Below are 72,089 nucleotides of genomic sequence, written 5' to 3'. Positions count from 1 at the left end.
TGATATTGTAGAAAGACTTTACTTTCTTGGCATTTCTTGTCTTAAGAGGCCATTGTTATTTATGTATTGTTAGTCGTTTTCCGTGGCCAGATGTGTTATTGGAGCTGTACCGTTATGTGTTGACCATATAACACAAACAGATTGTCAGACAAGCAGACATAGATATGGAACATACACACCACACACACACACACACACACACACACACACACACACACACACACACACACACACACACACTGGCGGCTTGATTGGCACAGAGGACACTTTGTGGTAACTGCGTTGCGTCAGCCACGACCTCCCACGTGTGAATCGTCCTTCCCCACATCTCCCCAAAATGTGTTATAAATCTGTTAATGAATTCTTTATAAACATACTCTGTACTGGCTTAGCCTTTACAAACCTGTGTAGATGAGCTATTATAGAGAAAGGCGGGACTCCCTCTTAAGATTACAATCTAATTAACTAGATTACAATCTAATTTACTGCATGCTTATTTTGCTTATGTCATGATTGAGGAAACATTTTCAAAAGCCTACATTTCTCTAAATTTAGAATAATATATTAGAGTGTTGGAATGGCTGCGCCTCCCCTCACCCCTGCATTTCTCTGTGAATTTCTCTCTCTCTCTCTGTCCTCGTCTGTCCCCTCTACCCGTATGGCAGATTATGTGTGCCATGGTCTGATTGCCCACTGATGCTCATGTGGAGACCTGAAACGCCCTCCATTCTCTGGCTGGGAGGCTGAGCTCCTCTGTGTGAAGCTAGCCCAGTCTCTCAGCTCAGTCTGTTTCGGTCCATTTCGTCTGTCGTTCGATAGTTAGCTACAGCACCAGTGAGCAGGCGTGTCTGCCCCCACCTCCCCCCCCTCCCCCCTTATCACTGCATTACGGCAGCTCTGTCTGGGAGGCAGGCAGCTCTATTGTTCTACCGCCCTCCTTGGCTGCCCATGTTCCTCTGGGTGCTGGCGCCGCTCTGCCCGCCCGGCCCAATTTAAGATGGCAGCGGGCAGACAGGGGCTCCTGCCGACTGTGGTGCTTGGCGCTCAGGTGCCCTGTGCAGGTTAACCTGTTCTGGCACAGTCTCCCCTCTCCTTTGATGCCGTTGGCGACACAGTGTAGCAACCAGTGCCATGACTGATGGTGGTCCTCTCAGGCTCCCTGTCCCCCACTGACCCTAGTCCTGTACCAAACTACCTGACCCCCAACCGCACCCCACCCCGCTGCCATCCCTGGACCGTGCCCGTGCCAACCACGGCCTGCCATAACCGTACCGCAGTGCTACTACGTGTCCAGCCAACGCCCTGTTTTTACCGCAGTACCCACGCTTGCCGAACCTCACACTCTCAGGTGCGCCGTCACACATTCCCCTCATAAAAGAACAGAGATGACATTTAACGCTGCTCTCTTACATACTGCTACAGACACTGTCAACTGGTAGCCCTGTTGCCCCTACAGTATACTGTATGATATAGTACTGCTCGTCCTAGATTATGGAGTGGCTAATGTTCTGTAAGACTGTGTGCTGTGAGTCACAGTGTTGTATGTAGTGTTGATGTGTGTGTGTGTGTGTGTTTGTGTGTGTGTGTGTGTGTGTGTATGAGTGAGTGTTAGGCGTGTGAGTGGAGGGGGGCGCAGCAGTAAGGGGAGACTGATGACTCTCCTTGGCAGGCTCTCCGCTGCTTCACCATATGCTCAGGACTGGCAACGGTCGTACAATGCATCTCTTTCACTCAAGTGCATCACGCACACTGCAGAAATATGGCTAGCAACTTCTACACATCAAAACTCCAAATATACTCTAAGTACATAGGCTTGTAATCAAATCTACATGGTACTGATATTCAAATGTAATGATATATGTTAAATATCGAATAACAATGAGTTTTTTAATTCTATGTAAAGGGTTAGTCAAGTATACTGACTAATGACCAGTACACTGTCCATACGACTACTGTATATCATAGTTAAAGTAAAGTAATACACCCAAGTGCCAATCATCTAGCCTCATAGCATGCAGTATTCTGTACAGGTAGATTACTAGACTTAAATATGACAGTGAAGGCACAGCACAGTGGTTTACATGTTGAATAAGGCGTATTTATACAGTTCTATATGCATCCACATAGTTGCTGAGTTTCCATGGTACACAGCTTTTTTGAATGCTGGAAGCTAAAGGCTGTTTTATGCTCTTTACTATGCGTCGATCGACATATCGTCGCTTGACAAAAGCAACATGTAGCTCATTCTTGTCGTAGACGATCTATGGTGGCGTCAGTGACATAAAAAACGTGACGCCCGTCGGTGACACTGACAAGTGTTGACCAGACCAGTCATACAGTATCTGTCGACCGACAGTTGTCGGCAGCGTCCATCGACAAAGCATAAATTAGGCTTAACATGACCTTGAAAGAAAATCTGTTAGAACCGGAATACGGTTTGTTCTAGACCATGAGATGTCTCTTCCACGGGGTATGTCTGTATAGGCCACTGTAAAGTTAGACAGAGTACTGTTCACATACTGTATGAAACAGTCCCATAAGTTGAACCTGAGGCAGTGAAGCCTCTCTTTACGTACCCTTTTTCTGCACTGCGACAGGTTATAGCACCATTAGCATTGTTCTCCAGACTGAGTTTGTAGTCGAGCAGAGGCACTCATCACACACACACACACACACACACACACACACACACACACACACACACACACACACACACACACACACACACACACACACACACACACATATTAAACTGAGTTAGTACAGTTGTCTTGGTCTAATCTGCTCTGTGTCAATTCAGATCACAAGGGATGTGAATTGGAGAACATTTAGGTGGGTGGAGGGCAGTGAAAAGTCAGACTTAAAATGCTGAGTTCAGTTGAAACCTTCTGCAGTCAGACTCCATGATAGAGCAACTGTACAGATGGAACCATAATTCGTGAAACATGGCCTCTGCTCTCTCTAGAGGGCCTGTCTGTGGTATATGCCTGTTTGTACTTCTATATACCCCTGTGGTTGTATCTGGTTTATTTCTTTCTCGTGTTGAATTTTCTGCTGTTATCAATTTTCTTTTACATGTTTGCATTTTTGGTTACACATCTTGTATATGTTGGTTTTATGATCACATTAATTATTTTTGGAGGCCTTTACAGTTACAGTTTTAGAGCTGACATTCTCTTTTTCAGGTCACTGGAGTCTGTCAAGCTCCAGTCCCACCAGCTGTGAGCCAATCAGAAGCCTGTTTGATCAGACCGACTCAGCAGTAAGCCAATCAGGCTTGTTTGATCAGACCCAGACTGTTTCATGGCAGGCAGAAGTAGAGGATGACGGAACCAGGCTAGAGACAACTGAGAACAGCACTGTCACTCCCTTAGCTCCCCAAAAACGTTTTTTTTATACTCCACTCAGATTCTGCACACACGCACGCACACACACACACACACACACACACACACACACACACACACACACACACACACACACACAAACACACAAACACACTCACTCACACACTCACACTGTCCTGTCCTCGCATAGCATTTGGCCTACATACCAAGTCAGCTGATGTGTGGCTGATGATATAATGTCCCTCTTAGCAAAATCTCTCTGAAATTCCCAAGTAGGGTTGTGTCGATGTGGCTGTCCCCATATTATGAATCATACCCTCTACGTGATATTCCGTGCTTGTAATTGGGATGAGATTTGAAAAACAGGAAGTGTGCTTACTGTACATCCAAATGATGTCTGAATATAATGTAGTGGCCTTCTGAGGTGTAAAATCCATAATCTCCTCACCCTCCTTTTGATAACCCAGCATACTGGTAGATTGGAGGATTGGTGGCCCACAACTTTGACCACATTTCACCTGTTTGGAGGCTGAAAAAGGCCATGGTAGACCTGCTCTACAGGAGTTGGGCACTATGGTATACCAGAATATGGCTAGCTAGCTGGTATAAAACTACATACAGAACATACTGTAGCTCCTTTCTGCTCTGCCCTCTGCACCCCATTCCTCTATCTCTCCCTCTCCAGCTTTCTCTCCCTGTCTCTTTCTTTTCGTCTCACACACAGTCACACACTCCCAGCCTGTCTGTGTGTTACACACACTCTCTCTTTTGTTTGGGGTCAGACGGCGTTGAAGGCAGATCCCGTGGCGCTGCTGAGGAGAATGTTAATATGGCTCCTCTGTGCTCTCTGGGGAGCGAGCGGGATGGACTATGGCTGCTAATGCACTTCCACTGTGTGCTGCTCCCTCAAGTCCACAGAGCACTCATACAACTGCCAGGACCGGCTCTCTCCAATGTCTCTACCCATAATAATATTGAAAATTACCCACTAGCACACCTTCCGATCATTTCTTACAACCCCTCATGCTCATGGCTCACTAATGCTCACATGTCAGGTGAGGTGTATAGCTTTTAAGCTCAGGTCAAATGAACATGCACATGTAAGAGGACCTGCTCGGGCCTTCAGTGAGAGAGAGAGGGGGCTTTATTGTCAGGCACTGAGCTGTGGTCAGTGGTTAGTGTAGAACTGGAGCTAAACAGAGGACTGATCAAATCAAAGAGAAATGGAGCACAAAAGCCAACCTGTCCACCCCCCCTCTCCACTCTCTCCCTCTCCCTCCGTTTCCCAGCTGTGAGCTAGGAGAATGCACCGCCTTCTCCTCCGTTCCCCCCACCCGTCTCTCTCTGTCAACTGAAGTCCTTTCATTATGAATGGCAAGGTACGATAATAGCCTTCAGGTTACCATGGAAACCAGACAGGAGCCCTGTATGTGTTTCTCTTTTTTTCAAGCGGGGCAAATGACAGTGGAATCTGAGGCGAAACTCTCTCTCTCTCTCTCTCTCTCTCTCTCTCTTTCTTTTTCCCATTCTCACAGTAAGCCCCACTCGCACTCTCTTACTCCCTCAATCTTGTTCGCTGCCTTTTTTGTATATTTGTGATTTTACTTTTTACTTTTACTGTACTATTCCCTCGTCTCTCATATGTTCTCCATTTATACGCCCCACAAATACCTTTCACAAAGGAAGAGTGGTGGAAACTCTATACTTTGGAAAAATACAGTTTTTAAACGACAATTCATACAGTCCATCTGATGTTCTTTATCCAAACATTACTGGCTCTCAAAAAGGCATCAATGATTTGCCAGCTTTCTCCTTTTACACCTGTGACATCTGCGTTTGTCGGGACTTAACTTTGTTCTCTGAAGTTACCTCTTGCTGGTACACCTGAGGTATTATAGCCATGTCTAATTCAACATCCCCCTTTGGCATGGCTTGAAATGATTTTCAAGAAGAATAGAGACTGATCTAGGATCATTCCGGCAAAAGTTCAGGGAGCAGATGGAGGTTCTTTTTATCCACTCAAGAGATCCAATAATGCTGAGGCCCAGATCTCCTCCCCGCATTCAGCACCTCAGTGCAGCTGTTAGCGTGGCCATTGAAACAGAGCCCTGCCAACAGCTGCTCTCAGGCCAAACAGTATTGATTGAGTCTGGTCTTATCACACTTGTATGTGTGCCTCCATGTGGGGTTTGATGGTGATCTGTGGTGTGTGTTGAATGTGCTTATGTGATATAGTGTGAATATGTGATGGTGTGTACACATAGTTGGTTAGTTGTGTGTGTGTGTGTGTGTGTGTGTGTGTTTGTGTGTGTGTGTTGGGTGTGTGTGTGTGTGTGTGTGTGTGTGTGTGTGTTTGTGTGTGTGTGTGTGTGTGTGTGTTGTGTGGGTGTGGGTGTGTGTCGGTGTGAGTGTGTGTGTGTGTGTGTGTGTGTGTGTGTGTGTGGGTGTGGGTGTGGGTGTGGGTGTGGGTGTGTAATGGATCAGACAGGCTTGAGAGAATTGATGTAAAGCGTACATAGAAAAGGCTCTGATACTCTTCCCATTGTTGCTGGTTTTCCTGACTCTCCCAGGTCCCAGATGACTGCCCTGGCCATAGGACTTCGAAGGGACCTCCAAATGATTTCCCCTTCAGTGCTTCATGTATCATCAAAGGGCGGATTAGAGTATGGTGAAGGGACAGCTTTGACCGATCCGAAGATTTAAGCTTATTAGCTTAAAAAAACAGGATGGGAGGTTCAAGAGATGGATGCAATACTACATCAAAGATGGTTGCTGTATTGGCACACAAGCCTTGCCCTGTGCTTGTGTGTGTGTGCATGTGCATGCGTGCGTGCGTGCGTGTGCGTGTGTAGATGCATGTATTGGTGTCTGTCTGTATATGAAATGTGTCTATACTGTTTATGAAAAAGAAGAAATCTGAGAATTACACAGCTAATGACAATTAGCATTGAGATGCAGTAATATACTGTATAGCTACTGTACAGTGGTTAGAAAATGTGGTGTTTATCATTGCTGATGTGTTTCTATTGTGTGTCTTTCTTTACACCCACTCCAAGAATTGTAAAACTACACGTCTCACACATCGCTGCACTCCATGGATCAGCCTCCCACCCACCCAATCATCTTTAGCCCTCATCTTATCACCTCACACCAGATCATATAACCACGTCACCAAGCCTTCTTGTCTTTTCAAGCTACAGATTAGGCATTACTCTGGGAATAAAGCAAGTCGGGACTAATCTAGCTCAGTGCTCCTTGGCTTGCCTCTGTCTGTCTTGTGTATATGTTTTGCAAACCTCAAATTGTAAGCTTTAAGCTCATGGCCACTCAATGGGTCTTACTCCAGTGTTCACCCTCAGCACTGCTCTTAATCCTCTGCTCATGTCGGTACATCTCCACTGAAATACTCTTATCTTCTGATCTGAGCAGATTTCCACGGTGGCCCCTCCACTAACCCTCTGTTGGCCTAGCCTGGGAAGGACCCAGCTCTAGAGTCTGGAGGACTGATCATTTCTGAATGAACTATGCACTTGTCCAACTGATTGATCATGTAATACACATGAACTTGTGTTTTGCGTGTACTTTGTTGTATGTACATTACAGTGTGATGAATGACATTTTATGGGACTGGAGATGATTAATTCAAATAAAAAATATTAATAATATCATGGTACAATGCTACAGATTTCATCCACTGAAATGTATGTTTTAATTGTATGTGGTGCCTGTCAAATAAATTAAATGAAAGGAATCAATCAATTGGTAAGTTGACCACAATAATGTGCTGAGGTAAAAGACAAGACTATTGTACTGTAAGACACTACTGTACTGTAGGTGCATTGAGACAACCCAAGCAGTGATTTCTCAGATGGAAAGTGGGAGGCATGTCATATGGGAGCACTGATGAATAGTACTGTTCAACACATGGATGTTCACCATATGCAACCTCATGTTCTGGCGAATGTATTGTGGAATGCACTCAAACCCATGCACATATCGTAAAAGTTCATCAATTTAATCACATGGGAGGGGAAAAGGGATTAGTGTAGCTTTGACATGTGTACTCCTCTGCACAGTGACATTAGTGACACAACAAACCTGAAGATCCATACTAACAGGAATCCATGTTAACCCCAACCTATGACATATGGAGGAAGCGGTGCCCCTACCAACTCTCACTCATCCCCGTCTTCTGTCTCATCACCCAGGTAGAGTGAGAAGAGCTACTAGTCTCAGCTCCACAGCAGAGAGTAGGCTAGAGTAGGCTGTTCTTCCTGCAAAAGGTGAGGAAATGATAGGCTGGTGCACTGCCAGCGAGGGAGGGAAAAGGGTATTTGTGGTTGTATTTCTCCTCATCTTTGTTTGGTACAGTATAATCCTATTGGAGGATTAGGCTGTTTGTGTGTCGTAGCAGCAGGATCAGACTGCTGCTATTTGTGTGTGTGTGTGTGTGTGTGTGTGTGTGTGTGGCAACATCAGCTGTGTGAATTTTTTTCTTGTTCAGATCACTGTCTGGGGACACGCACAACAGCCCATGATACTGTATGTCTCACAGTAGTACTGCCTCGTATCAACACTATAGTAAAGCCTGTCATTTCAAAGTGCAGAGCTCTCCCTTGACTCTCACAGTCTTATACTAATATATGCCATTTAACTGACATTTTTATCCAAAGCGACTTACATTGCAGTGAGTACATACATTTTGCCATGCTCTACCAACTGAGCCACAGAGGACCACTTATGCTGTACACTCCCTGTTTGTCAGAGTAGTAAACTAAAGATCTGTTTACCAATGCTAGATTAGATATTTGTAGCGTCTCAGGCAAGATTATTACGAAAGGCTATGACACAGTGCACTACTTTTACATCAGCCTCTCTGAACTTGATTGGCAAATAAAATGTTGCTTGTGACTGTTGTTGACTGGGACTAAATATGACCTAGCATGGATGTCAGAAAGTGTTTTAATCCTGTGTGGGTGACATAATTTTTTCTGCAAGTACTCGTGTTTCATGCTGCAAGTACTTGTGTTTCATACCTCTACAGGATACGTGTGTGTGTGTGCGTGTGTGTGTGTGTGTGTGTGTGTGTGTGTGTGTGTGTGTGTATGTGTGTGTGTGTGTGTGTGTGTGTGTGAGTGAGAGTTGTGTATCCTTGCTTTGTATTAAAAATAGCAGATATCCTGAACCAGAAATAGATCTACCAAAGATGAACTCAGTACCCCGCAGCACTTCAATTAAGTACTATGATAACGGTATCATGGCATGCTATGCTAAGTCTGTTATATTAAAAGTCCCCACGGCCAGTATTTCTTTGATATCCATCTTCTTAGTACATTCACCAGGGTTCCTCTTTGCAGATTTCGATTTAATTCTTTTTTGGTTCAAAATCTTTAATAATAAGAATTGTCTGATGCAACGAACAGGAAACATAGAAAGGAATATGAACTGATCCACAAAACTGCAGTTCTTGCCCTAGTATTCTGTGTGTGTGTGTGTGTGTGTGTAGGTATGTGCGTGTGTGCGCGCGCATGTGAGTTTCTGTGTTGAAAAGGGAAGGGCAGGTCCATTGAAGTGTTAAATAAATGTTCCCATTTTTTCCACCCCGTCCTTCCCTCCCTCTCCTTCCTCTCCTTCCTCCCCTTCTTTCAAGAGTCTCATTATGTCTAGAGAAGAGGGCAGAGGGAGATAAGGGGAGGGGGCTCATGCAGCAGGTTCTCTGAAACAGAACAGTTTGTCCCCAAGTGTGTGTATCTGTGTGTCTGTGTGTGTGTGTGTGTGTGTGTGTGTGTGTGTGTGTGTGTGTGTGTGTGTGTGTGTGTGTGTGTCGGTGCAGCAGAAAGGAATAAGAGTCTGTTCCTCAGCACAGTCTTTCACTACCACACTTCAATCACTGCTACTGGGGATAAGCTGTCATAGTAGAATACAACTATAGAAAATACAGAATGCTAAATGACAATGATTAGTAATGTAGTATAATTAGTATAATTGTAGTGCTAATATGATATAATCAAATAATATATAATAAGATAATACCATTACTGCAGTGTATGTCTTTTTTGTTGCTTATTTAGAAATGTCATATTATTACAAATATATTTATTTATTCACAAATAATTTTCTCAACATGCTCTTTCCCAATCACAATAATGTACTGTACAAACCACCTGTTTACAACATCCCTCCCTGTACAAGTCAGAGAGTGGTATGTCATGGTATTTAAACACACGTTTATCAATTATTAATCTGTGGTTTCGTAAAATAATTCTAGTAATTTTTGAGGAATACAGTATGTGGACAGTTGCAAGTTCAAAGGAAAACTGTCTATTATTGACCCGATCCTTCAGGGAAAATGCACGCACTCACACACACACACACACACACACACACACACACACACACACACACACACACACACACACACACACACACCATTCATTCTCAGTGACGGGGATGGGGGGGGGTCTCTTCAAAGCCCTGTGTTTCAGAGAGGGAGAGAGTGGTGTGTCCCCTCAGAGCCCCCTAATCCTTTAGCCCAGCAGACAAGCGAGACCAGAGTGCTGTAGAGTACCACCCCTACTGCAGGGCCAGTGAATGATTGAGTGTGCAAAGGGTGTGTGTGTCTGTGTGTCGTGCGTGTCTGTATGTTTCTGAGAGAAAGAAATAGAAAGACTGAGCGCAGGTGTGGTGTTTGCTAGCTGTGTAAAACACACGCAAACAATATCACCAATACCTAGTTGTGCGCACTTCACCTTTGTAAGTCAAATATTGATTTAATGCTTGTGCATATTTTCATATTTGAATATTTTAGATTCAGGTTTCCATGAACATGTAGCATTCAGATCGAATAGAGGTCTGGCATCTAAACCCTTGTTATTATTACTGTATGTACTGCATGTTTACACATTTTGAAACAGAAAGAGTAACCAACAAAATTACCTTATCATCAGACATGATTAGGGAGAGAGAGAAATTGTCTGCTGCCAAGTCAACTGTTCAGAGTTACTAATTTGTCTGAGTTATTACTGTCATGGCAATGATAATGATGATAAACCCAGTCTGCCAGAGACCCGGGAGTTCTCCGGAAGCCCCGAGCATGATTACTCTCACATTTGAGGCCATTCAGGTGAAATTGGACAGAACTACATAAACTGTTGTGCCTCTGACGTGGCGTTGTGGGGTTTGCACAGATACAATTAATTTAGATGAGTGGATTGCACTAGTTGTAGTCGCTATTTCTGGAGGCTTTCTTTGGCTTGTGTGTTTCTATGGGGCATCACTGCAGCTACAGTACAGCAGATTCCACATCGTCTTGGCAGACCAGTCCTGCCTGGTTTTCTGTCTGCACAGAATAATTCCTTTCTTTTTTCAATCCCCCCCCCTCTCTCTCCCACCTCCCAACTCTCTCTCTCCTCTCTCTGGCCCCTTCACTCAGAGGGCCTCTCTTTTTCCTATTTTCCTCAGTTTTTTTGTTCTTTTCTCCTCCTTCTTTCATCCAGTTTAACTCGACTGCCTTCTCTTTTCATTACACTCCAAAAACCGCCTCCTTTCTTCCTCCCTCAGTCCCCCACTTCCACCATGTTCTCCTTTACCCCTCCTTCCCCATACCTCTAACACTTCAGAGCCCACCTCTCTTTCTCACACCCCTATTTCCATCCCATACTCCCCTCCTGTACCGTCCCTTCTTATCCCCGTCCTCTTCCTCTGCATCCATTCATCTTCTTCCACCCCCAACTCCCCCCTCATTCTCTCCATACCATTGTGAGCCACCTGCGCTAGTATATCTCCTGTGGAGCTGCAAAATATCAACTCTTGTTTTAGAATTAAATCTGTGCCGATTTGAACAGCCCTAAAGAGTTATTTGTTTAAGCACCCATCCACCCAACCACTCATCCACCCACCCACCCACACACACACACACACACACACACACACACACACACACACACACACACACACACACACACACACACACACACACACACACACACACACACACACACACACACTACCCCACAGCCAAGTCACGTGCACCAATGTTGGCCATGGGATGGCTGAGGGACCAAGGTAAGTTTTATGAGTTACCATGGCAACGCTGACCACCAACAAAAAATGCCAGGTGTCTGAGTCCATGCTTCAGGCCCAGCGGGGTATTCCCTCCCCTCTATGAAGGGGTTCCCATGCTGCCCCATCCCTCTGCAAAACTCCATGGCTCAGGGCTTAGAAAACAGGGTTTGCTTCTCCACCTCATTTTCACACCAGTTTAGTCATACAAATGTGCAGATTGAAAAAAGGTTGGATTTATACGCCAAAATTCTACTGACATGCTTAATGAGAGATGTAGTGACACAAGAAATATCATTTAGTGCACGTTACTAGACCATTGACTGCTTAATGAACTGTAAATGCACAGTCACTAACTGGCTATTAGCAGTTATTAACCAGCAATTGATAGTGTTATCAACAGACGCCCACTGACACACTTCAAAGTATAGTAGTGAGGACCCTAGTTTCCCTACTGCCAGACTATATAATGGCTTCACTGGGGGGTGTCCGTCTTCCCCTTCATGGTCAAAGAGGGCTCTGTTTTTCCCAGGTCTCCTGTGGCCCTTCCGACCAAGGGCTCTTTTGGCCGAAGTCCACGTGGCACAAAAGGGCCGCGGCATTCCTGATGTCTGCGGCTAATCTGCAGTGTCAGCTCGCGTTAACGCCGCACCGCCAAATCTGAGGGCGCACAGGGCCGTGGAATATTAAAAACCCCACCGGCAGAATTCCTCCGGAGGAGGGCGGGGCAGGGGACACCGGGGGTCAGCTAAGGTTGAGAGCAGGCTCTACTGTAACGATCTGATCTACTGGACAGCAGGCGGGGGCCAGGCTAGGCAGGAGGGAACACATCAAAGAAAATGTCTTCCTTGTCTCAACTCACTTGCACTGGACTAAATGAGCATTGTTGGGGGTTTTTCTCCTCCAGTCAGACAACACAGAGAATCGAGGGATGACGCTGCTTGGGACAGCAGGTGATGTGGATGGTTAATTACCCCAATCTGTCTCTGTAGACTACCCCAAATAACCTCTATCTTAGTACAAAGGATATACAGTATCAAGGTAAATGTTAAGGAGTGTTTTGGGGCATGTTTGTTCAGCTCAATACCTCTCATACTGTACCCACTCTCCCTTTTTACCACTAGGCCACAGGGCAGGTATGCTGTGACAGACTGAGTGACTCATCGTCAGGTTAGTGTCACCACTCACAAAAGGTGGCATGCTGCTTATAGTTTCAACCACACCAGGTTCATCCAAACTATCTGTAAGATTGTCTGCGTACATGTTGTTTGTTTCTTCCCCTTACCGCCAAACTATACGCCGTCGTGGCACCCTAACGTATCCGTATCGTGAGCCACAGTTTAACAACTCGCAGTGATCTATGAGACATTCTTAACCTCATGCAAAAGCAGCAAGTCTGCGACACGAGGCTTGCTTGAAGCGGTGTAGATTTACGCTTTGTGTCTATTTTCCTCAGCAGTGAGAGTGTTGCAGAGGCATAGATGCAGAGAAATAAGCACATGATATCAAATATAAATTTGCTAATAATCTTAATTCTAGTAGTAGGAAAATTACAAAAATCACCCTGAAAGGTGATCCATTGAAAGGTCATTTAAAGGTCCAGTATATCATTTTAGGCTTGGATTAAAAAAAGAAAAACAGTGTTGAGGCAATTGTCATGCAGGTATAGGCTACTTCAAATAATTGAAATTGCACATTAGTTGTTGAGGTTTCAAGAATATAGCCCCCCGTTATGAAGTGTAGCCGAAATAATTTTAAGATAGCTTCTCTGTATGAAATATAGGCTATTCTGCCATCAGATCAACGTTTGTGGCAGTGCATCTCACCTCGCTCTTGGTGCAGCACCCTGAAAACTGTGTTAACGAAACTAAGATGGTACGCTCTAATTTCTGACATGAGAGAACAAAGGATTGAACCTCACAGTCTGAACATACTATGCTTTATGAGAGAGTGATCATGTTTGCACAACACATGAAATGTATCCTCCTTGTTCAGGGTGTATTCCAGATCTTGGAACACACAGTTACTAACTGATTTAACTGTAGGTATTATCAAAAAGCAATAAACAAAAGCCCAGTTACTGTATAAGCCTTTGTCAGAAAAAGTCTGTAAGACTTCACTACCATGCAGACTCAGTGCAGTCTTTGTCTCAGAGGCATTGTCATTGACACTGAGGCCCAGAGCTCAGCAATCACCTGGCTCTCACCAAATGTTAGGCCCTTTCACAAAGCAGATAGTATGTGAATTGTAATAGTATACACACCATACTGTATTCAACACAAGATTGGGCCAGCTGATAAGACAAATCAGTACAGCAAACCAAAAGCAACAGCAAAGATCCCATCAGGAGAGTAGCCATTTCACCGACCAGTGCGTAGGATGAGTGATTGCTTGTCTCTCGGCCTGTGGTATGCACACACAGCACACACAGTATCTAGCACATGGAATACAGTACATAGAAGATAGCTTCACACACTATAAAAGAGGTGAAAAGGACCTGTTGACACACTAACAGGGATCCATATTGGTGTGGACTTGATTTACCAGCCAAAACACATGAACACATGACAGGGCCCATGGTACAGTATGCCAAGGCAAGCATCCAGCAAGTGTCCTTGTCTCCCAACTCACAGTGGGAAACGACATGCAGGCAGAGTTGTGGGGCCAGCCAATCAATTTACCATGATGAAAGTCATCTGCTGTAGCCTGGCAACAGGTGCTGTAGAATAGCTTTAACCATGTTGTGGATGCCGGGACACCCATAGTCAGCAATGAGCAGTGGTACTACCCTCTGGGTTTTGTCCATACGTTTCTCAATTTCATATTTCCAGAGGCAGTCGTTATAGTTGCCAAGTGGGTGCTATCAGGTCAAGAACACTTTAAAACAATGATTAAAAAGCAGGAATAAGGGTTAAAAAAGGGCCCTGGCAGAGTTATTTTAATTTTATTTTATTCACTGGGGCATATTTTTGGGGGCCAAATGTTACAAACCTAAACGAAACGTCAAGTGAGCTGCAAATGTAACCTGTCTAGTGAAAGAGAGGTCTCAAACTCTACAGGGTTGGCCATGTCTCAGGGAAGTGATAGCCCTGTGCCGGAGCATTCCTCCTGCCTCCTCAGAGGGGCCCCACCGTGCAGCTCTGTGAGGTCAACGAGTTTAGACCATTACCCACAATTCCCCTGTGCAGCCTAGATTGAAATATGTACGGCTGCTCCTTTAAGACGATGAAACAGGAGTCGAGTGAATGCTCTCGGAGACAGAGACAGGGAGAGAGAGAAAGAGAGAGAGAGGGACCATCTAGTGGGGAGGGAGGAAAAATAGAAACTCATTGCTTCCCTGCCCCCCACTACAAAGCTGTTAAGTTGCCATTATTCATGTCGTAATATTATGGGTGTCGGTTTGCTCACTGCACTGCTTAGAGAGAAAAGGAGTCTTGTTGCTAGGAGAGGCAAGGCACAGCCTTCTCTCATTGGCCACTAGGAAGCGTTAGATGGCCCAATGAAAGCTCTCCCATAGCAGCAGTAGGACAGTAGAGCAGCCCGCACATGCAGACCTGATTAATATGTCAGACATGTTTTATGGGTTAAAGTGAATCAGAGAGATATTGGAAAGACTGCGGTAGGGATTGAATGTGTGGGTGTTTGCACAAATGTGCATTATGATTGTATGTTTAGCATGCATACGTGTGTGTGTGTGTGTGTATGTGTGTGTGTGTTTATGTGTGTACTGTATGTGTGTTTGCATGTATATGTGTGTGCCACTGGAGAAAGTTCTCGTGCCACAACAGTGCCACACACACACACACACACACACACACACACACACACACACACACACACACACACACACACACACACACACAGACTACTACTGTATAAGGACTCTTATAAGGCTGGGATCCTCACATGAGCTAAGTCATAAGGATCTAGTACACAAAGAGACACAGACGTCAACTTGTGAGCATTAGGAAGTCATGTGTCTCTTGGTAATTGAGTTAGTGTTACCACACCGTGATGTTTGAGATTCCTTTGCCTGAAGGAGAAAGGATGCATATGGGGTCAAACTGCTTTGTGGATTATTCATATGCCTAATTTAGAAAAGTTCAATTTATACTCAAAGTTCTTTTGGTTTGGCACCTTTGTCTTTGAACCCACATCCCTCTGGGCAGCTCTGGTCTCTGTCCATTCCCTACCACAGAATACGCCACATGGCCAGCTGGCTGCGTCTCTGGCCTAGCTCTCAGTACAGACTTTCTCTCACCCCCGTTGTTCCCGTTGTCCTGCGACAACACTAGTATAACTTAGAGACAATTGCAACTTTTGATCTTTGCAATTCACAGTTTAAAAATAATATTAAAATCACATAAGCGTTACTTAATGGACATTTTTCTCTTTGTATATCCGCCCCCACCCACGATACACACACATAGTTTTTAACATACGCATGCATATACACAGAGGGTCAGAGCACAGTCAGCCACAGTGCAGCATCCCTAGAGCACCAGGGATCAAACCAGCAACCTTCCGGTTACTGTATGCAAGTGTGTAATAAGCACTATGTAGACATACGTGTATTTCATATCAGTGTCTCCTCAAGTTGATCCTTAGATAGTCTAGTCGATTATCCCCCTCTAGATCACCACAGCAACGCCCCCAGTCTGAGACTGCACTGACTGTTGGAAGGGTCAGGGTCAAGGTGAAAAGTCATGAGATCACACAAACCTGTTCCACTAGAGTCAGGACACCATTCTAAGCTGGTGTAGTACATAATGCCTGGTTACTTTGTTGTGCCAGTAGTTTTACTGACAACAGTCAGTCTTGTTAGTGTTGTGATACCCCTATTGTATAACTAAAATAGAACTGTATGGCAGTACAACAGCAATACAATCACTCCAGACAAAACCTGAAATCCCATTATCGATAATCACATTTATAACAATGTGTATGTTCTGTTAAGCTGCAGTCTATGCACATGAACTCCAAAGCACTCCAAAAAGTTTGAATGCCTGATTTGGTTATTTGCAAGAAAAGATGCAGTCAGCGTTAATAGCTAGATTTAGAGCTTTCATCCTAAATAGCCGGTTCCTGGAGCTTACCAGAAATGAGAAAACCAGAGAAAGCACTCAATCCCTTCTCTGCCTCTTTTGTTCTCTCCTCTGTGGACATGTGCTTCCGCTCTGTGTGGCGGCGCGCGTTTGATGTGGTGGCAGGACAGCGGTGGGGGGCTCTGAGTGCAGGTGTATGGCTGGGATTTAGAGGGCAGCAGGGCAATAACACACACAAGCACGCACGCACGCACGCACGCACGCACGCACGCACGCACGCACGCACGCACACACACACACACATTGTATATGAAATGGCCACACAGCTCCAGTTAGTCTCCCATTTCACCTCATCAGTGGTTCTAGCTATTTCCTTTTTTTCCCCCTTCATTCTTTCATTTATGTTTTACTACTCTCTCATTCATGTTCAGTGTCATCATCCCCATCCATCAATTGCCTGCATACATACACTGGTAAGTGTATCTTAAAGGTAGACTCAGCTAGATGGAAGGGGCAACTTCTTGTTTGCAGACATCAACAATAACAGAATTCAAGTCTGCCTAGGCTTCCCTCATTGGCTCTTCTCATTTCAAGAACGCCTACATTGTGAAGATGAGGGCGTGCCTTGGCATATTTGGATGCTGCCGTTGTTGAGTCTGCCTTTTACTTTGAAGGCTACTCTTCATTGATATGTGTCCCCACTCCACATTCCAGATATTGAAAGTTTTGGTTTAGTCAGACTTTCAATCACTAACTGATCCCCTCCAACAGGTGCAGTACTCCAGACATCAGCCCTGCAGATCTGCCCTCCCACCCTGACCTCTAGTGGCTGATATGTGAATCACTCTGTGGAGAGGAACAGGATGTTTGATTCAGGTTTTGATTGTGGTCTTCTTACCCAATTAGTTCATGAGCAACCCACAGTCGGATCAGAGCAAACAGGATATTTGTTATGCTGATTATAAGTAATAGGGCGAGTGAGAGGCAAAGTTCCTGGAGTTAGTCATGGCCCAGACACAGCTCCTCTCTCTGTCTGTGATGCTCTAGAATGGCAGTGTGTGACCAATGCTCTCTGACTCATCCCAGTGCTTTGTGTTTTGCCTGCCACCTGCAGTTGGCTGATAGATGAAAATTCAAAATAACTAAAAAAACTCTCACACACACACACACACACACACACACACACACACACACACACACACACACACACACACACACACACACACACACACACACACACACACACACACACACAAACACTGCAGTGCCTGAGATATTTCTAATTGAGATGTAGACAAAAGCAGTCCTGTTGGTAGGGAACTGGATCTGCCTGGTCCAAGGGCAACTGAGTAACTCAGATCTTGTTAGGGTTTCTGTACACTCACTGCTTATGATGCTGTTTGATGTCAAGGATTATGTGAAATACGAGTGCTTTCATTTGCTGGGGAGATTGTGATAGTAACAGACACTGACACAGTGACAGACACTAGAGTGGAATACTCATACAGTCATGGACATCTGATAAATACAATCTCAAACATATGTAAACACTCACTCATTTACATGTACATAATCATCATATGTTCACCTGTATGCACTGCAGAGTTCAGCTATGGCTGACATAGTGATATAAATAGCAAAAGTTGCCCCTGGACGGAATACATAAATGTTTTAATGGTTTCTCAGATGGTTTCTGTACTTTGCAGTGCCTCAATCTGAATGTGTCCCCCTGTCAAGTAAAAGAAAGAGCAATACAATAGAATGTATTAATTATGGTAGTAACTGTTTATGGTCATTACAGTACACTCTCACTAGATGTGTTGTGGGTATACTGCCCTCTAGTGTGCATTTAATCTCTAGAAACATACACTCACCGGCCACTTTATTAGGTACACCTTGCTAGTACTGGGTTGGACCCCCTTTTGCCTTCAGAACTGCCTTAATTCTTTGTGGCATAGATTCAACAAGGTGTGGGAAACATTCCTCCGAGATTTTGGTCCATATTGACATGATAGCATCACGCAGTTGCTGCAGATTTTTCGGCTGCACATCCATGATGCGAATCTCCCGTTCCACCACATCCCAAAGGTGCTATATTGGATTGAGATCTGGTGACTGTGGAGGCCATTGGAGTACAGTGAACTCATTGTCATGTTCAAGAAACCAGTTTGAGATGATTTGAACTTTGTGACATGGCGCGTTATCATGTATGTACAGTGGGTCAGCCCAGTAGTAAGTAAGCTTTTATCTAGTTTTTTTTATTTAGCTTTTAAGGTTTATTTTGTTGTATTTTTCATGAAGTAATCCAGCTTGCTCTTCATTATTGTGAGTGTCTGAGCTAGGGAGAGAAAGCTGGTAGCCTATGTTGTAGACTGATTTGGTGGAGACAGCCATGTGCTATCTTACTATTTACATGTTTACATGTGGCTGATACAAAGACAGTGACATTTAGATATTCCATTATGAATGGTGATCAATGCCCCCCTCTCTCAGCCCTATGGTCATAGCATACTGGGTATTCTTACTGTAACACTAGGATCCAGTATGATCGAGTGTCTGTCACACAGGGATGAGCAAATCATTATCAATAATTATTCATCATAAAATATCTTTTGGAGTCAGATATAATGTAATGTTAACCTGTGTTAGTTGGTGTTTAAATGTATGTGCTTTATTCTTACCCCGTCCGGTCCTTCTCTCTCTTTTTAATAATTCTTAATTCATTGGACCATGTAGGCTCTGCATTTAACACTATCGCCCCAGCTGTCCTCCAGGATAAGCTATCCCAGTTGAGCGTGCCTGAGCCCACCTGCAGGTGGATCACTGACTTTCTGACAGACAGGAAGCAGCAGGTACGGCTGGGCAAGCTTGTCTGGGAGCCCCGGACCATCAGCACTGGAGCCCCACAAGGCTGTGTGCTCTCTCCTCTACTCTTCTCCCTCTACACCAACAGCTGCACCTCTAGCCACCCTTCTGTCAAACTCCTGAAGTTCGCAGATGACACTACCCTCATTGGATTAATCTCCAACGGTGATGAGGCCGCCTACAGGGAGGAAGTTGACAGCCTGGCTTCCTGGTGTAGCCAGAACTACTCGGAGCTAAACGCCCTAAAAACTGTAGAGATGGTAGTAGACTTCAGGAGAAGCCCAGCCCCAACTGCCCCCCTCATCATGTGTGACTCCCCAGTTAACATTGTGGAGTCATTCAGATTCCTGGGGACAATAATTTCAAAGGACCTCAGGTGGGCAGAGAACATCACCTCCACCATCAAGAAGGCCCAGTAGAGGATGTTCTTCCTACGGCAGCTGAAGAAATTCATCATGCCGCAGAAAGTGACGGTTGAGTTCTCCAACCAAGCCCCCTGCCTTTCTCTGACCACCCCCCCCCCCCCACGCCCCACCCTGTCACACAAACAACGCACTGACAGTGTAATTTATAATTATTTAAAATTATTCTAATTTATAGTGTACATGCCCCACAACCATTTTACAGCCTCTTGTGCCTACAAGATGTATTGTTCTGCTGCTCTTTTTTGTAAATTTGTAAATTTGATATTTTTGTTAATACTTTGCTATTTTGTAAATTTCTTGTCAATATTTGCTATTTGTTTTTTTATGTCCACGCACCAACCTCACCAAGTCAATTTCCTGTATGTGCAAATATACTTGGCCAAATAAAATAATTCTGATTCTGATTCTGATTCTGCTTCTATGTGATAGAAAGATGATGATACTAATAATATCCCCTACCCCTCTCTAAAGCATGATTATCATAACATAACTTTCTCCCTATAGTCTTATGGCATGGTTGATATGGTTGTGGCTAGATATAGGTCAGATCTGTTCACATACAGGAATATGAGCTCAGACATGTTACAGTATATTTGAAATGAGCCCAATGTACTTGCACGAGAAATTCTAACACAAGCCTACATACTGTACACATATTCATTCATTATGAGTTGATGAGTTGATGACATAGATTTATTATTAGGGTTGATGTACATGACACATTTTACATTACAGTAAGACATGACGTCACAGGAGTCGCTGACGTGTAATAAGTCTGTGTCATCACTCATCAACTCATAATGAACAAACATGTGTACAGTACTCTATGTACTGTAGGTTAGTGTTATTTGTAACTTTTTAAAAAATATTTTTATTCAGGGTCATTTAAAGTTGTTTCTCAAAATGTAAGACCTACTACAACATATTGGCATTCTGGGGTTGCTTTTGTAGAAATACTGTTTAATACAACAATTGTTATGCCATGAATCACATTACAAAATGAACAATTATTTATATTATATATAAAAGAAAAGAAAAGTAAATATACAGTAATACAAAATAAAACAAAATATACAAACAATTGTTAGTGATTAAATTTGAGCATATGACTGAGAAGAGAAGGCGTTCTCAGTCTGACTTCATTGTCTGGCCATGAAAACATTGGTAGCGATCAAGGAATGAGATCATATGATAAAGAATGGTCAGTGAAGAGCACTTTTTGGAAAAATAGCATTTTCAGTGTGCAAAACGTGCAAAAAGTGCAAAATGACATGCTTCAGCTTAGGTTTAAATGAAGGGCAGAATCCTAACTTGAGATATATGCCCTTGTCAGCTACATTCATGCAAGTCATGCATTAAAGTTAATGCATTCAGGCCAAAGTGATAAGTTGTATATAATACAAATGTCATTTGAAAAGTTATATTGAAGTAAGCAACAATTGGATAGTTGTTATTGTATAGTATGTCATTTCCCTTCTTAACACATTCAGTTAATGCAACCAGAGGTCATTTAGACTGGATGGAGACATTGTGAGTTCTGACTGTGTTTGGCACATGGTTTGCATATTGTAGGCATATGTGAACGAGTATCCTTGTAGATGGATTTATATGAATATCCATTTCCACATTTATGTTTGGCAGAGACTTTTGGGTATATTCTGTTGATATAAAAAGCATATCTAATATTGATAATCTGACTCCAATGTAATTATCACAATGTGCAAAGAATTGTTGAGTCTGTGCTTATTTAGTGTAAGACATGTCAAATAGAATTAATCAAATGCGGCTTTGATAATACTGCATAATACTGTATATGTACTTCATAGAAAAATGTTACATTCTGATAGAGATAGAGAGATGACCACCGGTCATCACAAAACAATGCTACAAGAGAGAGAGATTTTCCTGACCTCTGCTTCTTATATCATCCTAAAAAACACATTATTTAAATTAGGAGCTGTTGATAAGGAGACCACCAACCAATTGATCATTCATCTTATTGCATCTGAACTGATAACTGATCAGTTTTGACACCTCAAGACATTCCACAGAGCTCACAGCCATTTGTTTTCCGGGGGATGATTGGGGAATAGATGATTGAAGAAAAGATTGTGGCACTTGAAAAGATTGGGGAACAACTGAAATCTATCTGTGAAGACTGATTGTGTTAGGCCATCGAGGTGTCAGGAGGGGGCGACAGTCATGTTGGTAATGTCCATCTATGCAGTGGCATTGAAGGTTCCATGGAAGCCGTAGGGAATGTTCACAGGCACCTCCGCTCTTCCCAGCTCCTCAAATGTCTTTGCATCCAGAACCAGGAGAAATGTGCTCTTGTCCTGTTAGACAAAGATATTATAAATGAATCTCCATGTCAGTCAGGCTATGAGACGCTGTAACTAGTTACTACAGTTGTTGACAGAATCAACACCCTAGAGAAGCGTGAAACTGTCAATACATTTTTCAGTGGGGAGAATCACCTAAACAGGTGTGAGTGATACTGACTTTGACAGTGTGGTTGTCAAAGTAGTTTTTCAACAATTTGGGTATTATTTTTACTTCAAATGCCAATTTCAAAACAAATGCCAAAAATGTTGGAAAACCAGTTTGACCTAGTACACAGTCACACCCTGTAGTGACTTACCTCTGTGGGAGTGAGCACGACAGAGAGAATGACCCCACTGTCTTCCTCTACGGCATCTGGTAATGGGACAAACACAGGCTCTGACGGGTACAGACCCTTCTGGTACCACACCTGGGGTCAGACACACAACAGTCACAGTCTACATTCTAGGACATAACATTTGATTATAAATTACCTTCATACAGTTGGTTAGTAACTCCTCTAAGCAGTGTGAGCAACCTTGACATAATCAAATAATCTGTTTTTCTAACCCACTGTGTGTGTGTGTGTGTGTGTGTGTGTGTGCGTGTGTACAAGTGAAATGTAGCTCAATTCCAGAGAGGTATTCAACCCACCTTGAGTGTCTTGCTCTCCAGGTCCATCTTTAGGAGAGAGTCGCCCACCAGATGCCTGAACCCACAGCCATAGAAGTAGCGGTAGGGACGTGTGTTGTACTTGCCATAGTTGATCTGAGGAAACTCCAGACCACCATACTCATGCAGGTCGTCTCCATGGAGATCCTCATGTTGGCAGACCACCTGATGACACAAAGGGAAGGTGACAGACTCTGTACTGTCATCAATTAGCCACCACCTCCATGTCTCTGACAAACATGTCTATCATATGTTTCCCCTATGGCCCTGTGGCTCTGGTTGAATATGGGTCAGATCTATACATGCACAGAACTGTTGTGTTTTGTGACCAGCTGTTGTGATTGCTGTATTTTATAACAAGACTAGGCAGGACTCCCAGAATTGTTTGAAGGGTTGAAGTGCATCAATGTACAGTAATAACTGTATCGGAAGTCACAGCAGTTCTTTGTTTTCAATCTTTCATTGTGAGAAAATATGGTCAAAAGACCAGAATGAAAGAAAGTTTTGATTTTACAACTTTACAGTAACCCCTCCCTAACCGTCTCACACTAAACAGAGAAAAAACAAGACAGCACATTTCCAACATACCTGATCTTTATTAGTTTTCACAGAAGTGGCCAGGCTTGAGGGACGTGTGTTCAAGTTCACACCTGTTGGTGTCTCATTCGTCACATCGAGGGGCAGCACAAAACGCCTGGGGTACACTCTGCACATGGAGTTGTATACCTAGGGAAGAGAGTGCATGTGCACAGTTAATACTAATCCTACCTAAAGATATGTCTTATGTGTTAATGAATGTGTTCTGGACAGTATGCCTGCATATTTAGAGTATCCATGTGTGCTCATGCACATGTGTTTAGATATGTGTGTTCAATGGATAGCTCACCCAAATTACAAAATCCCATATTTTGTTCCTTACCCTGAAATGAGTCTATGGACAAGGACAGACTTCAATCAACACTTTGGTCTGTTTGACTTTCATTAGGTTTTGGTTATAAATGCAAACAATTAGCTGTTAGTTACAGTGTCCAGATAAACAAAACCAAAGTGTTAATTGAAGTTTGTCATTTAGACTAATTTAAGGGTAAACAACCAAATATATCATTTGTAATTTGGGTGAAATATCCCTAACTATCCCGAATTTAGATTTAGTCTATCAGGGCAACATGTCCCTGTGTATATTTGCAGGATGTGTGTGTGTGTGTGTGCGTGCGTCTGTGCGTGCGTCTGTTCTGCATCTGTTTGTATGAATGACTGCATGCTGACCTCATCCAGTGCCTCCCCTGACTTGCGCATGTTCTGGATGAGGAAGTTGTTGATGGCTTCGCCGTTGTCTGAACAGCAGATGTCTAGCACCAGGAAGCCATCCTCCTCAAAGGCATTGATCTGATGGAAGGTGGACAGAGCCTTTGTGTGGAACTTCACTGAGCTGGCCTAGAGTACAGATGAGGGAGAGAGTACACCATGCTACATAAAAGCAAGATCTAATTAAATGCAGAATGTAGTTACCATTATTACATATGGGTGAACATGAATGACACATGATTTTAGCAAATTAACATATATTATTTACTCAGAAGTATCCCTGCCCCCCCATGAGGCATTTTAAGTTAGATTCTTCAAGAATCAATGTAATATAGAATTAATTTAAAAAGTCCCAAAATTGATTGAAATGAATACCAATTGAAGTATTTTCAGTCATGGTGCATTATGAAGGTATTACAGTGAGCAGTCTCTCCAGGGTTACAGCAGGTAGTCAATTAGGATCAAGACCCTCTCCACACCAGTCACATCCCTAGTGCCCTACCCACATCTAACCTTTCCTGTGTGCTTGTCAACAAGGTGGAAGACTGTCTCCAGGTTGGGGTCCCAGTAGATGCCCTCACTCAGAGCTTTCCCCCTCAGCTTACACGTGACTATCTTCAGCAGGTCCATCTTTATGGGCTGCTCAATGAACACCACATAGTTCTGTGACATAGCTATAGGAAGAAGAAAAGGAGAAAATCAGCAGCATTCTCATGCAATGCTGAAAAAACCCTCAACATTGTGTAGTGGTTGGGGGGGGGGGGGGGTATGACTACAGTGGTGGTGCAGATGGGGGGGTGTTTGGTTTACCAAAACTGTGGTAGTAGGAGGGCCTGGCCTTGTCCGCTGGTACAATGGAACACAGCACTTTGGCCCCCTGCAGAGTGTCATTGGGTCCTGTCTTCTCAGGGGGCACGCTGATGATGTTATACAGGGCTCCTGGAAACACAAACACTTACCATTCAACCTATCACACAATGATCATACTGTGGCCCAATCAACACAATTTTATACACAAAACGCATGTCATTACATTCTGATTACATACAGTATATGCTGTATATCCTGTCATAAGGATTATATACAGTTAGGTCTGGAAATATTTGGACAGTGACACAATTTTCATAATTTTGGCTCTGTACGCCACCACAATGGATTTGAAAGGAAACACTCGAGATGCAATTGAAGTGCAGATGTTCAGCTTTCATTCAAGGGGTTGAACAAAAATAGTGTATGAAACATTTAGCAATTGCAACCATTTTTATACAGTCCCCTATTTTCAGAGGCTCAGATGTAATTGGACAAATTAACATAATCATAAATAAAATGTTAATTTTTAATACTTTGTTGAGAATCCTTTGCAGGCAATGACTGCCTGAAGTGTTGAAGCCATGGACATCACCAAATGCTGAGTTTCGGCTATTGCAGAATATTCCACTTCTTTGCCTTAAAAAACTCCTGGGTTGCTTTCGCAGTATGTTTTGGGTCATTGTCCATCTGTACTGTGAAGCGCTGTCCAATCAACTTTGCTGAATTTGGCTTAATCTGAGCAGCAGTATATCCCTAAACTTCAGGATTCATCCGGCTGCTTCTGTCCTCTGTCACATCATCAATAAACACAAGTGACCCAGTGCCATTGGAAGCCATGCATGCCCATGCCATCACACTGCCTCCACCGTGTTTTACAGAAGATGTGGTATGATTCAGAGCCGTTCCAAGCCTTCTCCATACTTTTTTCTTCCCATCATTCTGGCACAGGTTGATCTTAGTTTCATCTGTCCAAAGAATGCTGTTCCAGAACTGGGCTGGCTTTTTTAGATGTTTTTTGGCAAAGTCTAATCTGGCCTTTGTATTCTTGAGGCCTATGAATGGTTTGCACCTTGTGGTGAACCCTCTGCATTTGCTTTTGTGAAGTCTTTTCTTTATGGTAAACTTGGATAATGACATGCCTACCTCCTGGAGAGTGTTCTTCACTTGGCTGGATGTTGTGAAGGGGGTTTTCTTTACCATGTGAAGGATCCTGCGATCATCCACCACTGTTGTCTTCCGTGGACATTCAGGCCTTTTTGTGTGGCCGAGCTCACCAGTGCTTTCTTTTTTTCTCCGAATGTATCAAACTGTTGATTTGGCCACTCCTAATATTGCCGCTATCTCTCTGATGGATTTTTTTTGTTTTTGCAGCCTAAGGATGGCCTGTTTCACTTGCATTGAGAGCTCACAGTAAAAGCTTCCAAATACAAGTGCCATATTTCGAATCAACTCAGACCTTTTACCTGCATAATAAATATAGAAATAACAAAGGAATAGCCCACACATGCCCATGAAACAGCTTTTGAGTCAATTGTCCAATTACTTTTGGTCCCTTAAAAAAGAGGGGGCTACATATAAAAGAGCTGTAATTCCTAATCCCTTCCTCCAATTTGGATGTGTACCCAAATTAAAGCTGAGAGTCTGCACTTTAAGCCCGTATTCATATATAACTGTAACTTGAATATGTTTTGGTAAACAGCTAAAATAACAAAAATTGTGTCAGTGTCAAAATATATATGGATCTAACTGTACATGCTGGCATATCTTGTATGTGTTTTGTGTTGCAATTGTTCATCATTAACAGAACCAGTCAATATGAGTAAACAAAACATCTGTTGTGTAAGGGGTTGTCATGCCATTTTACCCTGTTTTGAGAAAATGGAATTTGTCCCCTAACCTCCCCCCATGGTGACAAGGTTAAGAGCTAACCCTAGAATTATCTGAGCTCATAGCACAGCAAAACAAAAAATATAGATGATATTATAAAGATCTCTTTGCTGTTTGATATCCACAGCACACGTGGCTTTTTTTGGCTTTTACTTGTGTCAGAGAGGTTTGAGATGCAGTTGGCAGTGGGTTTTTCTTTTGTTTGTTTTACATGTAAAACGTGTACTGTTTGTCTGACCTTTGCTGCCATAAGAGTTGCCCATGTTGTATGATGTGCCGTCAGGGTCAGAGTGGGGGTGGGCAGTAGCCCCATTCACAGCAATGAATTTGCTCCAGTCCACCTAAAGTACAGAGAACAATCCAGGTACACAATTGTCATTGTCAGCTGACTGGGGAAACCACCAAGTGTCAGCACAGAAGGGGAGATAGGAGTTCAACACCCAGTAAAATTGACATACAGCATGCTCTGATTCACTGCAATTAAAATGAGATCAACAAAATCAACAAAGTTTTACGGGATTGCATAAGTCACAACATTTGTGAAAGTGGTTCTGGAGCTTGTTGTTTTGTTCGTCTCTCCTCTATTGTGACAGTACCTTTTCTAAGCTCTCTAGACTCTCTGGGTCCACTCTGTGCATGAAGTTGGTCTCTGTGCTGACGTAGTAGTCACCCTTGTATTTGGCAAAGCTGACACTTGCATTGTCTGTTGGCTCTGCAGTGGAAAAAATGTAGAAAATAAGGAATTAATGCAAACTGTTTATATGCATTGCTAATTGACTACATGTGTGGGTTCTGGCTTGTACTCTTTTTTGAAAGTCACGGTTGCTTACAAAAACCCAAGAGGAAATGCCTATGCCTCTCTTGTTTTCGCCAACTGATGATATTATATAACCCAGGACCATCGCCAAACATTACAGGCATCTACTCCCCTGCCGCTCAGACTGCAGCTTGTACAACCCAAAGTTTGAAGACAGGCACCGCTCATTTAGAACTTCTAATTTAATTTGAATGACTTGGTTTGAAATACTGCTCCCTTTGTCAGATTTGTTTAAACTATCAGAAGAATCTGAAAAACACACTGTAACGTAACCATGGAATTAGAATTATACAACTGTTTCTCAGGTCATAAACTTTGCCAGGCTGGCAGATACTGTCACAATGTTTCCCACTATGCAGTGCTAGCATTTTATAAACAAACAGTTTGTATATTTTGGGAGCAGATAGTCAGCAACATACCATCTGTGTTTTTTTTAACCTCTGCCTCAGAGAGGAGGCGGAAGAGAAATACTGTTCAACAACAGCTACGCGACTTACATGACTTACTATTTGCAGACTGCAGCTCATACTGTACAATAGAAGCCTATACAGTAGATCATTATATAACAATAGCAGCCTACTACTGTAGGCCTATAGACCAATAGGCTATACCAAAATTCACTATGGGATAAAGAGATGAAGTACTATTTGTACGTTTTGTGGATATGCACACATTTGCCACTATTAGAGAACATAGCAAATTGTAAGTTTTCAGATTGTCAGTGTCGCCAAAGAGGGCAGCAACACACACAACTACATGCTACACCTTTAAGAATAACTTTGTGTCTAAGTGTTAAAGGCGCAATCTGGGATTTGTTCTGCTGTTCAATGGTCAAATCAATTCATAATATATACTGTACAACTGTCTTACTGGCACTATCATAACTCAAAATAAAAGGTTGCTTTACTTCATTGTTTGTAAACAATGTATTTGTAAACAAACAATGTATAGCTTTGAAATATGTGTAATTGACAGTGATCACATTTCCCCAGATGTATCTCTCAACTTTATACCAAAACAACAACATGAATTAAGGATTTAAGGAATTAAGTCTATGCTAAAATCAGTAAGGAGAATTGGGAATTTGAATGCCAGCATGTTACATGAACTGCACAGCTGCTTGCCTCATTAGCCCCTCCCTCTACATGACTTACGCATCATCTCAAAGCGAGAGAGGAAGCGTTGGAAGAAGTTTTTGCAGGGGTCAGGCATGGCTAAAGTGCCAAATTCTGACATCATGATACGGTCCCTCTCGCTGTTCTTCTTGTAGGAGTCACTTTGCAGGAAGCGGCTCTTGTATGTCACCTGTCCATCCTCGATCTTAAACTGGTGCAGCATGGCCATCCCATCAAACCAGTGGTTGAATCTGAGAGGCGTACAGTGGGAATAGATTGGTCTATTAAGTGGAGATAGATAAATGCAAAATATTTGAAACCTGTGAACTGTACTGTTGAGGTAATGGATTTTTCATCTTTGTTGTATCAACATGGGCTTGTTGTTTTAGTTTGACTCACTGTTGGTTTCCAAACTCAAACTTTCCTGGCCCATTTCGGAGGAGACTGCCACGGATCCAGGAGGGGATGGTCCCACACACCTCGGTGGCGATGGCCTCGGGGGTCTCATCCACAGAGTGTACCAGAGGGGCAATACTCTGCAGCCCCTTCAGCTCTGTGAAGCAGTGCTTCTTGTGCTTAGCACCATCAGACGGAATGGTCTCATCTGCAGAAACACAACAATCTAAACGAAGGTTACGTAGGTAACCACGGTTATGTGAGCTAATTGGATCACTCCAATATGGTATCCTTCCGCGCGGCAGGATACGTTCCGAGTAGAATTTCAGAGAAGTCCCGTGTACCGGGTAGTGCTGCGGCTGCATCACCCCATAAACAGCAGTCCACAGCACTACTTCTTCCTCGTGTCCTTTTCGAGGCGCCATAGATCTCCGGAAAAAAGGATTGGAGTGATCCAATTAGCTCACATAACCGTGGTTACCTACGTAACCTTCGTTATGTAGCACTATATTGGATCACTCCAATATGGTATCACAATACCAGATCACTCGGTGATCTATGACCAGTCAACAAGCGAAGCCCAGCACTCACCTAGAAGACGGGGCTGAGCTTGGGCCAGTCAACCTTGTAGTGGGCCATCGTCTGCTCCCAGAGAGGCGGAGGCAACCCCCAGCACTGCCCGTTCCACCTCATTAGAGGGGGCCACATTGACTTGGTAGAACCTAGCAAAAGTGCTAGGCGATGCCCAACTGGCTGCGGCACAGACGTCAGCGAGGGGAACTCCTCTGAGCAGGGCCCAAGAGGCAGCCACGCCCCTAGTAGAATGTGCTACTATAGCAGATGACAAAGGCCGGCCGGCCAGCTGATATGCGGTAGTAATGGTGTCAACAATCCAATGTGAGAGTCTCTGTTTCAAAAGCCTCTGACCCAGAACTCTCTCACCATAGCAGACGAAAAGCTGATCAGACTTTCGGAATGCTCGTGTCCGCGTGATATAAGTGTCCAAGGCCCTGACCGGGCACAGTACACTGGAGGTAGTACCTATCCCACTCGCACTCGTGGGAGGGGTATAGGCAGACAGGTGCAAAGGTCGGTTCACATGTCCGGTAGACAGGACCTTTGGTAGAAAAGAGGGGTTAGGTCGGAGGGTGACGCTCATTTTGTCGGGGCCCATCCGGAAACACTCAGCACTCACAGAAAATGCATGAAGTTCACTAACCCTCTTTGTGGAGGTAATGGCCAACAGGAACGCCACTTTCAAGGAAAGGTGCTTAAGAGACACAGAGCCCAGGGGCTCAAAAGGTGGCAGGGTAAGCGCTGACAGCACCACGTCGAGGTCCCAGGTGGGCACCAGAGGGGCCCTTACCGGACATAGACGTCGAACACCCTTCAGAAACCGGGAGAGTAAAGGGTGGCTACCCATCGGTCCCTCTGGCCCGTCATCGTGGCATGCAGAGATAGCGGCCAGATACACCTTCAGTGTAGAAGCCGCCCGGCCTGCGTCGAGCAAAGACTGTAAAAACTGCAGAACAGTCTGAACATTGCAGCTCTCTGGATTGGCGTTCTGACTCTCACACCAAGAGCAAAATACACGCCATCGTGTCTGATATGCCGCGTTGGTAGAGGGGGCCCTGGCACTCTGCAACTTGTGCATGACGTCATTCAGGAGGCCTAAGTCTGACCACTTGCGCCTCTCAGAGGCCAAACCCACAACTGGAGGCGATGTGGGTCCGGATGCCATAGGGCCCCCTGGGCTTGTGAAAGCAAGTCGAGTCTCTGTGGCAGCTTCCATGGTGTCCCCGAGAGGAGAGACAGCAACAGCCTGAACCAGGGGCGTCTCGGCCAATACGGGGCTATCAGGAGCACCTGATGGCCCATCATCTCGACCCTGTCCAGCGTCGCTGGGATCAGGGGAAACGGAGGAAACGCATAGAGCGTCGTCATCGGCCAATCGTGAGCCAGGGCATCCAGACCTAGAGGCCCCGGGGGGTCCGACATTGAGAACCAGCTGGGGCAGTGAGTGTTGGTCTGAGAGGCAAACAGGTCCACCTGTGCTCTCCCGAACCTGTCCCAGAGCTGGTGTACCACCTGAGGGTGCAGACGCCAGTCTCCCTCTCGTGGCCCATCCCTCGAGAGCATGTCCGCTGCCGTGTTCAGGATCCCCGGGATATGCGCTGCTCGTAGAGACGCAAGATGGGTGTGAGCCCATAGCAAGAGTTCCCGAGTCATCTCGTAGAGGCGGCGGGACCTCAAGCCCCCCTGGTGATTGACATATGCTACGACTGTAGTGTTGTCTGATCGGACCAGGACATGCTGTCCTTTCAGATAGGGCAGAAACTGCTGGAGGGCTAGGCAGACCGCCCTGAGCTCCAATACATTGATGTGCAGACCAGTCCATGGGGGGCTCCAGTGGCCGCTGGCCGCCATGCCCCTGAACACTGCACCCCAGCCCGTCAGCGAGGCATCGGTGCACACTAGTTCTCTGTGTACCACTCTGCCCAACCTCGTACCATCCATCAGGAAGGAACGGGAGCGCCATCGGGACAATGCTAACAAACATTCCCTTGTCACCACCAGGCGACGGTGTTTGTGTAGCTTTGGATGCAGTCTGTGGGAGTTGAACCACCGTTGCAGTGGTCTGAGACGGAGAAGGCCCAACGGGACCAACAGCGAAGCCGCCGTCAGTAGGCCGAGCAGTCGCTGGCACTCCAAAACGGATACAGTTTGTCCAAGCTGGAAACGGTCGAGGAAGGACAGGATTTTTGCGACCCTCTCTTGAGGGAGGCATGCTCTCATAAGAGACGAGTCCATTGAGATCCCGACAAAGGTCACCTCCTGAGAGGGGTTCAGGTGACTTTTCCGTCTGTTCAAGGTGAGACCCAGATCCTGGATGTGGCTCAACAGGATTCTGGTGTCCCTGGTAACTTGCTCTCTCGATGGGGCGCAAACCAACCAGTCGTCCAGGTAGTTCAGAACCTGAAGTCCCTGGGACGACAGAGGCGCCAAAACTGCGTCCATACACTTGGTGAAGGTACGCGGCGCCAGTGAGAGCCCAAAGGGGAGGACCTGGAACTCGTAGGCCACTCCCTCGAAGGCAAACCGGAGGTACTTCCTGTGAATTGGGTGAACGGGAACATGGAAGTATGCATCCTTCAAGTCGAGCGTGGTGAACCATAGACCCTTGGAGATGGCCTGTAACACGCGTGCTGGCGAGAGCATTTTGAACTTCAGCTCTTTCAAGCAACAATTGAGGGCGCGCAGGTCCAGGATAGGACGGCAGCCGCCATCCTTCTTTGGCACAATGAAATACGTGGAGTAGAATCCACTGAGCCGTTCTGATGGCTCTAACCTCTTTACAGCACCCTTGCTGAGAAGTGAGGCTATCTCCAACCGGAGGACCTCCTTCTTTGAACGGTTGGATACTGTAGTGATCCGAATGCCCCGGTAGGGCGGTGGCCGGCGACGGAATTGGAGTTTGTAACCCCTCAGGATTGTATTCAGCACCCAAGGGGACTCCACTCGCTCCACCCAGTTTGCCCTTTGGGCCTGGGAGAAGCGGCCGAAGCCGTTGGCCAACATGTCAGGAAGACTGCTGGGGGCCACCCTTCTTAGCCGCAGGTCGTCCGCGTCCGGGAGGGGGGCCACCGCGCCGCTGGCGGCGCTGCTGGTTTACATTCCCCTGGTTACCATTCCGCTGCCTCGGAGGCTGGCTTGGCGGCGGGGGAGGAGGCCAGAGGCGCTGCTGGGACCCAGGCGGGAGTGTGTACCTCGGCTGCCAGGTCGTCTGAGGAGCAGGTCTGGGGCGCGACGTGGTCATGAACTGCTGCAAAGTCTCCCTGTCTTTGCGTAGCTTCGCCGTTTGCTGCAGTATAGCATCAACCCCCGGCCCAAAGGTAGTACCTGGTGTGAGGGGGAGCCCCATGAAGGTCTTCTGGACCGGCAGCGGCAGCTTGGACTAAGACAGCCAAAGGTGGCGGCGCGAGGACACAACTGAAGCTATGGCTTGGCCATTAGCTCGCGCCAAGTCTGTCTGCAGCAGACCGAGCAACCTGGACACTTCCATTGCCTCGTCGACAAGGCCCTGGCTTCCTCCTGGGAGAGTAGGGATTAGGCGGGCCAGGTAGGAGCTGAGCAGCATGGCCGCGTTCGTAAGGCGGGCCATGGAGGAGAGGACGCTGAAAGTAGAACTCAGGAGCTGGTCACTGAGTCTCTCGGGTCCTGGCTTAAGCTGCGGCACCTTGCCGATGATTTCCTTATCAGGGAGGATCATAGCCGCCACCATGTCATCCATTGTGGGATATCTGTTGATCCCCAAGGGCTCTTGGTCCGCAATGAGGGTCCATGGCCTGGTATCCCTGGAGGGGCGGAAGCGCCCCTGCATCCTGGTCCAGTATTCACGGAATGCCACCGCGAACTGGGGACAGGTGGGGATGAGCAGCTTGTCAGAGGCTGGCTCCTCCCACTTGAGGCCAAGGGAGACAGCCACCTTCGCCAGGAGAGCACACGTCGCTTCTGTAACCACCGGTGGTCCTTCTGAAGCAGCGCTGCCAGCGTTTGAGGGCGCTACAGATCCAGCGGTTGATGGTGCTGCGAACCTAGCGCGTTTGTAGCGCTGTAGCAGCACCGAGGCACTGTCGCCAACATCCAGGTCGTCTGGAGCGTGAAGAAAAAGAGAGTCGTCGTCTTCCTCTTCCAAAGCGCTCACTGCCTCGCGCAAGTCAGTTTCCCTACGTTCGAGGCGGTCCAATTCCTCCTCCGTGTGCCGCTTGGCAGGGGGGGCGCCCAGGTACACGGTGTCGAACAAATATTAACTTAATAACAACAACGACAAACTTCGAACGAGATGGCACAGGCCAAATCGAGCGAAGTGACAGCAGAGCACTCAATGGAGAGGCTAGCTAGCTAGCTCCTCCAAGCTATTGAATAGCTGCGAGTATACTTCTGCACACAGAGCTCTTACCTGCTCCAGAATCCATCTCTACGGAACGCGCCGAGAAAAGGAAGAGGAAGAAGTAGTGCTGTGGACTGCTGTTTATGGGGTGATGCAGCCGCAGCACTACCCGGTACACGGGACTTCTCTGAAATTCTACTCGGAACGTATCCTGCCGCGCGGAAGGATACCATATTGGAGTGATCCAATATAGTGCTACATAACCACATTGACCTGCAATAGGCTATTTGTTGTTCACACTGATAAAAACCATAGAGAAACTCATCCAGATTAGCAACCCAGAGGAAACTTCTCTACTATTCTTTCTTTGTTTTGCTGTACACTGACAGTGTAGTCTATCCTGTACATGCAACTGCATTCTACTGTACACACCAGAATGGCTCAAATGTGTATTATGGTCATGCATGTATGCACAGTGTGGTGAATTAGAATTAAATGGTTCAGAGTAAACAGTGTACTTTACACTTTAGATTATACTGTAGACTTGATGAATGCTATACGCTATGAAAGTCTCACAAACTACACAATGTAAACATAACTGGTAAATATGTTATGATTTGGCCCAAGGTTTACTCAGCTTGCAGGTAAGGTAAATTGAGGAATTTACTGGAATTTACCGTCAATTTGCTACTGCACTGACTAAATTTTGCTAGCAGTCATAACAATTATCCATGTCTCCAAAAATGACGTGACTCCAATTTCGTTCACATTCTGAAATTTGTAACATACTTTTATTGTGTATTAGAGGGGTCAGTTGTGCAAGGGAAGTTCTATGACACATTAATTATGTAGTCTTATGAACATTGTTAACTTGGCAAAAGATGAATCCAATTAACCTTATTAAAAGCCTCGTATACAGTCATGAGAAAAAGTTAGGACACCCCCCAAAATATTAAGTTATTCTCTTAAAAATATGGACATATCAATATGTTATCTTCTTTCTAACAATGTCTATAGATAAAGGGGATGTAATTGAACAAAAAACTATGAAAATGTAACTTTGTAATCATTTATTTAACGAAAAATTAACAATAATGCCAATTCCTACTGAGGAAAAAGTTAGGACACCCTATGCCCTAATAGCTAGTATTGCCCCCCTTGGCTGAAATAACCTCAATTAGACGTTTCTTATAACTGTCTACAGGTCTCTGACATCAATTGGGAGAAAGTTTTTCCCACTCCTCCTTGCAGAATTCTTTCAGCTGTGTGATGTTCGAGGGGTGTCTTGCATGCACAGCCAGTTTCAAATCAATCCACAGCATCTCAATAAGATTAAGATCCGGGCTTTGACTTGACCATTCCAGAACTCTCAATTTATTTTTCTTGGGTCATTCCTTGGTAGATTTACTGGAATGTTTTGGGTCATTGTCATGTTGCATGGTCCACATCTGCTTCAGCTTCAACTTTCGAACAGATGGTCTCACATTTTCCTCAAGCACCCTCTGATACAATACAAAATTCATAGTGGATTCTATGATGGTGAGCTGACCAGGCCCTGCTGCAGAAAAGCAGCCCCAAACCATGACATTTCCACCCCCATGCTTCACAGTTGGTATGAGGTTCTTGTTCTCAAATGCTGTCTTGGTTTTGCGCCAAACATGTCTACTCTTACTGTGCCCAAATAGTTCAACTTTGGATTCATCTGTCCAAAGCACATTGTTCCAGAAGTTCTGGTCTTTCTCTAGGTGTTCTCTGGCAAACTTTAGTCTTGCCCTGATGTTTTTTTTTGACAGCAGGGGTTTCCTCCTTGCACACCTCCCATGTAATGCAAACTTGTTCAGTCTCTTTCTTATGGTGGATGCATGTACTTTAACATCAATTGTGGCAAGAGATACCTGTAGGTCTCGTGATGACATTATGGGATTGTTGGAGACTTCTTTAAGCATCTTTCGGTCAGCTCTTATGCTGAACTTGCTTGGGCGGCCTGACCTGGCCATGTTGGTGGTGGTTTTAAATGTTCTCCACTTCCGGACAGTGGAATGGCCAATTTCGAATAGTTTGGAGATCTTTTTATATCCCTTCCCAGACTCATATGCATCTACAATTTTTCTTCTGAAGGCCTCAGAGAGCTCTTTTGATCTCGCCATGGTGATGCAACTCACTTCAACAATCAAGAGCAAACCAAACTAAATATCTGAGGCTTAAATAGGACAGGCTCCTCCAAAATCCTCTGTAACGATGTTCTAATCATTTGCACCTGATGTGGTGCTCTTTATTATAATTTTAGGCATTTTAAGTGGAACTAAATGTGGGGGTGTCCTAACTTTTTCCTCACAAGAAGATTGCATTTCTATTAATTACATTTTACCAATCATTTTTTAAATAATTTGTTTCAGTTGTATTTGTTTAGTTATATTACCTCAATTTTTCAATATTGTTCAAATGAATATCAAATGTCCATATGTTTGAATATGTTGAAGAAGACAAAGGTTTTCATAGGGTGTCCTAATTTTTTCTCATGACTGTAGTTCTCTCTATGATGCTCCTCACAGTGAACTTGAAGTTCACTGTTCATACAGTACACCCCACAGCTGCATGTAATTACTAACAGAGAACAGTACTTTTACACGTCCTGATGGGACATTTTTCACAATATTGAAATGAGAGCCAAAGCCAGACAAAGTTAAGCCTGCAATATGATCTGGAAGGGAACAATGTCTTGTTTGTTATTACAGTTTTTGTTGATTGCTTGAGCCTATTTCTTGAAATAGTATTCAACTACACATTAACATGTTCCCCTAAACAGCTAACACGTTTGCCAAAACACCACATTTATTTAGCAAAGTGCACTACAGTACAAGTCTCCAAACTTAGAATACAGTACATGTCATAAAAGCAAATCAGTGCATCAAAACGGTGTAATGTGTTATCTAATGAAACATTAATTCCACCATTCATTTCATAATGACACTAAATAGTTGATCCGCCACGCCAGGCGCTTTCCCCCCCGCTGCTTAGCCAGGGAGAACATCGCAGGCGATGTAGATGAGGTCCTCTGGATCGGAGGCGGGATGCGGACAGATTTACATGTAGATCTGTTTCACCGCATTTTGTATTTTTATTTTTTGTTAGCCTACGAAAAACTATTTTTTGCAGTCAGTTCAGTCAGCTGAACATTTTACTGTATTACAGTAGCAAATAAATATTTGCTTTGTTACCTTTTTGTATTTGTGGACTGATTTCATCATTACATCCCCAGAAAGACAGTCTAAACATTTTCTTACTGTGGTGTTTTTCATTTTACTTATCAGTGCAATTACTGTGAGTTTTGCTAAAATACATTTGTGTATTCTCAGAACTCTGACAATGTTGCAGTATCAACTATAAGTTTGCAGTATGACGCTGGGTTGTGAGTTTAGCCCAATTGGAGCTCATTTGATAAACAAATGTGCATTGTATCCTATTCTGATACAATGATTGTGTCAATGCAATATTTATGATATATTCAGTATTGTATTATAATATGCCAACAGTCTTTATACTGTATGTACCATAAAATTGCAACCTATTTTGGGACAGAAAACAGCCCTAAACTTTTAAAAAGATGAAAAATGAGAAATTGTATGTATGAATTTCTACACAATTTTATACATTTGAATATGTAACATGGCCTCAGGAAGCCAAACATATAAACAGTATTTCACACCAGTGTTTAATTGATGCTCTGTAAGAGATATTTATATGATAGCTGTGTGTATCGTTTTGGTGGAAAGAATCCGTTTTTTCATAAGAGAGAACAGAGTTTTGACAAAATGGTTAACTCTTTTCTGTTTTGATAAATTGAGCTATAGTTTCAGGAAACGTGTTTAAACGATTGGGGAAAAACTGTAACAAAATTAGGATTAACAAGAAAGACAATAACCTTACCTTGGACCTGAAGCTTCACTGATGCCATGATTCAAATACTGTTGAGTATTCACACGCACAAGTCAGTCGCTTCCTTTTATTTCAACAGGGTTCTTCTCTAATGTACTGTAAACTGTACACCGCACACTAGTGGTAGCTCTACACTCAACTGTCTGTCAGCATGGAGGCGGAGCTTTATATAATCCTGTTGTATCACAGGGTAAACAGAGGGGGAGGGGAGCAGTGGAAGAGGAAAGCAAGCATAATTTTTCAGCTTGTGATGTTTTTATTTTTATTTTTATTATTACAAAGACTTTTACAAGATACAAATATGGGCTTATGAGTATTCATGAGAACGCCATGGCAGGAGGCAGCAGGGAGGGGGGGGGGGGGTCACACCTTCCCTTTGTTCCTGTCGTCAAACCATACTGTAGACACAAATTCCCCATTCTGAGGCTCAGTTGGGGCCATGACAGACTTATCAACAGACCATAAACCATGGAGTACTGACTTTGCATCAGAAGGTGAAAATGACCAACACCACCCCCACACCCTAAGGAAGGTGTGAGAGAAGGAACTTTCAAAGAAGGCACTCACACACGCATTACACACAGACGAAAGAGTCTGTGCCCATGATTGACTGATAATTTCTTAACACATTAGAAATACCAACGTATAATAAAGTCATCTTTATTAATCTTTACAAATTCCGTATGTGTTCCTTAGTGTAGTAATAAAATGATGAACAATTAAAGAACTTACTAAGATATTTGATATACATCAAATATCCTTCAGATTAGTGATATGAGACTGTTTAAATAATTATTCTGTAAAATAACAAATCTAAAGTTTAACTTAAGAATCTCTGCTCAAAATTCTTCGTGGTGCCCTCAGGTGATTACAGTATTCATTTGAAATAGTAGCCAAATTAATAAGTAATTCATTATCAACAGTATTCAGACCCCTATACCCGCTACAGCAAGCATAAGAGAGCTGTCAATGTATAGTTTTGATTCTAGGCTTTCCGTTTGCCTTTGGAGTCTGCTATTGTTGTCTGTCAACATGATTAATCACGTCTAGGATCTCTAAAAAGACAACAGGAGGCAGGAGCCTGTCACTTTGGAACAGCCTGTCTGGCCTGCCTATGTCAGGGAGTCAGAGACTGTGTACATTTTCAAATCACGATCATCACTTTAATTTGATTTAGTCTCTTCTGAATCTCTATCTCTGTATTGTAAACTCCCGTATACTGATCTCTTTATTTATTTTGTATGGTATATCCTTATATATATTTTTATGTGTTGTACAGTGTATTGAGACCATGTGTAAAATGAACTTTAAACTTAAATAAAATAATACTGAAAGTTGTGTCTTGATCTTTTAAGTCTATCGTCGTGACAAAGATCTCTGCTGCCACCTACTGTGTGGGTGATAAGTGTTTTTCACTTTTCCACCCCAAGTAATAAGAGGTGTGTTCTCCGCGCTCCAACTTTCTCCATCTAGCTCCATTACGATTTCCGGTTTCGCTTTTCGCGGCTTCAAAATAAAAGCTAAACAAAGATAAAACATTAATGGAAAATGATGGGATCACAATATTTTCTAAAAAAAAATCTGGAATAACGACAAATTACCCAACAGAAAGTATATTGAATTTTGAAAACGTTTTTTTGATATTCAAAATGTATATATTGGTGCAATTGCATGTCATTTTACACATGCCTATTATATTTGTATAAACTGGACTGTACATAAGTATTTTTCAAAGATTTCAATTAATGTCTGGTACCACTCTACCCGGCAACACTTCTAGAATATGGATCAGATGAGTTTGAGTCTAAAGCCATGTCTTGGCAAATGTTTTTGGCTATTTACTCCGGCCATACACCTCAAAGTGTCCTACTTGCACTACGTTGGACACATAATGGACTGTACACAAAATATTTTCCAAGGCTAACCATGATTTTTTACTACCACTGTACTCGACAACACTTCTAGTACACATATCAGCTGAGTTTCAACCATGAGGGATGTCATACGAACAATTATTGACACTTTACTGTGTCCCAACAGTTAAAAGTGCCACCTCTAAATTCATCATCATCATCATCATCATAACTCATAGACAAACTGGACAGTGGTAGTAAAAATCATGTTTAGCCTTGGAAAATGTTTCGTGTACAGTCCATTATGTGTTCCGGTGCAGGGTTGGACTGACTGCTAACTAACCACCTCCTTACTGCTCTGAGCATCAATCTTGCTTTATAGCCATGATATAATTGTTGGAGAAGTTGTATTTTGCCATTGATGCTCAGAGCAGTAAGGAGGTGGTTAGTTAGCAGTCAGTCCAACCCTGCACCGGAACACATAATGGACTGTACACGAAACATTTTCCAAGGCTAAACATGATTTTTACTACCACTGTACTCGACAACACTTCTAGTACATATATCAACTGAGTTTTAACCATGAGGGATGTCATGCGAACAATTATTGCCACTTTACTGTGTCCAACAGTTAAAAGTGCCTCATCTAAAAAAGGGGATTAAAAAAAGAGGATTAAATATTTATTCCCAGGTATATTTACATATAATGTGTGGTTGCTTTGTCCATATTTAGTATTTATAAATGCTGAAACAAGTTTAAAGTGGGCGCTATTATTTTGAAGAAATCGTAATTTACATACATTTACATTGACCGGAAGTAGGTGGGCGGTTTCGACTATTGGAGCTCAGATTACAACAGATAAGTAAAAGTAAAACCTAGTTGAGAGGTTTGGGAATAAACGAAAGTGGAAGTTGCAGCGCACGCAGGTAACAATCATTTACTATGATTTACGTGTTTTTTTAAATATGAATTCAGTATATACCTATTGTAATTGTGTCCTTGGACAACTGAGGATGTTTAATGTTATGGGCCAGAAGCCTATTCGATTAAAATAGTCTAAAATGTCCTGCATTTTCTACAGACTAATTTGCACTCATGAAGATGGAAATCACGTTCTCTGGTTGGAATGCAATGGAAGAGAGAAGGCCACTTCGTGCAGGTGAGGAGCCCAGGACAGGACGCGTCTATACCATGTTCCATGGCACACTCCTGAGCCATGCCCGGGCTATAATCTCCAATGGGTTTCAGTGCTCCAGAAATGGATTGTTGGGACCTGGGGTGTATGTGAGCCGCAATATCGATAAGGCCAAGTGCTACCCTCCAAATACTGACAAGAAGGACTCAGTAGTATTCAAATTAAAGGTGTGGGTAGGCAAAGTCAAGAAGATCGACTGTGATAACCACCCGCATCAGAAAACTTGGCACCAGAACGGTTATGACTCTGCCTGGGTGCCACCAAACTGCGGCATAACCACTATTAAGTCTGGCCGTGAAGAGGACTGCGTGTGGGATCCCTCCCGGGTTGTAGTGGTGGATGTGGCCTGCTGCATGGATGCAAAAACGCGCAAGGAGCTCCGACGGTTGATACGCAGCAACGGCGGGTGCAGCCATTGCCACCAGGACACCATCTCTGAGCCTCACCCTCTACAAAGCTGCTGGACCTGCAATGAGCAGATTTGCCCCTTTCAGAAAAAACATGTATGCAAGGCTGAATAACAACACGTGTAGGCCTGTGCTGTTTTTGCGTCGTAGCAGTCCGTGAGCAATTGCCCATCTCCATGGGATCAATCAATTATAACCGTAATCAAGAAGGCCATGATGCCTATGTTGATTCGTGGTACTCTTTTTACTAGGCTACATTGCAAAGAATAACAGGCAATATGGTCCGTAGGCCACTCGGCAGCACGGAAGGCTATGCATGTTAATACTTTCATATTTTAAAATAAAGAGATGTCATGTGATGACATGTATTTGTCTTTATTTCATGTGTTATGCTCATGCCATTCCTTAGACAGGTTGATGGGCTATATAGGTCTCAGTCAGTCCTACTAGTCTGGACTCAGGGCAAAGTCATATGAAAGCAAATTGACATGCGTCAAGACCATTTATTTTCCAGTTGTCACCCTGGAGGATAGAATGAACGTGTAGAAGAAACGTCTAATTTCCCTCTGGCTGGTTTCAGCCATTGATAATACCAAAGAGAGTACGTTTGATAATACATACGAACGATACGTATAAGGTTTCAGCACCTGCACGATTGGTGATTGGAATGCCATCGACCATTGGTGAACGTTGGGTGGCAGTAAGTAGCAATATTAGAGTTGTAGGGACTCGAGCTCGCAGACGAGGAAGGGGGCACCATGGGAACCAGGAAGTAAATAGATGTCATTGAAGTGTAAAGTTCTTCCTCTTTGACAGCAGCTAGAAACCTTGAAAACATAGCTGTTTCTTCCACATTAACATGTCTGGGTTGGGCCTTGTTTGTGCATATTTATCACGTTTCTGGTACGTTTGCTGTCTTCATTGTTTCACAAATTGAACAAGATAAATGTATTTTACATTTATTTTGAAACTGATTTATCTAACGACCTAGCTAAACATAGCTAACAAATAGGATTACCAGGTAGATGCTAAATGGGATCCAACAGTCTTTATACTGTATGTACCATAAAATTGCAACCTATTTTGGGACAGAAAACAGCCCTAAACCTTTAAAAAGATGAAAAATGAGAAATTGTATGTATGAATTTCTACACAATTTTATACATTTGAATATGTAACATGGCCTCAGGAAGCCAAACATATAAACAGTATTTCACACCAGTGTTTAATTGATGCTCTGTAAGAGATATTTATATGATAGCTGTGTGTATCGTTTTGGTGGAAAGAATCAGTTTTTTCATAAGAGAGAACAGAGTTTTGACAAAAAGATATTCATGCAGTGTTCATGCAGTATCATATTTGAAGTTGATATTGCAGTCTGGACGCAAAAGCGTTTCCAGCCGGCATCACTACCGCATCCCTCTCCCCACCATGTGCAGTAGGTTAGGTTAGATATATAAGCGGTAAGGCATGATTGTTGATAACCATGGTCACAATTTACTGAGATTATCTGTCGTTAAAAGCTTAGTTTGAAATGCGGGAACAATAACTGGTTTCAGCTATTACAGTATCGGTCAAATTGGGGAAAAATAGGCAGATAAATACATGAATTATGTAATTGCACCAATATGTACACTTTAAAGATTAAAAATACTATTTCAAAGATGGATTTACTTTCTGTTGGCTGTTATTTGTCCATATTTCAGCAAAAATAATAGAAAATATTGTGATCCCATCACTTTCCAGTCATGTTTTAGCTTTTATTTTGAAGCTCGTAGTCAACCTTGAGATATATTTTCCATGCACCTTCATAGGAACATTTACAGAATGAGTTGGTAGTTAATAAGATTAATAAGCATCATTAATAAGAACTAAATAACCTACATGTTATTGTTAATGTTCATACATAATGTAAATGTGTACATTTTGAGTGATTTCTTGCTATCCTTTACTCATTCAGGCCTCAGCACTGAGGAGAATGCCTCCCACAGAGGGTTCGGGTCCTAACCCTTGGGCCCTCTCAGAGCTACTTGGGCAGCGAAGGCTCTTAGGTTGTGGGGCGCTGTTGGCATGGTTGGTCCTCTTCCATCTGTTGGTGAATGTGTGGCTGCTCTGCATCTTCACAAGTCTCCTAGTGGTTCTGGGAGGTTGGCTTGGGTCCCGTGCTGTGCTCGATGCTAACAGCCTGCTCCACCTAGAGCACTTTGTTCCTCTTGGTAGAGTGCAGCCAGCCCTCCACTCCCCTGAGAGTGAATGGAGGTTGGACCATGAAATCCACAGTGCTGTCTACAAGGCGATCCGTGACTTTGTGTCCTCCTGGTACCGCACCATACTGTCAGAGGAGGAAGGGGAGTTTGAGCGTGAGGTGCGGGACGCCATGCTGGAGTCAGTCATGGAGCTGAAGGAGCGGGCGCGGCGGGTGGACAGGAGAGTGCTGGTGGAGAGGGCACTTGAGCTCTGCGGCTGCCACCTACAGAGCTACATGACGGCCAAGGAGGCGCAAACAGAGGCAGGGTTGCAACAGAGAGACAGTGCCAGCCTTTGGAAGTTCTACAGTGAAGAAGATTCTCCCCACTCAGCCCTGAGTAGTGCAGCCACTGAGCTCAGTTACGCCAGGGCTGTGGTGGATATTCTTCTACATGTGCTTGTCCCATCCCCTCACCTGGAGACCAGGACAGGACGCTACGTGGTCGGGGAACTCATCACATGCAACGTGCTACTCCCCCTTGTAAGCCGAGTGTCCGACCCTGACTGGCTCAACCTGACAATTGTTGAAGTATTTACAAAATCCAGAGAACAGCCGGAGGCCACTCAGGATGAGCTCCGTCCTCTGTACAGGAGTCAGACCCTGCATGAGTCCTGGACCACATGCCGTTCCAGCTCCTCGGTTGAACAAGACCTCTCCAGCAACAGTTCAACTGACAAGACAGCTGCGCCAGATACCATTGATTTGACTGAGCCATACCAACAGATGCAAGATTTGAAGGAGGATGCACAGCAAGACAGTTGGGCAAGCCTGTCATGTGCTGGTAAAGTTGACAGTTCCCCTCTGGATCTCCTTAGACCTTGCAGAGCCAACTGTTTATATCAGGATATAGACTCAGACCAGGAGTCTCCCTCATCAGAAACAAAAAAACTCTCAGTTGAGTCCCTAATCCAGACAGACTCTGAGGAAGACCAGACAGACAGTTTCTGTGACTGTGCTACTCCAACTGCCCTCTGTGGTGTGGTTGGCTTTGAAGATGAGGCGTATGGATGCTTTGGTCCCCTCAAGGCTCTTGGGCCGAAGGTGCTGGTGTCAGAGGAGCCACACTGGCCAGCTGGCATATCCGAGGAGCTCTCCCAAGCATGTGTCCCAGGGGGGCTGTGTCTAACCCCCTTCAACTTTGAACCCCTCAACAACCCAGATGGACCTGTCATCATCCAGAATCTGCGCATAACTGGCAGTGTCACAGCGAAGGAGCACCGTGGCACTGGCTCACACCCCTATACTCTTTACACTGTGAAGGTAACACGTCAAGATACATTCAACATGCCCAACACAATGTTCAGTGCCTGAATGCTTACAGTTATAAAGCCATCTCCAAAGGCAGGAATCAGAGGAATCATATAGGCCTGCAGTGGTCCTTTAATCAGTAGAACATTATAACTAATCACTTACAGTATAATATTAAACTCACATGGTCTAATTTCTGTTCCATTTCTACAGTATGAGACTATTGTTGACTCAGAAAACCTGGACAATTTGCAACATGTTGCTTATCACACTGTGAACCGTCGATACAGCGAGTTCCTTAATCTGCAAACTCGCCTGGAAGAGAGGCCAGATCTTAAGAAGATGATAAAGAGTAAGAGGCCCATCCTCAGCATCAACAGAGCATTTTTCTGCCAGTGCACACTATCCTACATGTAATGTATAGTCTCTATTCTTACTAAAGGATGGGCATTTTCTGCATTTCAGATGTCAAGGGACCCAAGAAACTTTTTCCTGATCTTCCATTTGGAAATGCAGATATTGACAAGGTGGAGGCTCGGAGAGGCCAGCTGGATACATTTATTAAAGTATGGATGGACATGTTATTTTTTTCTTTACAAGAATAGTGTCCTGATTCGTTTGTTCCTGTAATTTGACTGTTGCATTTGAATCTATTTTCTATTTTGTTTTTCTCCAGCAATTGTCCACAATCCCTGAAACAGCCCAAAGCGAGGAGATGCAGGAGTTTCTGGCACTTCATACAGATTCCAGAATGTCCTTTGAGAAAAAGCCGTTTGTTATGTCGAGGATTGATAAGGTATTGTACCTACAACATTCAAATAGTGTCTACTGGAAGTTGTGCTTACTGATGAGCATTTTGGATATTCACACATGTATGTGTATGCAAATGGTTTTAGTAAAGCTAACAAGGTTTTTTCTTTGTTCTTTGTGCCCCCTGACCTGGTTATTTGCCTCAACTGAAGATGGTGGTGAATGCTTTAGACACACTGAAGACAGCCTTCCCTCGCTCAGAGCCTCAGAGCCCCACTGAGGACCTGGAGGGAGACTCTGATGGGAGGGCTCATCCAGATGGCAGGAAAAGGTGAGTTCTGACACTGTCAGTCACAAATTAGTACAGGCTAGTCAGTGGCCAATGTGTCTCACCATCACAAGTTTTACACATTACTCTAGGGAAATCCAAATCAAAACATCTGAAAACCACCCTAGTAATTCATTAGAGGGTGATAAAGCAACTACTTTTCACTAGGCTCACTAGGTTCACTAGGCTCCCCTGGCTTAGCAGATGTTGTCATACTGTAATGTGACAATGAAACCGTCTTGTTTTGTCTATGATGGTTGTTTGTTTTTGTTTGATGTTTGTGTCAGGTCACGGCTGAGGTTCTCCAGTAAAATTGCCCCCTCACTCAATATACCTGACATGCAGCCCAAAGTGACATACTGCTTCAGTGAAGGGAGCACTGTAAGTTCACAGCCATTACCCCACCTTCTCCCCCATGGGATCATTTTAGTCGTTTCACATGGCTGAAGCAAACATATATTCTGGTGCAAGGCCATCAATGTGTAAGAATGTAATTTAAATGTCATCACGGGACTGTTTAAGTTGAACATATTCATAAATATTTTGTAATGTTTTACGGCTATGTTTGCCATTTTGAAGGTGTTTCATGGCCTGTCCTTGTCTGGACTGGAGAGCTTTATTAAGGAGCAGGAGAACCTTCTAATTGGGCCCTCTGTGAGGGACTCTGAGCAGGGCAAGGGGTCCAGGGAACAGCGTGGGAGTCGGGAGAGAAAACCACGCGGGACAGGTACGATTATTCTACTAAGGCATCACCCCATTCCTACAGGACAGACACTTGATGCAGTGCTGTGAATCTCGGCTGATCTCTACTGTACAGTAGGTCTTGTGTCTCAGTGTAAATAATACAGAGATATCATGACTCTTCAAGACATTGTGTATATGCAGTGTATAACCGAGGCTTTCAGGGAGAAAGTGCCAGGTTAAGTGGTATCTTAGTCTATCCATTTGCAGCACCAGACAGTTGTTGGGATTTTGATCCAGTTAGGATTTTCTAAATGAGTGTAATCGACTCAGAATTATGCCCAAGGAGTGGATGTAACGCTGCACAGCCACTGGAGGGCAGTATCACATCACTGGTCTGAGGGAGAACTGTGTAGGCCTGTTATTCTTGTTCAGAACTGTTATGCGTTTGCACTGTGTGTTTTGAGGATCCCAAGTCATAGTCAAGGTATGTGATAATGTACACTTATTGTGTGTGTGTGTGTGTGTGTGTGTGTGTGTGTGTGTGTGTGTGTGTGTGTGTGTGTGTGTGTGTGTGACTGTGCTTTAGACACCGCCGTTGCAGACGTAGCTCTGAACATCTTGTGTCTGCTGATGAAGGACCAGTGGAGTTGGTTGTGCACTGAGAACATCCAGAAGACCATCAGACTGCTGTTTGGCACCTTCATCGAGAGGTAGCATACCCGTCACACCAACTAGAACAGCATCTATGGAACAGTGTTATCCCTTATACATGTCTTATACATCTTTTACATATGGGGCATCAGTAATTCAGTGCACCTTTTCCCCCCATGCTTCTGTTATATAACTGTACACATTGTATAAGTTGCCCCTGTCGTATTTCAGATGTCATATAAGACTCATATAATAAGCCTGTGTCTTTTTTTAAAACATTTTATTTGGGTCAAAGTGTTGTAGAAGACACTGTCTTGACCCATACAACATAAGGTCAGCTAGTTGGCTATCACATTTGTGTTGGGTGAGATTTCCTACAGCTTTAGGATTTTGACAGGTCTTCAATTATTCCTGTAAGCAGCTGAACATCCAGACACTGAGTGTTTTTTCATATTTCTAGGAACTGTTTCCTGAAGTATTAAGTAAGAGGTTTGCTGCAGTTAAACAATGCAGGATAAGTGTCTGTCTTTTCCATTAGGACAGTGCATGTCTGAAAGGCTTGGAGAGGGAAGCTCTGATCGGAGGTGGAATGTAAGGTTTTCAATGGAAGTGTCTCCCTGCACATGGAGGTAGTCCAATTCTACCCTTGCAGCGCCAAGGCTAATATTTGTTTGCACGCACAGTGAGCAATTTTTCCCTCAGCCACACTTGCGCTTGAAGCCTTACTCTACCACAGCTCACACTAACAGAGGCTCTGGTCTTGGCTGTGCATGGAAAACTTCTGCCTCTGTTAAAGCTTCTTAATTACCTGGGTACAGGTAATACTTTGTTAGCATGAGAAGCCATAAAAAGAGGCAATTTGATTGAGAAACATACATATTTTATATGCGCACCTCGGGTAATAGTGAAATGTTTATTTTTAATGACAGAAATGCTTGCATCATAAAAGCAATTATTATTTTTTTATTTTTTTTAAATGTAATCCCGATTTTGCCAGTAGTGTTTAATGACCATAATTGTGAACAGTATTTGGGGCCCTGCTTGTTATGAAACACACAGACCAGGAGAGGTCCCGTCTATGGTTTAAGAGATGGTGCCATGGGTGAGAGCCAAGACAGATGTCATGGGGCTGTCTATCTCTGTCTGTGTCCACAGCCCGGAGCAGCCCAGAGCAGCAGGGGGTACACTCACATGTCTGGGAGGTGTTTGGGACGACTCTGTTGACAGTAGGTTCAAAGCATAAGGCCAGAAAATGGTGCTAAATGCTATTTTCTCTTCATGACATAGAAATTTGTTTTCTTAAATAGAATAATTATAGAAAACTTATTTTCTGCCTAATCTGTCTGGGGAATGGGAACATAACATAGAGTTATGGGAGTAATTGATAGTGAGTACAGTTGATGACCCAGGCTTTAAAAAGCCTCCGGGGTTCTGCCTATAAAATGGTGTCTGGGCACATAGTGTTCTGGATCTGGATTTGTGCTCTGCCTAGTAGTTGGGATTGGACTGGGCCATGAAGTGTGTCGAGCATACTTTGAATGAAGGACCACATTGGGTGATTTATGTAATGCAGTTTGGCAGGAAGCACTCCATCACCAAGGGTTTGTGACAGGATCTGCACCTGTGTCTGATATCTAGATTCTGTCGATATGACTGATGGTCACGGCCACAATCTCTATCAGCCCTATGTCATTGCATTAGGTTTTGAATCACTGAGCAATCAAATAAACAAAAAAGACAAACAGGCTCTTGCGTACCCAAATATGGTGGTGCCCAGGCACTTCCCCTAACGAAGTACTGTACTAGCTCTTTATTTACCTTTCAACCTGTGTATTTCATTCTGCAAGTATCCATGTTTGTAATAGATTTGATTTATTATTACACAAGAAGGCAACACACATACACATGTATACCATGGTGTTACTGGAGTATAATTGCTTAGGCACAGGAGAAAAGAGAAGGAGCTCTGTCTTTTCTGCACATTTTTTGGGAAGCATCTCAGTATCCAGCATTCAGGATGTCAAAATCTGGTGAATGTTGCACATTTTCAATGATACTGCATGGAAAGAGGTAGAACTATGCACCACCAGCCCTAGCCCCTTCCCAGCGATTTTAAGAGCCATTTCTTTCGCTGGCCAGACACACTGAAACAATGGAATTACATGTTAAAAGATTTAGACATGCAGAAGGATCCCTCATGTACATGTAAGGTTGAAAGACATTTAATTGCAGACAGATGTCAGGAATGTTGATGATGAGGACATTTTAGTTTGTCTTTAATTCTAATTCTGCTCACCCGTAGACCGAGCAGTGTACTGGCAGAATTAATCGACAGTATTCAATCCCATGTTGTTGTGAAAGACATACACACACATACACACTTCAAGCTTCCAGTTATTGCTCCCAAAACAGAGATTCTTTCGGCCTGGGAACAGAGTAGAGAATTTTGCCTGGTCTGGAGACTTTGGCTTCTGTTCCCCATGATGCTCCAGTCAGGAGAGTCTCCCTCTACAAAGGAAGCCTCAGCAGGTGCTTGGTCCAAGCTATCCAGAACTCTCACAGTTTGATGCATTCTCTGGCATAGTGGCAATGGAACGGTTTTAAACAGACTTGTTACACAATGGTACTGATACATTTTATGTCTCCACAGACTGTGAGGAGTTTCATTCCTCAGTACACCCTGTACTGTGGCTAAATGGAACAAGCTTTTGACCGAACAAGGCCAGTGTACACACTCCTCCTCCTCACCCTACTTAGTGTCATGGGAAATGAGGATATACAGTACTGTAGCCTCAGAATTGATAAGGAGGGTCCTTGTTGGTCCTTGTTGGTCTTGATGACTAATAGTCTTCTTTAATAAGATGGAGACAAAGAGTGAATAACAGAGTGCCATGTTTTGAATGTCAGTTTTTCAGTCTGCCCTAATATGACCTCCACACGCACACGCACACGCACACGCACACGCACACGCCCGCACACGCACACACACACACACACACACACACACACACACACACACACACACACACACACACACACACACACAAACACATACACACACACACACACACACACACACACACACACACACACACACACACACACACACACACACACACACCACAGCCCATGATAGTAAACATCAAACACATGATGTCAGAGTCCCAGTAAACACAGTGGTCCACAGTGAATATCGTTCAAGTATGCTCCCAAAAAAGTGCCTGAGTGGAAACCCGATTCTAGGGGAGTAATATTAGCAGTGTTCGCGGTAAACACTCTAACCATAAACTGTCAATGACATGAAGTCACTGGTTAATGTGGCTGCTTTTGAAATGCCCCCATATCATCTCTCCCCCAATTCTGGAACAGCGGAGGCTGTAAGGACCCCGCTCTTCACATCACCATTTGGATGAATAGGGGGGGGGGGGGTCGGGTGGGTATTTCTGCCCTGACTTCCATCTCCCAATGAGCTGCTTGGCAGGCTGGTTCAGATGGAGGGCATGGTGAGGTTGTTTGACCTAAAATGGTAGTTGTGCAGCAATGGCCTGTGCAGCAATGTTGTCCTGTTGACTAGATTTGGGCTGCTCTCCTGTGTTAATGATGCCTTGTTTCTCAAGAAGTGAGGGATTCCTGAACGGTTTTAATGAGGCTGTGGTTCCCTGTGGCCCAGGTCTGCATTATCAGAGTACAGGAACTGAATGCTTGTTATTAGCTAGGCTAAGCTGCATCTAAGCGCAGGACGCCTGTGTTTGTTCATTACAGCCTATACAGTGACATGTGCTGAACAGGTGTGTTACTGTCTGGCTGAGGGAACTCTGCTCCCACTACAGAGAAGATCTTGTGCACTGAGACCAAGAAGTGCTCTTATGCATGCTAGAAAGGGCTATTGTCCTACTCTACACCTTATGAAGTCATCTTATTAAACTGTTACCTGCAGAAGAAGCAGTGTATAGGCTTCAGCTTGATGATTGAGGTTGTAGGTATTGAAAATGGCAAATCACAGAGTATGAATTAGGCTGTTAGAGAGAAGCTTTGAATCCTAAGCAACCTGCCCAGTGGTGAGTACATGTTGTTTGAAGTACAGTAGACCAACATACAGCACTATAGCAGGTATCAAAGCTGTGTGTTGGAAAACCTTGTTAGTGCATAGGTGAAGTTATGGGTTACTTTCTTTTGGGGCTTTTGACAAGCCATAACTTCTGACTTAAAACATAATTTTTGGTCATTAATAGAACGCTAAAGAACACATCTAATGAGCCGAGTTGTGAGACATCAAATCCCTATTGTTGTCAGCAGGGGGCAGAGCACAACCTGAGATGTCCTGGTGTTGTGGGCTTGCCAGTGGTCATAATCTTGCTGGATAGGCCATAAAGCTGTTTGGAGAATCTCCCTGGAAAATCTCCTTTATATGGCCGCATATAAATCATGTGTAAAACTTGAGAGGATTTGTTTGGAGTTGTATGTCCTGTAGGAGTGTGTTTTATTAGATGTAGAGTATTTGGATGGGCAGCTTGGGTCAAAGGAGCTGTCATCATTGCAGCAGCTATACCCTCTGCAGTCTGGCCTAGCACTGGGATCAATTAAGTCTCCCCCTCAACATCATTATCTACCACCAGGAGGCAGCATACACCAGTAAGCTCGACCACAACACACAGCAGAATGGCTTTGACATTTCCATAGTGGAATAGAATGTTTCTATATTGAGTTTTGATTGATATTGAAGCATTACTCTTATAGTACAATTCAGATTGCTTCTGAGTCAAAATGATCTCAAGTTCTATTCACCAACACATGGTATATACACATTATATTGTCTACATGTAAATGAAATAATAAGCTACAATCCATATGTGTTGATTATGTGTGTTTATCAATAGAAATATATCAACACCATCACCTTGAGTCCTCTGACTGGATATGACAACAGTAGCCAAGCCATTTGATCTGTTAGCGTTGGCTGATTAGCAGGTGTAATGTGAGCAGGTTGTTTGGGTCAACCTTTACAGGAAATGTTGTAATGGTAACTCAGAGCCCTATTTGATCAGGTGTTAAATGTATCGCCTGCGTCATAGTTGGGGTGACCCTGTGGTACCAAAGGGCACTGCACAATGGGCCACTCAGGTTGCTCTGACTTTTCCATAAATGTGTTGTGTCTCTATCCACTCACTCCCCACTGTGTGTGGGCAGACATTACCTTGAGGCCAGACCACAGTGTTGTTGGGAAAGTCCTGTGATCCGGAACGGTGAGCTGTGTCTATCCACACACCCAGCGGGAGGCAGGCAGGCAGGCAGGCAGGCAGGCAGGCAGGCAGAGGAGAGGAGACGGCACAGAGACATTAACATCTACTGGTAGTCAGCCAGCACACAGCCTTCCCCACCCAGCAGTGCTTTATCAGACAGCTGCAACAACCGCTCTGACCACTACATCTGGAGTCACAGTCAACGTCTTCACCTGTACGGAGTAGACAGACACGTTTGGAAAGTTGGAATAAAAAAGTGTTTTTTTGTGAATGTTTCCTCCCTAGCCCTAGGTACAGGCAGCACATTCCTAACATAACAATGCATTTGACCCTCCGTGATCTTGGGAGAGAACTGCCTATCTGAATGAACATCGTTGCTTGAGCAGTTGATATGAAAAGACTGAGCAAGATGTACATCACACTTAGTTCTTGTCTTGCATTCAGTTGGCTGGTATACTGTACATTGGCAGGTTTTGAGTCACATTGTTCATCTGTGACGGGGGGATATTTATTATTTGACCACTATTGGTAAGGAACTCTTAAAACACACTTATGTAACTTGTGTTTTAGAAAGAAATTGGACTGTGTGTTTTTTATGTTATTGGCAATATGTATCTTAATATGGGTCAAAATGCATAAAACATTTATAGTTTATGTCCAGGGGCCTCCTGTTTTATGGTCAGGGCTGGCATGATCAGAGTGCACAGTCATGCAAAACACTACCAATCTCTTGCTCAGAAAACCAGTATATCACTGAGGATTTAGCCCACCTATTAGATCAATACTGGAGATAAGAACATAAGGTGACACATGATCAGTCATATTCATGCATAAACTATGTAAAGAGGCCTTGATTGGCCCTCTGTGCTTAAAGCGTTCTACTTGAAAATTCTTATTAGAATTCGTCTTTGTGCTGCGGCTTGTGCCACAGATGTTCATACCTTGGGTCAGAGTTGACAATTAAAATGCCATGGGCATGACTTTACCAAGCTTGCTAGCATGAATTAGTAGTCCTCTCCCCCCTGAGTGACAGAGAGAGAATTACAGTAAGAGGACAGTCACAGGACTGCAGGTGCAGCTCTGAAATGGGATGGAGATGTTTGTTGTATGTATGTCTGTTGGAGGGTGCTCTGTTTCTTGGTGCTATGCTACATCCCCCAGACCAAGCAGCAGGCCCCCAAGTGCACCACACCCAAACTCTGAGTCACAAAAATAAATAACCATGGTCAATGGCTGTGATCCTGCAGTTTTTGAAACGTACAATTACAGCAGCCAATGAACCACCCCATTCACTGTCAGCATACGAGTTTATGCATGTAATTTCACACTTATTCACAGTCTGGCCTTCCTATTGAAGATTTAGAGGTGAGATTAGGGCTTCCTCAGGGTCTGCACCACTACAGTACATTAACTGAGGCATTGTGGTCTAAGCGTTGGACTGCGTCTCTTTCAGAACTGACGTGGCGGTGTGGATCAAACGGCCACACGGCAGAGTATACCGTAACTACTTGGATGAGCCATATAGGCTGCATGACATTGATGAACAAACCATGGAAACAAAAGCAGAGAGCAGAGCAAGGTCCTCTCCCCTCCAGTAGACCTCTAGGAGCAGCTGCAGCCTGTAGCTCGTGTTACGGCCCAAAGACCAGGAAGTCAAAACAGCTGAAACACGTAATTAGATCAGACACTCAGAAACGAGAACAATGATTTTTCGTGGAATTTTGGAGCGTTGCGTAACAGCATCTGCAATACGTTATTTTAATGCTCATTGGTCTTGTCTTGCCTCTATCAAATATGATGGATTGTGAATGTTAAGTCTTGCGTAATCCTTTATTGAAGAAAAAAAGACTTGCATAAAATAAGTACACTGTGCTGTATTTGCAAATGTATTTCTGTGGCACTAAATTGGATTTATGAGTCTAATGTGATCTTAGTGCTTTGTTCTAGTCTGGCCCTCTACTAACATGTCTGTCCACGTTCTTGGATGGGAGCCTCATACACATTCTTCTTCTGGGGCTTCTGAGGTTCACTTAATGTATTCATAAAAGTGTTTTCCCTGCCATGGTTTATGGAGGCTTAATCCTTGTAAAGTGTACAGTACTGTGTGTGAGGGTTGAGGTCACCTTGTTGGTGTGTTATGTATCATCACCTTCACACTCACCGTTATAGTATATGTACTTTATATTTTTCCCACTGTATATTTGCATGGGGTATTGCTTGCCTGTGTGCTCACAATGTTGTTTTTGAACCACACCTGTGTGTTTGTGTGTTTTGAGTCACATCTCTATTTTTGTCACAGACTAACTTTGTTCCTCTTGGCCACCCTCAGATGGCTGGATGTGGGTGTGGCCCACCTCACCAGTGCTCCATGCTGGGTAATCTACCTGCAGGTGATGCAGGAGGCGGTGTGGCCAGGGGGCATGCTGCCTGCCCAGCCCCGGCCTGAGCGCAGCCCTGCACAAAGAGAGGAGACCAGGCAACAGTGTCTGCACTGCCTCATGCAACTGCTCCCAGGTCAGTGCCTCAGGAGTCAACAAGTGTATCATATCGTATATTCTTTAATTACCTTTTTCAATTGTGTGTGTGTGTGTGTGTGTGTGTGTGTGTGCACGCGCGCCTGTGCGTGCACTCGTGTGTGTGTGGGTGTAGATCTCATCCCTGACATGCTTGGCTCTGAGAAGTACAGACTGAGCTGGGAGACTTTGCTGGAATCTCTACAGGACCCCCACATCAACAGGTGAGTCATCATCGCACTGAAGGTGTGTGTGTGTGTGTGTGTGTGTGTGTGTGTGTGTGTGTGTGTGTGTGTGTGTGTGTGTGTGTGTGTGTGTGTGTGTGTGTGTTTGTGTTTATACTGGTATATTTAAATTTGAATTATATGATTTTGCATAGGCACCTGGTATACTGCATTTGTGACCTGCTGCTGGAGTTCATGGTTCCAGAATCTTCTGAGGAGGGGTTCCAGAGCTCCCTGCTGCACAGTCTGTCTGGGGATGTAGAGAGGGTGTCTGCCTCAGCTTGACAACACATGGACATGAAACAGAACAAAGAGTTTCCCTGTCATTCTTTCCCACTACTGTAACAATCTCCCTCCTCCCCATCTTCTCTCTATTGCTTTCATCCACTTCCCCATTCAAGTGTCCCTCTCTGTCTGACTTTCTTTCATAACCAGCATTAGGTGTGAGAACAGTCCCTTAACCCCCCCCCCCCACACACACACACACACACACACACACCCTGGCTCAGAGTGGCTTGTTACCCTGGTGACCAGGGCCCTGCTGGGTCTATAATAATGGGACCAGTGCTTTACTGGAAGTGCTGATGTCAGTCTTAGGGGAGGGATTGGGCACTTGAACTCCATGCACTTTTCTCTGTGAGCTTTATGAATATTATTAAACCAGTCTGGTGTCAAGAGACGATGAGGAGAAACCCAGTGATATCAACAGATAGAAATAAGATGACTCAAAAATGGAAGATGCTTACAGAGAAGTGAATGATAGATAGTGTTGGATGTAATCTGACGACTGTCATGTTAATACTGTGTTTTAAGTACATGGTTGTAAAGAGAAATACATGTAGTTCATATTTCCTTGCTTATTTATCATGTTTGTATATACTGTATGTATGTATGTATGTATGTATGTATGTATGTATGTATGTATGCATGTATTTTATTCATTTATCTATTTATTTATTGGATCATTGATAGCACTTTATTTTGATTATCACAAAATGCTGTTCTGCAGTGTAAATGAAGACTATTTTTGTTTATACCTGTAACTGACCATTGCTTGTATGTTAAAGTACTGATGGGTGTTTAAATTCTTGACTAAAGATTAACCAAACGTAAGCAAAAATAAATCTACATGCAAACCTTTAATCATCTTCATTTTTCCATATGTGAAATGGCTTACATTTATCCTGAATAGGAGCTTACAGAGAGGTGCTCTTTTTCAGTCTAACTGGTGGCATTTCTTGTTGTGCATCAAGTGCTTAACCCATGTCCACCCAACCCATAGACCACAGCAGTAGTGGGAAAGACTTATCCAACCTGACTTGTATTTCTTACTTATTGTGCTAGCACTGTATGTTTGACATACTTTCAGTAATCCCTATGTTGATAGTATAGGATCGATGACAGTACATGCACCCATTTTTCCATGATTCACCAGCAACTCAGAGGCCAAAGTTTTCCTCTGGTAAATATGAGCAGTGTTGCTTACAGTGACCTAGATGTAGGAGACAAATGGTCAGAAGGTATAGGTTTGTGTAGATGTAACAGAATCTCTTCTTGTGTTGTTTTTAATGTGTTTATAACTGTGTGGAAGATTAACAAAGTGTATTAGACAACTTCTGACTTGTTTTGGCCTTTGCTTGTGGCCTTTTCTCTTTTTGTGGCCCAATTTCTCCTGGATGAACATCACTCCCTAAGCTAATGCTTTTGATCATACGACTTAGTTAAAACTGTGCTGATACCTTGGCAAAGCTGTGAGTTTTTTTCACCTTAAGTAATTTTCTGTCATCGTTAAGATGTTAATGCTGCTTTGACTACCTGTCCTTATGTTGAGCACTGATTTGTCGGATCAATGACAAGGTAAATGAGACATTTAACCTTTCCCAGAACTGGTTTATGTCTCTGTAAGAAAAACACAATTTTACAGCAACTTGTGACTTCTAATAGTCCTCAGTGTCTCCATAACTTTGGTCCTCCACTGAGACACAAAAGTCTATTGTGGCTACTCAGTTTCCACATTGTCAGGCTGTCGCGCTTTGGACCCTGAATTGGATGCAGCTTCAGCTGTCTGTCAAATGGGGAAACCTGAGCCAACACTATGAGAGAATCAAATGGAATTGAATTGAATAAAGTTTTATTGTTATTTTTATTATTTTATGGATGGTCCTCAAATGTCTTGGAGGATAATCAAATCTGTCTGTCGCCAATCATTTGTTTGCTTTCTGTACAAACAGTCACAGATATGCTTTACAGTCTGTACAAACACTTTGATTCTTATATCATCTTTATAGTAGACAATGTGTTGCATTTGACTATTAAGTCATTAAGTAGTCATAGAAAATGAAAACCACGTGAGCTTGATTTCTTTCTTCCTGTGAACTTTCCAGACAATTATCATATATCATATCATATTTCTAGAGTTATGGGTAAAAGTATACGATTGGATGAAAGGTGGATTGAGGTGCTGCTATCTTGGTGAAACACTGCCAAAGCACATTGATACAATCAGGGAGGTGTTAACTACTATAGCCCTGCGATCAGGCCAGGTTTGATGGGGATAACAGTGAGGCCTCTCTCACTGCAGTTGGCAGGAGATTGAGGAGGCAGTGCTTTGTTTTAGGAGATACTGGCAGGTCAAAGACTTTGTCACGTTTCTATCTGCCTGACTGCTGCAATGCCTGTGTCATTTGGGGATTGAGTCGTCGTGAATGTGCATGTGCTTGTTAGGAATGTTGAGAGTTCAATGTTGGCCCATGGTTTTGAATCATTATATGATATATGATTTAGTCTCTGGCAGTTTATGAAGGGAAATTAAGGCAAATTAGTTTCCAATGCTGTTAGTGACTTTGCATCCAAATAATAAATATCATGTCTTATTCAAAACAACAGTACACACAAACATTCACATTCAACAAACATTCATCAAAAGAGACTATAGCTGTCTCTCTCTCTCTCTCTCTCTCTCTCTTTCTCTCTCTCTCTCTCTCTCCGTATCATCACCTTCTCATAATGCTGTGGGCCTGTAGTACAGTATGTTGTGAGTTGCTCTGCCTATCCTGGGTCAATGTGACATTGTGGGGTGAGTGCTGAATCCCTGTGGTCTGGGCATCACTGCTGTAGCCATTGGCAGACTCTTGGGTATGGACAGTCAGGGGCTAATCAGGAGCAAGGTAATTCGCTGAGTAGGAATGTCATGCTTCCCTGACTGCAGACAGACTTCCCAGATTCTGCAGCGACCAGTAGCAGACTTCGTGAGGACCTTTTCCATACAATTAGTTTTAATCAAGAAAGAGGACAGTGATGACTTTACCGTCTCCACAAGGCTGCTGCTGATGATAAAGATGATTACAATAAGGATTACCCTCAGCTGTGGTGCAATGATGCTATTAGGGTGTACAGTATGGTAAACTTACTACTGCGAGCATGCAGTAGAAAATTATGTCAGTCCTTGAAGCACAGATAACAGTGAGAAAGATTGTCTGTGTTTGAATTAGGTGACAAAGTTCAGTTCCAAGATTGTTTGGTTTTGAAGTATTATATTTGTGATGGATCTCATCCTTGGGGCTCCTCAAGCCACAGGAACAGACATGTTGTACTGTATGGGTATTGACACTATGCCTTAGTATTAGCCTGGTCCCCAACATGAGGGATATTTGGGAGGAAGAGAGCTAGTGCACTCAGATTGCTTCCAGGTTCCCAATAGACCCGAGGAAAAATGAGGCCTCAGCCAACATCAACAGAACTATGGATTGAGAGAGAGAGCTCCAGAGAGATCTGGAATAATTAAGATCAGGTCCAAATCCGAGGGCCATCTGTCAGCAAGGGGATGACGGAGCGGCCAGTTCTGGCTGGTCGACTATTTGCGTTAGCATGAAGGATAACGTGCTAAAGATAAAAAAGAGAGCGCGCCGAGCCCCGTCTGAGAGGTGATTACCCATATCCTTCACTGTCCACAACACCCTGGTTATTACGTAAAAAACATGCCCAACTCTGGACCAGAGAGAACTACTGAACGTGTCACTTCCTTATGTAAGAGATGTAGGAATGGTATGCACATTCAATTGAGCTCAGATGAGGAACATTTTTTAAATATTTACTCTCCTCACGTGCCCTTTGTGTTTTCAACACACACCAGAGAGCAGCACAGAGATTATGACCAAATTAGGACATGTGATGAATGCTTTTCTCTTGTTTCTCACTTCTGCGATCAAGTCCCAACTGTTGAAAAGGTGCAGTTGAACCAATAATAGTAGTGTTGAAATATTACCCCTTTAGCCTCACCAATATTGATAAACAGTACCATGAATACACAGTAATATGAATGTGCTCAGGCTCAGGGTGAATCATGAACAGCTATCAGCTGTGTGAAACCACACACCCTGTGAAGAGGACTTAGAGGCTTACTACACAAAACAAGCTCACAACATCCTATTGGTTTCTCTATTCAGGAAAACAGTAACAACATCTGTCAAACACTAAAACCTGCCACGAAGACCAGCCCTCCAAGAGAGCTTGTAAGTGTTCACACACCTGCCAAGAGGTAATCTAAACCCCACAGTCTCTGTCCCCAGTGTCTTTCCTGCTATGACAGCAAAGATGGATGTTCTGTGGTTAGGTCGGTCTGGTCAGAATGACATCTGGGGGGAGGGGGGGATCTCCAATGTGAGTACCTCCCACTGACCCATTAATCACCCCGATTGAAACAGGGTCCCTTACCCCCATTGAAAACGAATCACCCTTCATTTTCTTCTGGGATAAATTATCTTTTTAATTTGACTGAATTGACTTCAACCCTGAAACAATTACATATTAAAGATCTCTTTTCAAGGCTTGTGTTGCTAAGACACAAGTTGTCTTCTTATCAAACATGTATCCTTTATGTGTAAAACCCCCAGTCCCCCATTTCATAATGACTAGCTTGGGGGAAGGGTGAGGGGGGGGCTATGGGAGACATGCATGGTGGTGGTCAGGCTGAAGCCCTTAGTTACACTGCAGGTGGGAATATTGAGAACCTCATTCGCTGCCAGAGGGGGGTTCCTCAGTGGAGTCATAATTTCCAGTAAGACCATCACTGGAGCTGGTGCTGTCTGCCAACAGGGTCTCTCTGCCCAGTGTTTTTCCCAAAGGCCTTTGGTTATCTGACTCTAACATAAGATAATCTACATGAAGATGCGTCACAGTGCAACCATTTACTGTAAGCGGCCGAGTTTACCCTCCATCACCATGACCTCATTACCCAGACGCTCTGAAGATTTTGATATGGGACATTTGTCATCGGTAAACAAATGAGCTAAACTGATTAGTTGTGTGTCTCTTTTAAGTCTATTGGATTAACTATGATTCACTTTATATGAAATTATATGGAAATTATTTGATCAGAAAATAAATCATATTTTGATTTGTTCATAGACCATGAAATCTTTCAGCAGCTGCAGTCCTTCAAAAGTAAGGTAAAGTCAGCCATTTTAATTGGATAAAACCTTGGTGACAGTTATTGCTTTTGTGGTGCTTCCAAAGGTCTCATGTCAATGTCTTTTTAAACGGGCCACACAAGATGAGCAGACATTTTAGTGACATCAATTACAAGGAATGATTCCAGATTCTACCGCAGTCCTTGTGTACACAGAAAATACACTTCTGGCCTTTTAAGGTTGCGTAATGGCCACGATAAACGCTGATCCTCAAAAGCTATTCTGACACGCTTTGCTTTTTGGCATTGGCAAGATAAAATGTTCAGATTCAAATCTTTTTTTTAAATCTAGTCCTGTATATGACACACAGGGACTGGGGCTCCTGAGCGTGGCTCTCCTCCTCTCCTGCCACCTACCCAGACCAAGAGCCCTTCTGCATTTGCATAGAAGTCATCCATCTCCAGTGTTACCTCACACATCATACTCCCTTGTGGCAAACATAAATATTGATACACACAGACGCTCCCCTGCTCCCTTATTTTCTTTCGTTGCTGTTCTAGTGCCTTTGATTGTTTTCGTTCCAGTGTGCATGTTCTCAGCGCTTGTTCCACGTCTGCGGAGGCCAGTGTCCCAAATGGCCCCCGTTAAGTTACGCTTGTGTGTGTTCTGTATTTTTCAGGAAATTAGAGAGCAACATGGGGTCAGCAGAATTTATGATGCGATGCTGAGCCGCATGTCTTTGACCCAGGCAGGGGAACACGGGGCGTTTAACGGGACAGTCCTCTGGGACTGATGAACTTGCTCTGACTGTAGTTTATGTTGTTACCTGCCAATAACCCCACCGGCCAGACACACTACGCAGACGCGATGTCTTACTTCAGTGAGGATGTGCTCTATGATCTATCGTCATGGTCTATGACCCGATAAAGCTGGACAAAACAGTGACTGTGAAATGTGTTGATATTAGATAATGCATTGTATATTTTGTCACTTTATACTTTGTGGTTGTTGTCCATGTGCCGTGCCTTGTAGCGAGTTTAGACCGATGACCCTTCTTCTTCAGCAGTGAGAGTCTGATACACGATGCATGTTCAAGATAATAAAATCACTTTGAAGAGGTAAAATTGAATAGGCTTATATTCACTGTACTGTACACAGAGAGAAGTGACACAGAGACTGCAAAGTCCAAAGACTCTTCAGAGGGTTCATGCATAAATGATACCATTAATGATGACGTTATGGGAATATTGTCATAGTAGAGAAATGAGAGAGATCCGCACACTGGTTGCTGTTCCCGAAATGTGCAGTTTATTAGGACAATTCTTCGACCCAAACTAGGTTTTCGTCTGAACAAAGGGCAAAACATTAAGTGCATCTACTGTATAAGCATTCGTTTCAATCAGTGACGTGCTAGTCCGGTGAGTCACACAAACGGACAGACGATGCGCTGCGCTCTCCGGCGCCCCAGTGCGCACAGAATGAAATCCAGATCCAGAACTATTCACAAAACATATTTACAAATTGTGACATGTTAAAAACTGTAGTTTTTAGAGCTATGTTGTTAATCCATGTAATCTGATGTTTACAGTCTCCAACGGCTTGTTGTAATCACATTGATTACTGTGAACTCACATTTCTAGTGAGTCCTAGTAAGTGAGTCTAGTAAGTCCTGTGGCTGCAGTGTAATCTGCAATCCTACAGAGGGCAATGTAGACTCATTTTTCTTTCACAACGGTTATCAGTGGGGTAGGACTGATTACCAGGAGATGGCAGTGCAAACTAAAACTAAGGACAACCACCTGTTTCCACTGGAAACCTTCATACACAACAGCCACTATTAAAGTAATAAACTATTAGAGAGACACTGATTTACGCTACCCGGTCTTATCTCCAACCCCTTTCTAAACTGTAACCCAGGCCTCATCTGATCCTACTCACAGTTGACTACAACGACAGCTACAACCAGGTGATTTGTTGATGGAACAAGTAGGTTGGTGCCTAGCCTGAGGGATATTTGTCTCTTTATTCACCACAGTGGGGCTGTTCATGAACATCTGTGCCCTTGGAGGCATGTTTGGGTGCTACAGGGAACTGCCAAAGCCAATCAATAGTCAAGTCTTATTGTCTATCAACTGTTGGCTCTCTAGAATGAAGTTTGTTTTGTGCCATATCACTGATATTGATATGAACTTGATGAAAAACAAACCAACATGCACACAATGGATATAAAAAGATAACAGAAATCTAATTGAGTCAGCGATGTTTTGATGTCAAACATCTGCATTCTCCCTGTATTGTTCCCATTGGTGAGAGAAGTGCCCACAGTGGAGATGCGGAATGTTGGCTGGTCAGTAGATTGAGAATGAGGCTGCACCAGGGAGAAACCACGATCTGTGTTGGATATGGTTTTGCATGTTTACATTCATGAGGGATTTCACAAAATGACAAATGGTAAGCTAATGCCAACAAATGTTATACAAAAATGTAGCTTAGTGGTTTGGGAAATGGACTGACCAGCGTTAGATTCCAGTGCAACAGGAATGTCAGGGACCTCTAGTGGGAGTGTGCCACCTCTCTTTCTACACCACAATGTCTGCTACAGTATATGGCTTCTGCAAAGACAGGATCTGATCCGCTCTCTATCTTTTTCTCCAGGGTTCTGTCAGCGCTTTGTGGATAGGGCTTAGTGTTGAAAAACAAGGATGACGTAGTTTAGTAAAGACGACACATGCCTTCTGACAGGATGATTGAAGAGGAGGCCAAGAACAAAGTTACTGAGGATTGTCTTTGTGTGTTCTCCATGGTGAAGACGGTGGGTTAGACAGAGCGTGCAAAGCTTTGAATGTTTCTTGTCTTTATGGGAAGAAGATGGTCTTCCAGTTCTGGAGAAAAAAAAGTTCTATGTTCTAAACAACATTGGTTGCCCATTTTGGAGATCTGCCCCTTGTGTGTCTCAAGATATTTTCTCCAGTGAGATGTTATTTTTTAATATTACATGAGACAGAACAATGTTTGGTTTTCCTGTGAGCAGGGGGGAGAGGTCAGGCATCAGGAAACAGCTCCCTGTCCCTGGACCACTATGGGGAGTGTGGTCCAGTGTGCTCCTTTTGATATTGTCCACGTCATGAACTCTGGTCATCACCCCTTTTTCTCTATTTTTACTACCTTTCCCATCTTTCTCTTGACCCAGTGAGTCATGTCTGGAGGATGATGGTTGTGGGAACCTGTCTTTTCCATTGTGGAGGATACTGTAGGTGGATATCCTGTTCAAGTGACCACTACTTCATACTAACTAAAACAGCTGAGTCATCCTTTGCATCCTTCGGAAAAGTGTGTGATCATGGCCTACTAATACATAATATACAGTCCATTGCAAAGGAGAAACAGAAGGACATGAAACAGTCAAACTTCAAATACAGTAATCCAGTTGGCTTGTACAGTATGTAATTCACTTCAGCTTGTTTCCAAAGGTAGCCTATTTTGCTGTTGCCAGCACTTTTTTTTGGTTTTGTCAGCTTATCTTTAATAAAAATGTAATGGTTTATCTCCATTTTGCCCACGGCCAACTAACTGCCAGAGATATACAGTATACTTACCAGCAACTTATTAGAAGATTTTGAATAAAGTGCTCTTTTTATAACAACAGAGTGCACTATCCATTTGAGTTACAGAAGAAAAACATTTGACCTATTTACTTCTGAAAGGATGTGCTCTGCTACACATCATTTATGTTGTAAGCCCTAATGGTGGAAGACTGCATATGTAAGAGAGATCTTGGGTGAACTTTGGTGAACTCAACCCTGTCTGGCTTGCTGTCAGTCAGAGATCATCAGCGAGAGGTCAAGGGTCAGCTGAAGGAGACAGTGACCAGACCCGAGGATCCCTGTTTGGGATCTAGAGAAGTCTAGAGAAGGGGTGAGTAAGAGGTTAACGTCATCGTAATGTGCCTAATGTTGACCACTCCACCAAACCACAACCCCCACGGTAAAGAGCCTCAGGCCCACTAAGATGTAAGATATGGAGGTAAGCCTGCCTGACCATCAGACATACCTGTGTTTTCGGGGGAGATGTGTCCAATGGTAGACAAGAGAAGCCATTGACCTCTGTAACCTTAGAAGAGTTGGACCTTACCACGTTGTGTGATTTAAAGGCCAGATGGTTTTGTCTGCCCAGTCACAACTTTGCCCTCTGTCACACTCACTGACCTAGATGACACCCTGATCAGCTTTTAGAGCCCTTTATTGTCCCTGCTATTAAAGAGGACATGTCAGTCACAGCAGCTGCTGTCCAAACCAGTGAGTGAAAAGGACAAGGAAAACAGAAAAGTGATATTTGGATAAAGGCATTTGTAATTACATAAAGGCAATTAAAATGTGTCCTTGCTTTCCAGACATCCTGGCCATGTCTCCAATGTAAGCAGCTGGAAGTAGGGCAATGAGTAGGGGTGTCCAAGGCTCCTTGAAATCCTCTTATCCCTGCACGTCTACACAGTCCAACACAGGACACCGCTAACAGGAACCAGATGTACTGGTTTATAGATGCAATCATTTTTGTCACACTCTGACTACTGTATGTGATTGTGCTGTGATGGCAAACATTGTAGTTGATGTAGTTGTAGTTAAGGCTTCTTTGATCTCAGAGCTGCTGACTTTCACCCTTGGATATTGGCATCATCTACCAATCAAGGGTATGGGTCATAAAAGCGAATGGATGGTAGGGCCTAAGAAATCATTCCAACCATCAAGTAATTAGGAGAGTAGAGGGTCAATTTTAGCCTTTACTTTCCAAGTCTAAATACTGTATATGACTCAAAGAGACAACAAACGAGAGGTTTACCTCAAAACCTGGTGGTGTCTGCTCCAGTATAATCTTAGCTCCAGATGTAATGGCCGCATGCACACGTGGGCATACAACCCTGGCCTGGGATGTCCTTGAGCTGAGAGCGATCCCTACATCTGGAATGCTGTGTGTTTGGGTGTGTGTGTGTGCATGTGCGCGCACGCGTGTGTGTGCTAATGCATCTGTGCGCATGCATGTGACTGTTAATGGAATTCCCCGATCTTTACTTACCCCACTTCTCTGAGCTGCAGCTGTTGTCTGCTGGGGTCTGGTCTGGCCCTGAAGTGTGCGTAGTTGTAGCCACTGAGCAAAGTGTCAGCTTTGGCAGGCACCCTCACTATACTGACCATTTGCAATACTTCATTATATTGACCAGTGCCTACTGTATCATGGCACACTTTTGAAAAATCTATCATATTGAGAGCAGTAGCTTGTTTTGTCTACACACCAATATATTGGACCATTGCTTGTTGGGGGAGGCTGGGTCAGTGGGGTCAGTTTGGCCTGGTCATGGAAGACGGATGTGTCCTATATCCCAGCCCAGATGGTTCATATTTACACTCCTGTTAATCTCCAGGTCCAGCAGTCCAGATTGCTTCGTCAGAACTATTCTCATCAGTTTTGGCTCCACCAGTTCTCTGTCCAGCCCCATGGCAGACAGTAAGCAGCTGTCCTACAAACTGTTGTTGAGCCTCAGCTACATGGAGCTACAGCACCAGAAACTACAGAGAGCTCAGAAAACCTCATTGCCAGATCATTAGCACATTCATCCTTGACCAATCTACTGCATTGTAATCAAATGAAGCAACAACAAAGTATGGCTTCCATATTAAGCAAGGGATCCCCTGAACAGCTTGTATTAATCCTATGGTCCCAAAACCCTGCCTGATTATAATCAACTGTCCCTGAAGAGGCGACTGAGAAACACTTGGGAATAAGTGTAGTCCACTAGCTTGGACAGAAGCAGTATTTAGTGTATTCATAGTCTTTGGCTTGAGTGAGGTCAGAAGCGTATGATTAGTGAGCTGGTTTGGGCTGGGTCAAGGCTTTGGTTTAGTCTCAAGCATATTTCTCCATATGTGGTGCGCCAGTTTGAAACCACCTAATAGCCACTTACCACGGTAGAAATGATGGTTCTGTTGTAATTATAGATGCTTTACTCCCACAAACTGAGTATATTTACATTCTTTCTTGCATCAGTTAACCCTAGAGAAGACCCTGGGGCGTAACCTTTCAAATGCATACTTATGGGCTGGGTGTTTAAGAAATTATAATCAAGTGTAGAACCCTAGGAGTAGTAGCATGTTAAAGCTATTCAGCATCTCTGGAATCCTGACTTAGAAGGTAAAACAAGGCTAGAGTTTTTCTACTTGTTTGGACTGAGGGAACTCTGCATTCACCAACTACCTCCCATGTAGCAATATTCCTGTACTCCCACTATCATGGTTATTGTCATGCAAAATGAGCGTACGTTTATTGTGACATTTTACAGATGTCTATCACAGAAATGTGTGGAGAAAATAAAACAGTTTTGAGTTTGAGCCCTATGGGCCACCTTCAGCACAGCCGGTACTTTTGGACTCGTCTCCTCTCCAGTGAAATCCCACGGTGTGAGGCGGGAGGGAAGGAGTCTGCCAGTATCAGCCCATGATATCATGGGAAAGGAAGCGAGCCGTGTTAAACGTTCCTGAGATCCAATTTATGGAGTGTTTAGGTTGGATTTCCACTGTTCGTAACTGCAAGTGGGAAGAAAGAGAGGGCGGTTGATGACCAGACAATTGATGAGGTATTCAATTGTTGCTGCAAGGGTACAGGGGTAATGTCCAAAAGAGGGTAATAAAGTCATTCCTCACACAGAAAAAGACATTAGGGGAAGACATCTCCTCCAAGCCTCTGATTGCACTTTCTAAGCGGTCATTGTCATGCCACTGCTAGTTCTGTCATGTGCTTAGCAGCTTGTAAGTAGTCACTTCGCTTATTAAATTAAATTTAAAACACATGAACACACTCTGACATCATAAAAGAAGGTACAAACCGTTTTTTAAGGGTTGAGAGGAGCTTGTTTATGTTCTGTACAGTATGTGTTTTTGGAACAACTGACTTCTAGATAAGCTCTCATGATCTCATGGGCTCTCATGATCTCTAAACTCTCATGATCTCATGATCGACAGTAATCTGTGAAAAAATGATGTACAAGGTACAGTACATCTGATTGAGTGGCTGACTGAGCTAATTATTAGTTAATAAGTTATTTTGAAAAGGATGAGAATTGGAAACTTAAGTGATTCACATTACTATAGTATCCCCTAGATTTAGATGAATTTATAGTGCAGCAATAATGTGGAGTTGTCTGTCAGGGACAGTGTAGTCATCAGGTGTATGGCCCAGCTGTTGCTATGTGCCACTGTAGGTGGGTGTTTGTTTTGGGGTATGTCATAGTTGAGTTAATGCCCTTCATTTTGAAATGAGGCAATCTCGGGCTGAGTGCCCATAGCCCAACAGTATACTTAAAAGAACACAGCTGATCATCTTTTATGTCATCCCCTGTTTGCTATTTCTAGAGGATTTTCTTGGCGACCTAAATTAACAGGTGTGTGTGTGTGTGTGTGTGTGTGTGTGTGTGTGTGTGTGCAGGCTTTGATGCCATTGCGCAACTGGTAAAAACATTTCTTATTGTCTAGACTTTATTTGTCCCATTCTGTGAGCTTCTTCCATATAAAAAAGGAAAATCCCTATCATGCATCTGTGTGGATAGGAAACAGTGTGAGTAGAAAGTGGGCCAGTCGGTGGTCAGCCCAAACCACAGGAGAGACAGAGCAGAGTAATCACTCCCTAACACACAGACCAGCTGAGCTCTCCACGCCTTCAGCAGCCCAGCCAAGAAGCCAAGTGAAAAAACTCCCAGAGACAAAGAGAGAGAGAGAGGCCGGAGGAGGTAATGACTCCAGAGGGGATCAAGAGGGCCCTAACCTCAGTGCGAAGTGTGTTCCCCCTCTCCTTCACAGCGATCCTGAGGAGGGTGGGACTAATGGACTGCACCTGCCTCACACTCCACTGTGGGAGAAAGTTCACACAGCCTGGATGGGTGTCTCCCTGTGGGGAACAGAGGGGCAGTGTGAGGGGTCAGTGGCGCTTAGTCCTGCATATCTTGCAGTCCATTACAGGAAGACATTTTCTTAGGCAGAGTATTGCACAGCTCTGGTCCAAGAGGGGTTTATAAATGGCTGGCTTTGGTACAGATTCGTGTAACATCCAAATCAAGCAACTAATTGGCTCATTTATGAGTAATTAGGTCTGAGCTGGAATGTAGCAGAGACACATGCTTGCCCACAGTGAGGGGAACTGTTGTTCAGCCAGCATACAGTACACATGACTCATTCTATATTACTTTACAGTATGCTAGTCCCTACTAACCACATCACTTCATTCATTATAATGCTAATTATTTGAACAAATTAGTTTAATGTGAAAATTAATGTGAAAATGAGTTTAATGTAAATTAATAGTCATATTATTTTATTAATGTATCTTCATTGCAGCAAACTATTCTCCAACATATTGCTCCCAATAAGGACATCCATCAAAGCTCTACAGTCATGTCCAGGCAGCTTTGTTTTCATAGCTGTCTGCAGGCTGCTCCAGGCCTACTCTATGGACTAGAGTATGTTCCACACACCAAGCCAGCTCACAACTCAGAAATATCTCGTCTTGTCTATGAATAAGTTTGAACAGACGTCCTGGAATCATCCTAAAAAAGGTCAGACATGACCCATTCACTGAAGGAGCAGCCTTCGAGAAATACTGACACCCAAGTGTGCAAACGTCCACATGGTTGATCAGAATTTATGTTCACTGAGATTAGCATCTAGTCAGGAAAACAAAACATAATTTCAGTGTTGTGCAATTCCTGTTTGACCTTACATGGGAGGGTCTGTATTGTGGTGCTTCGTTGTCGGGAACAATAACTTCTTAGTGGGACTCTGAGGCACGTGAGGAGGCCAAAGACCAAGAGTGCGTTGCAGTAGTACAGTGCACACATATGCCCATGTGTTCGATTCCAGCCCATGCCCTGCTAACATACCCTCTCCTCCTTACTTCTCCTCCTTAAAGACTTAGGTCTTTCTTCATTATCTCAATCCAATAAAAATGAAAAATGTAAGACTGGGACTGTCCCACTCAAAAAAATAACCTTTAAAAAAGGTTGTGAGCTGAGGAGAGCAGAGAGGAGTACCCTGAGACAACTCAACATTATGCAATACCCCAGCAAAGTGCTTCCTCCCTCGAGTCCCCCTTTCAACATGACAGCAGTTATGGGCTGCATCTCAAAGGGAAGTGTAAAAGTGTCTGTCATTGTTAATAACTAGCCACTGTTTGCCTGCAGGCGGAGAGGGAGGGACCAGTTCAGGCCTGAAGTCTCCACATCTCACATGGAGTAGGGCTAAGGTGTTATTAGCCCTGATAAATGAAGGAACAGCCTGTGTTTAGAGTAAGAGAGCATTTAAGTCACACACACATGCACCCACACACACCCACCCACCCACCCACCCACCCACCCCACACACACACACACACACACACACACATGCACACACACACACACACACACACACACACACACACACACACACACACACACACACACACACACACACACTCAAGTGTGAAATGTCCTTGCCTTTCTGAAGTGTGAAAGAAGGGATGCAGGAGAGAACGAAGAGTTGCTGGTCTATGTGTGGTTTAACCCTAACCCTAACCCTAACCCTAACCCTAACCCTAACCCGCTACATTTGAGAGGACTATAAAGGATAGAGGAGAAAAGTGTTTGTAGCGGAGGAAAACCGCAACGATTATGTTCTCATAGCATCTGGGCCGGTCCATGGCTATTTTATCATCCATGATCCACATCTGACTTAGAGCAGGTACTGGGGATTCTACACTGCACCTCAGGTGCATTTCATACAGTGCAGGCAGACAAATGGTCAGTGGTCAGTGGCTGGGGACCTGGCCATGTTTAATCCTGTACTGAGATGTACAGTAGAACAGTCAAATGAAGTGAGGAAAGTCAGATTCCCACAGTGATGGTGTGAGGCTGGCCTGAGGGAAAGGAACTGTGTAGTAGAGACGGACCCAGTACCCTGGCTTGTGTGGACTGGACTACCTTGTTTGACTTGGCACTGCCAACCATAGATGATTAATGAGCGACACCCTTTGGCCCCCATGTTTAATCGCAGTGTCTTTTCAGCAGGAAGCCAGTGATGTTTTCTCTATGCTCTGTTACCTGTATGACCAGAGGGTACCCTCATGACCCTCGTCCTCTCCTCTTAGATATTTATACTCAACATTTTCATCACTCATCACATAAAACAGGAGGTATGGAAAATAGAGGATCACCAGCTCCGCCCCTCTCCCTCCAGGGGATGTTCTCTGCCACCCTCATTCATCAGCTGTTTCACAAGAGAACCATCTGTTCAGCACCACCTCCCCTGCCTCTGATGTTTACCTTCTACAGGGGTAAATCATGAATTCTCTCATACTCCACACTGGGATGCCAGTGAGTAAACATCCTGTGATCCATCATTGAGACTACACTGCTGGTCATGGTTATTATTTTGATTGTTAGTGGATGATTAATGAAGTCAGACAAGGTGTTGGGAAGCCATACCTCCATCAGAGATATTGGAGCAATAACAACAACAGCAGAGCTAGTCTGTGGACCATGTGGACCTGCCCAGCATGTCTCTGTTTCATATGTGGGTCCACTCAAAGGGACAAAGGGTGGGTTATTTACCCTCTCTCCTCAAAGCAATACTGTCATTAATTACACTGTCCCATACAAAGTCAAAGGACGTGGTTACTGTAGCTATGCTAGTTATGCTAATGCATCTTATGCGTTAATCAGTCTTTCCATGCCCCACTGAGGTTTGGCAAGAACAAAGCCGCGGTGAGCCAAAAAACTCCAACAGAAGTTTCTGAGTAAAAGATGTGGTATATCACCACAGCAGACTACAGTTAATTGAGATTCATTCCAAATGGCAGGATGGATATATGCATCAGTTAGTGCATGTTATCTCATAATATTCCCCTTGTTTCTAATTTGTGATGAATGGAGAAAAGATTATTGTCTCACTTTTAATAAACAATGGGCCTCATGCAGGAAACGATATACAAACAAATGTCCTCTTATTTTTGTTTGTATCCACGATTTGTTCTTATTTTGTTCATACTCATTAATTTCTGGGATTCACCAATGTTTTCTTATTTTTGCCCTTCTCTTAGGTAAGAGAACATTTTAGAGTGGTCGAGAGCACTCTTACCAAGATAAGAAAAAAACATCTCGTTTTCACAGTCCACAAATTGTTTGTCCAACACAAGGGAACATAAGTTTCAAATTTGAGGAACATAAAAAAAGACATGAATATCATACAATCAAATTTAGATGATCATATGTTTTAGAGTAATTATAATGATTGGATTATTAAATTTGTGGGCTAAAGAAATACTATTGGTCCATTGATCCCAATTAAGACTATAAAAACCCTTGGATGATATTGTGTGCGTTCAGCTTCTGAATAGCTTACATACTGCTCTTAGATGCTTTGGCCGTCC

General features: G+C 43.8%; 3 protein-coding genes across 5 annotated transcripts; 2 read left to right on the top strand and 1 right to left on the bottom strand.

Moving 5' to 3' along the window:
- Window positions 1–20,692: 20,692 nt before the first annotated feature.
- On the bottom strand, window positions 20,693–37,986 carry bco2a (beta-carotene oxygenase 2a). Its single transcript, XM_083696031.1, is given in 13 exon segments — window positions 20,693–21,983; window positions 21,986–22,079; window positions 22,385–22,495; window positions 22,720–22,902; window positions 23,326–23,463; window positions 24,004–24,171; window positions 24,556–24,716; window positions 24,853–24,981; window positions 26,978–27,080; window positions 27,336–27,451; window positions 28,711–28,922; window positions 29,071–29,275; window positions 37,886–37,986. Coding segments are annotated over 13 exon segments (1,743 nt in total). The 5' UTR covers window positions 37,914–37,986; the 3' UTR covers window positions 20,693–21,888.
- A 2,622-nt stretch (window positions 37,987–40,608) lies between these two features.
- Window positions 40,609–41,709, top strand: gig2o (grass carp reovirus (GCRV)-induced gene 2o). The gene is made up of 2 exons (XM_083665447.1): window positions 40,609–40,674; window positions 40,830–41,709. Exon 2 carries the CDS (start codon window positions 40,844–40,846, stop codon window positions 41,462–41,464), a length of 621 nt encoding a protein of 206 aa, XP_083521573.1. The 5' UTR covers window positions 40,609–40,674; window positions 40,830–40,843; the 3' UTR covers window positions 41,465–41,709.
- A 137-nt stretch (window positions 41,710–41,846) lies between these two features.
- snx19a (sorting nexin 19a) lies at window positions 41,847–56,373 on the top strand. Of its 3 annotated transcripts, XM_083665446.1 has the most exons (12): window positions 41,847–42,253; window positions 43,311–44,858; window positions 45,060–45,198; window positions 45,312–45,412; window positions 45,523–45,642; window positions 45,809–45,927; window positions 46,212–46,305; window positions 46,504–46,651; window positions 47,195–47,318; window positions 54,829–55,013; window positions 55,149–55,236; window positions 55,392–56,373. In XM_083665446.1, exons 2-12 carry the CDS (start codon window positions 43,329–43,331, stop codon window positions 55,519–55,521), a joined length of 2,778 nt encoding a protein of 925 aa, XP_083521572.1. In that variant the 5' UTR covers window positions 41,847–42,253; window positions 43,311–43,328; the 3' UTR covers window positions 55,522–56,373. The 3 variants fall into 3 exon arrangements, 2 of the variants coding, with proteins under 2 accessions (XP_083521572.1, XP_083521571.1); XR_014554111.1 differs by lacking the exons at window positions 55,149–55,236; window positions 55,392–56,373 and adding an exon at window positions 47,798–47,888 and having other exon boundaries at window positions 54,829–54,956; XM_083665445.1 differs by having other exon boundaries at window positions 54,829–55,236.
- Window positions 56,374–72,089: the final 15,716 nt, after the last annotated feature.

This window comes from Argentina silus (assembly GCF_951799395.1).
Source record: "Argentina silus genome assembly, chromosome: 2".
Taxonomy (NCBI): Eukaryota; Metazoa; Chordata; class Actinopteri; order Argentiniformes; family Argentinidae; genus Argentina; species Argentina silus.
This window is presented reverse-complemented; position numbering and strand designations above follow the sequence as displayed.

Excerpts from the sequence above, each read along its gene's own strand:
- gig2o (XM_083665447.1), top strand. The coding sequence starts at position 40,844 with ATGAAGATGGAAATCACGTTCTCTGGTTGGAATGCAATGGAAGAGAGA.
- snx19a (XM_083665445.1), top strand. The coding sequence starts at position 43,329 with ATGCCTCCCACAGAGGGTTCGGGTCCTAACCCTTGGGCCCTCTCAGAG. Across the intron at positions 44,859-45,059 it reads ATACTCTTTACACTGTGAAG|TATGAGACTATTGTTGACTC; the intron begins GTAACACGTCAA and ends CCATTTCTACAG. Across the intron at positions 46,652-47,194 it reads GAGAAAACCACGCGGGACAG|ACACCGCCGTTGCAGACGTA; the intron begins GTACGATTATTC and ends ACTGTGCTTTAG.